We start from the raw sequence: 72,089 nt of genomic DNA, 5'->3' as shown, positions 1-72,089 counted from the left end.
AGGTTCACATTGGCTCCAACCTGAACAGGTCCTCGATACTCGTGGAAGACATTTGCATGGCCGCACGATCAAGGAAGTCCTCTTCAAGTGGAAAGAAACCTCTGTAGAAGACGCGACCTGGGAACCAACCACTATTCTTCAACATTTTCCGCAGTTGCATCCTTGAGGACAAGGCTACTTTTGATTGGGGAGGGCATGTTAGGGTCCAACCCTAACCCCTTTATTTATGTAATAAACCAAATAGGGTCGAGTCATAGTCATAATTAGTTAAAGAGTCAATAAAGCTTGTATTAATAATTGTAAGTGGTTAACCTGCATTTAAGAAAGGGACCATAGTTAGTTGCAAACAGGCCATAATTAATAAATAAAGTGGTTAACCCATGTTATGCAAAGGACCACTAGTTGTTAGGTTGTTAAGGTCGTTTAGCTATAAATAGTCATGGTTAGAAGGGAAAGATCATCGAGTCTTATTTTGTAATCGAGCTCTTCTCTGCTGTAGGTTGGCCCCTCGAAGAGGCAAGTGAACATTGCTTTTATATCTGAATAATAAAATACTTGTTGTTTTTCTCATTTTATTCTGTGTTCTGGGTTGTATTTCTTCGCATATTTGGTATTCTAGAATTTCTCGTTGGTCAAGAGCATAATTGAGAGCCATAAACACTAAGTCGAGTAATAAATAGAGTCTCCTATAATTTTAGAGGATCAATTAGTCAATCCAAATTAGAAGCATTGAGAGACTTAATCAAATTTGAAAATCCTATTATCCTCCTTCTCCAAGAGATCGAGCTAGAGGCTTTAGAATCCATACAAATAAATAAGCTACAATGGAAAATATATGGAGGCACAAGGTTAGTTCAAAACATGACTCTGATGGCCTTTACACTTTATTGAACAACCCTCTTGATTGGCTAAGATCCTAGGAATCACGAGATTCTAGCACGTTTCAATTGTAGTTGATTCGCTTTTATGGTTGGTCTAAGTTGACTAGGTACAAATGCCTAACTATGATCCCTTTGATTACTCCTTGATTATTGTAACAATCCTGGTTAAAAATCATGTAAAAATATATAAGACCATGGTCATGGGATGTGTATTCCAAGCTGAATGGTGGGCAAAAAACATCCTAGTGGGTGTTCATTTGGTTTATTATGGCTAAGGAAATTGGCAAAGGCTTTTGAATGGCATAAGGCATTTATTGGCATTTTATTTATGAAAATAAAGGAAATTAGGAGAAAAGGAAGGTGAAAGGTCACAGGTTGCATGTGAGGAGGAAATTGAAGAAAATAGAGGCATCATTAATAAAAAGGCTTTTGAGAATGAGTTGGTAAGTTTTTTCTTGATAGGTTTTGGTGGAGCTCTCTCCTATTCTCTCTCTCTCATGCTCTTGGACACTTAGAGTTTTCTTGGAGAACTCTTGGAGAGTGTGGAATACTTGGAGTTTTGGAGCAAGAAGGCAAAGGAAGAGCAAGAAAGTGCAAGAGGACATCAGGATAAGCAGCTACAATGGTTTTTTCTTGTAGGTACCAAGTTGCATGTATGTTTTCATCACTAGTTTTGGCATGCATGGCATATGTATGTGGTTTATTGGGCATGATTTTTCATTGGCATGGAGGATTTCCTGGATTGACGGTGGAATTTCCTAGCCTTTCCATTTCCTAGATAGCCATGTTGTTATGGGTTTATTTCTTTGTTTTTTTGATTGGTTCTCGTGATTCCTTTAGCTTGGGTTGAGTTACTAGTTCCTGGAAGCCCTAGTTAGACAAACACTCTAGAAGCCCTGTAACAACTTGGGTTGAGTTACTAGTCTTGGAAGCCTTGGTTGGAAAAATGCTCAGGAAGCCCTGGTTGGACAAACACTCTAAAAGCCTTACGACATATGTGGGTTGAGTTACTAGTCCTGTAAGCCTTGGTTGGAACAAACGCTCTGGAGCCTTGGAAGGCTTGGGTAGAGACCAATATGATGATGTTTTTGTGATGTTCGACCATGAGGTGGAATCATTTTTTGATGTGTTGAGGTGGTTTGGCCTCTAAAAGTCCTAGATGGTTTCAACTGATGTGTTCTATGAGATTCCATATTCATGCTTGGAATATGGCATGGGGGTGACTAGCGGAAGATAGATTTGGCTCAGCTATGTCTACAGTCGGGTGGTTCGTGGAAGTCCCACAACTGGTTGGCCTTTACATTAGTATTATGAGGTTATTTCTCCTTGTTATTTCATGAGTATTATACTGGTTTATATGTGGGTTATATGGTTGTTATTGCCTTAGTATTTATGTTGTCATTATGTTGGTTATGAACATGTATTATGACAGTGGTTATGTATGGCTCTATTTTTACTTGTAAATGAATGAACCATGTATCTATGGCCTAATGGATGAAACTGTAGCTAATTTGTTGAGGCATCAATGCTTCTTAGCGATTCTCAGATGAGTATGAGACCCCTATGCTCAGATATGTTGTTTAAGCCTGTAGATTACTTATTTGTGACATGTTTGACGAAATGTCTATCATGGCTAGTAGGGGTCCACTCAAGTCCTTGTTCAAGTAATTACATTTGTATCATAGTTCTGTTGTTACCTTTCAGTTTTGAAAGTGTCATTTAGTTATGGGCAGGGGTCTAGGCCTAAAAAAGTGGCTCAAATCCTGGAGACGTAGGCACAACACTAGGCAGAAAAGTCCTCAGACGCATGCATACCCATGTTTTGGGAGCATCTGGAGCCCTCCTAGACGCATGCTTGTCCATATCAAGGGAGCGTTCGAGGGTTTAATGGTCTAAAAACTCAATGGGACCTAAGGGTAGATTACCCAAGTGGTTGGGATGGCTATTGGGAGTTCTGTGTTGATGTGGAAGGTTTGTATGGTGTGTTTCTGTCTGTTCACTTCCTTAACTAACACATAGGGAGTCTAATCATATCATAGTAACTTCTTCTCACATGTTTACCCCAATTGGCTGGTTACTTGGGTAGATGTGGGAGGAGGGTGTTACAAAGTGGTCTCAGAGCATGGTTCACCCCTCTAATTAGATGGGTGACGTATTGGTCATGCATTCATGTCGGTTGCATATGTGTTCCTTATGCTTGTAGTCCATGTGCTTATTTCATTTGCATGGTTTTGATCATGGTTGTAGTGATGTCACCATATGAAGGTTGATGATGTTATTTTTGGGATGCTTTAGTCATGAATGCATGTCAGTGTACATATGTTATTATGCATGCATTGTCATGGTTATATTTATGCATGTATAGTAGGTCAAACATGCATTGTGAGGTCATTGTATGCATTTTAGGTCATCATGATGTTGTTGGTTGTTATGATGTTGATGTGTTGGTTGAGATAGAGCAAGAGATGTAGATCACCAGAGTGAGATTGCAACACTAGACTTCAGGGTAAGAGCAGATCGTCATACAAGTTTGTATGGTGGGCATGCAGGTATGTGGTTAATGGTTGTTATAAGAATTAGGGTTACTTATATACTTGTCATTTTATTGTTGTTATGGTTACATGTATGATAAATGTTAGTTGATTAGTGTAGTCATATGCACATGTGTCATATAGTCATGAATGATAGTAATGTATTGTTGTATGCATTATGGTCATATGCATGATGGTTATGTTCATTGCATTGAATATATTGATGTTACATGTATCATGCTAACCTAGATTAGTCTATGTAGATGATTATGGTTATGGTATTAAGGTATGAATCGACTTATTTGTGATAGTGTGTTGTAATAATCTAGATTATGCCTATGTGATTTCTATGCATTAATGACAATTGTTTATGAGCTTATGGTGTGAACATGTTAGCTAGTTACTATTATGGATATCATTACCTTATTTATGCTTGAGTTGATATGTTATGAATTTATATCGTGCTAATCTAGATTGATTGTGCAAACAAGATAGCCTCCCCTGAGATCCATCAAGGTATGAGTTTGCTTATGTCGTATACTTAGTGCTTGAATGTTTGATTATGTCGTCTATTTGGTGTTTGAATGTTTGACTATGTCATTTATTTGGTGTTTGAGCATTTTTGTGTCTATTATGTCATCTATATGTTATCTGAATGTTTGGTTACTTGAATGCTATGAGTATGTGTCTATAATATTTCTTGCCGAAATGATTTTATTTTAAGATGGTTATACTAATACATATGTGTTGAGATAGCTCATATGTACTTGAGTGTAACTAGGTGATAGTTGTAGCATTATGTATTATGATTGATGAATGTGAGTTGATTTTTGAGTATGACATGGTTGTTAGAATTGGTAAAGGTTGATTTCAAATTAATATACATGATGTCTTGATCTTTGGAATGCGAGACTGACATGTGTGAGCAGTTGCAGGGAAACATGCTTGGTATTAGCTTGACAATGTAATAGTTGATGTGTTTATATAACTAACAGTTGGGTGATGTGATAGTGCATAGTAAGACTCAATTGCAGCAAGGAATAGGTAAGAGAAAGGAATTCAGGAAATTCCTTTGTCTATGTTTGGAAACCAAAATTCCAAACAAATGAGTGCTTTTCATATAGGAAGTCTTCTTAACCTTGAATTTGTCTGACATTATGAGGATATGTGTTATATTCATAAATATGTATTTGACAGGTATAACAATTGGTTCTAGTTATGGCTAGATTCGTCAAAGGATTGGAGTCCCTTGAGAGATGACATGGATGTGTTCAGTTGCAAGCAAAGTATTTGGCACAAAAAGGTAAGGTAACTGGTGTATTTTTATGTTTATTTATACATTGACAATTATGTGTTTATGGAAATATGATGCAAGGGATTGCATGGAAAAGAGATTGCCATGAAATTTTGAAGAAGGCTCGGGTTGAGCTTTCCTTTGGAAGCATCAGAATCATGGGGATTGAGTCATGGTGTCTGTTGAGAGTCTTGTGAATTAGATTCTTTGTGATTGGTTTGCGCTTGATTTGCAACTTTGTTTATGTCTAGTGAATGTCCACACCACTTTGTGTTGAAAAATGTGTAACTAGGTTCGTGTCTTCATAAGTATGAAATGTATTCTTGTAAATTATAAAATGAAAAGAAATTATTATTATTATTATTATTGGAGCATGGGTTTCATGCTCAAGTTCTTTTATTTTATAGGTAAATCACCGATTGAGTGCTTCTAGGGTTTGTCCTAGGTTTAAGAGTCATTGTCATATATTGTAGACCTTATGGGCACATTGCATTTTTTAAAGCAAAAAATATTTTGTCTTTAAAGTGTCAAAATACCTCCATGATCAAGTTGGTGTAGAAGCTTTCAAGTCGGCCTACATGAAGAGCCATGTCTAATTTTGAAGGAGCCTATATATACAAAGGAAATAATCCTCCAATAAACACACTCACTCATACTCATTCTATGCAAAGTAGAGGACAAGGAAGAGTCGAAGAAGTTGAAGTGCCTGGGATGGTTCTCTCTCTCTCTTGTGAAAGTCGAAGCTAGGGTTTCTACGCTGGGGCTATCTTTGGTTTGATCTTGGAGAAAGAAGAGAAGGAAAGTCAAGAAAAGGTCACTTAGGGTGTCTCACTAGCCTTGGGTCTCAAGAAAAGGCAAGTGAAGGAAAGATAAGGCTATAAGAAGGAGATCAAAGTCTCTAAGAGGTGCAACAACAGTTACAACAATTGTCGAGAGATAAAATTTCAGATCTACGATAGGAATTTAAAGTCCTTGCAGTGATAGGTTGAGTTGATCTTGATCTTGGAGGCTATTTTCTGAGTCATTAGGTCATGTTATTCGTCAATTGAAGATCTATAAGAAGAGAAGAGATTTAAGGGTTTTCCCCTCAAGAGGAGGGGTTTTGGCCCTGGCTTGCAACCTATGTTCTGTGTTACTTTTCTTTTGTTTTGGTAGTTGTTTAATGTATCTCACACTGTAATAATAAGGAACAAGGATAATAAGGTGAAAGGTAACACAAGAACTTATCAAGTTAAAGAGAATTAACATATTCACTGCCCTATTGAATTCTCAACATGGTATCAGAGCTAAGGTTATCTAAGGGCATCATGAAGATCTACTCTAGAGTAAAGAAGTTCATTAAGAAGATCACATGCCTTCTCGAGAGAGGTATCAAGGAAGCATGGGGTTTCTTGTCTTATTCAAAGAAGGTATTAGTCAAAGAATCAAATGAAGGACTCTTCTTGACTCTCTCTAGCATATTCCAAGATGAAGACATTTGGGTAATTGACAGTGGTGCATCAAGGCACATGACTAGCCATTCCAATTGATTAAAGACCTTATCGAAAGGAAAATTTCCCTATTTAGTGGAAATTGGAGATAACAAGAGATATATCGTGAAATTTATTGGATCAACCTCCATAAAGCTCGACGATGGAAGCAACATTCACCTCAACAACATTATATTTGTTCCAGGTTTGCACAAGAACTTACTTTCAATTTCAAGTATAGAAGATAAGGGTGATAGAGTAGCCTTCATTGATGGAAAGGTTGTTGTATGGGGCAACTAATCAAATATAGATCAAGCTAAAGTCATTGGCATTAGAGAAGGAAGACTCTACAGACTAGCATCTCTGGTGGCCCAAGCCCTACTTCACATTGAAATTAGCCCATGTGAACTTTGGCATAGAAGATTTGGTCATCTACACTTTAAAATCCTTCCAACTCTAAGTTCCATAGTAGATGGAATTCCTAATCTAATGGAAGATCATGAAGGTATTTATAAGGGATGTACGTTAGGTAAGAATACCAAGAGACCATTTGGAAGTAGTGCTTCACGGTCAAAATAAATCTTAGATCTCATCCGCTCCGATGTATGTGGCCCTATGAATCCCAAATCACTTGGAGGTAATCTATATTATATCACATTCATAGATGATCATTCAAGAAAGACCTGGGTTTACTTAATGAAAACTAAGGATGAAGTATTTACAAAATTTAAAGAATTCAAAGTTGAAGTGGAGAACCTTACAGAAAGAAAAATCAAGATATTAAGATCTGATAATGGAGGATAATATACATCCAAAGAGATTATAGCATTCTGTAAGGAGTTTGGGATTAAGAGGGAGCTTATAGTCCCATATAATCCCGAACAAAATGGAGTTGCAGAATAGAAGAATAGATAAATTGAAGAAAGTGTAAAAGCAATGTTACATGATCAAGATCTATCTAAGTTTCTGTGGGGGGAAGACACAAAGACAATTGTCTACATTTAGAATCGAAGTTCCCACGGATCTCTAGACAAAAAAACTCCAAAAGATGTGTTCACTGAAAATAAGCCATCTGTAGATCATCTTTGGATCTTTGGGTGTCTTGTATATATCCATATACCAAAGGACAAAAGAAAGAAGTTGGATCCGTTTGACATGAAGGGAACTTTTGTTGGGTATAGAAACTCATCAAAAGCTTATAGGATCTACATGAAAGATAGAAATCACAGAGAAGTCAGTCGTGATGTCATATTTGATGAAAGCATAGCATTCAAGAAATCAAAGGAACTTTCCATATACTGCGATGATGAAGAGCTTCTGATATTTGAGGAGGAAGTTGATAAGGAGGATGAAGAATCACATCATGAATAAGAAGGTCCTAGTAAACTTGTTCAACCAGTGGTCATCCTTGAAACGAGGAAAGGACCTAATTGGTTGAAATCCACACTACTTGATGCAGAAGGTCATGTAGAAACAAAAGGCTCATTTAGAGAAATAAAGAAACCCAATAGATATTATGGATATGTTGCATACATGATAAAATTGATAGAAGCAGAACCATCTACTTTTGAAGAGGTTGTAAATAATCAGGAATGGAAGGATGCCATGAATGAAGAATATCAATCTATAATGAAGAATGGAGTTTGGGAGACCATACCCAGGCCTGAAGACAAGTCTATGGTTACTTCCAAGTGGATCTATAAGATCAAACATGTGGTTGATGGAAGTATATATAAGTATAAAGCAAGATTTGTGTCTAGGGGCTTCTCTCAACTTGAAGGCATCGACTATGAAGAGACATTTTCACCTACAACAAGATATAATCTCTATGGCAGTATCGATGGGATGAAACATCCACCAAATGGATGTCGACACTACGTTTTTGAGTGGATCGATAGATGAATAAGTCTACATAGAGAAACCCTTGGGATTTGAAGTTAAATATAGGAAGAAATGTGTTTTCATATTGAAGAAAGAATTATATGGCCTCAAGCAAGCAATAAGGGCATGGTATGCTAGAATGGATGCATACCTACAAAGAATAGGCTTCACAAAAAGTTTTTCTGACTCAAACCTTTATATTAAGGTTGTAGATGGTGAACCTATAATCATTATTCTATACGTAGATGATCTTCTCTTGACAGGTTTAGAAGGTCGAATTGAAGAATGTAAGAAGAAACTAGTAGCAAAATTTGACATGAAGGATATTGGGTTGATGTGTTACTATTTGGGACTAGAATTTTGGCAAGTCCCTGATGAGGTTTATTTGGGTCAAGGAAAATATGTGATCAATATGTTGAAGAGGTTTGACATGATGGACTACAAATCTATGACCACTCTGATGATCACAAACTTGAAGAGACAAAGAAGTTTTGAATCAAGCCCTGTGGATCCTTCCAAGTATAGATAACTTATTGGCTCACTGATGTACTTGGTGAATACTCGAACTGACATATGATTTGCAGTAAATGTTCTCACTCAATTCCAAGTGGAGCCAAAGCATGATCATTGGATAGTAGAAAAACATATTTTGAGATATCTATGAGGAACCATCCACTATTGTCTGAGGTATGATAGAAGGAATGATGTCCAACTGATTGGATATACAGATTCTGACTGGGGAGGCAGTGAGCTAGATGGAAGGAGAACTACGGGAGGATGTTTCAGTTTGGGATCCTCCATGGTCTCATGGATGAGCAGAAAGCAAGACATAGTTTCTTTGAGTAGTGCTGAAGCGGAATATGTTGCAGCTTGTGAAGTAAGCAGAGAAGCAGTATGATTGAGGAAGTTGCTATCTAATTTGTTTGAAGGACCAATGAACCCTACAATGATACTTTGTGATAACACTAGTTGTATATGTTTGTCTAAAGATCCAGTGTTTCATGGAAAGACAAAGAATATAAACAACAAGTATCAATATATTCGACAACTAGCACAAAATGGTGTGTTGTAGCTACAATATATCTCCACTGATGAGTAGGTAGCTGACATATTGACAAAATCACTTCCAAACAAGAAGCTTGTGTATTTGAGAGACACGCTTGGTTTGGTTGATGTATCCTCCTTAATTGAGAGGGAGAGATATGCACTACATTCTTGTCTTCACTTGAGAAGAAAGAATGGAGGATTGGGTAACCGTCTCGAATTTGATACTCTTTGATAATGTGGTAGGGCATTCAAGACAAGAATAATCGTGGACCGATATTCTTTGAGGACTAACTATCCAAGATAAGAATAGTCCAAAGGAAGGTCATACTCGTTGAACACCCTGATGGAGTATGTACCTTGAGAGATAATGATGATGGTGTCTATAAATCATTGGTCTCGCCAAGCATTGTGCTCTGATCTTGTGGAGAGATAGAGCTATTAGTCAAGGATTTTCTATGTGACAATGCTGGTTAAATATGATTCTAGACAAATGGGTTACCAATCTGACTCTTTTTATGAGATCTCTTTAGATTGAGAATGCCCATGTACCTCTTATGAATACCTCCCTAGTTAAGAGGGAGTGTTGAAAAATGCGTAACTAGGTTTGGCCTTGATAAGTATGAAATGTATTCTTGTAAATAATAAAATGAAAATACATTATTATTATTATTGGAATATGGGTTTCATGCTCAAGTTCTTTTATTTTATAGCTCAAGCACCCATTGAGTGCTTCTAGGGTTTGTCCTAGGTTTAAGAGTCATTGTCATATATTGAAGACCCTATGGGCACATTGTATCTTGTAAAGAAAAAAACATTTTGTCTTTAAAGTGTCGAAATACCTCCAAGATCAAGTCAGCCTAGAAGCTGTCAAGTCGGCCTACATGAAGAGCCACGTCTACCTTTGAAGGAGCCTATATATAGAGAGGAACTCGTCCTCCATTAGACACACTCACTCACACTCATTCTATGTGAAGTAGAGGACAAGGAAGATTTGAAGAAAAAGTATGAAGAAGAAGTTGAATAAGTCAAAGTGCTTGGGTTAAAGTCAAAGCTAGGGTTTCTGCGTTAGGGCTATCTTTGGTTCGATCTTGGAGAAAGGAGAGAAGAAAAGTCAAGCGAAGGTCACTTAGGGTGTCTCACTAGCACTAGGTCTCAAGAAAAGGCAAGCAAAGGAAAGAGAATGATATATGAAGGAGATCGATGATCCGGATTTAAACAGGAACGCAACAAATTACAGAGATAACCATATACACAAAGATGCAGCGGAAATAATACTTCATTTCATTAATGGAAAATACTGAAATATGCTTACAAACAGAAATGGCAATAAACTAGCTAGGGCGATGGTAGCTTATCTCTGAGAAGAGATGTGATGGCTACATGCCTCTGAACTGTGTTACAATGAGGCTCGAAGGCCTATTTATTGTTGAGAAACAATGGACAACCCTTAACATTCCAAAACCTAACCCTAGGAGATGAAACGCCAAACTGTGGGCCCCGTTTGGGTAAATTGGTACATCAACTTCCCGGGGTCGTAACTTTGGCATACGATCTCTGTTTGACGCGTACAATAGCTCGTTAGAAAGATCTATCCGAGCACTACCACTTTGGGAAGGGCAACATTGGTCCATGGACCCATGTTGCCCCCAGATTTCCCAAAAAACGTCGTTTAGGGCCTCAAAACGGCTCCGGAAGTTCAGGACCCGAAAAACTGCTAAAAATAGTAAGTTGTGCTACAATTAAGGAAACTGAAAATGCTGAGAAAGACAATGGTGGGGGTCCAGGTGGACTTGGCAGGTGGCCACCAATATCCACCTGGATCATTCCTCCCCCCTTAGGAAGCAATGGTCCCCATTGCGTTGAGCTCCTCCATGAGATGAGGAAACTTCTGCTGAACTTGTTCCCTGGTGAGCCACTTGCCCTGCTGAAGGAGTTGGCCCGCTTTGACAACTCGATACAGTTGGATATTCTGTTGGCGAGTGTTCTTGATCTGTGTGTCCATGATCCGATCAGTTGCAGCTTGTTCCATGCAATCTGGATTTAATTCTGTGGGTTTGAGCTGTTCTGCAATGTCGGATGTGTCTAGCAATGGTGGAAAGTATGGCCGAAGGCGGTCCACATTAAATACTGGGTGCAGGCCAAGGAATGGGGGAATGCTGAGCTCAAATGCATTGTCTCCCATAGCCTTAGTAATGGTGTAAGGACCATATCGGAGTGGTCTCAATTTTCGATAGGCTCCAGTAAGGCGTTCCTTTTGCAAATGCAACCAGACTTTGTCGCCCACCTGAAACTTGTGTGGCACCCGATGTTGATCATGTCGCTGCTTGTACTTGGCATTTGATTTCTCAAGAATGTCATGGACCTGCTGGCGAATATGTTGGATGCGCTCAATGAAGCTGGTGGCCTTATCTGTTTCGGACTGGACATGAGCTGAATTCATGTGAGTAGCTGCAAGTGGCATGGCCACATCAATGGGGCATAGTGGCTGGAATCCCAAACCCACCTGAAAAGGGCTATGGCCAGTGGAGCTGTGAAGAGCTCGGTTGTAGCTGTGCTGAACGTAGGGGAGGCTCTCGTCCCATGTGCGTGGATGCTTTGAGTTATACATGCGCAGAATGTGCACAATCATCCTATTGACAACCTCTGTCTGGCCATCAGTTTGAGGATGGAAGGCTGTGGACTTCGTGAGTTTGGTGTCCAGCATTGACCAGAGACTGGACCAAAAGGTGCTGAGGAACCGACTGTCCCGATCTGAGATGATAGACTGTGGGATCCCAAAGTGCACCCACACTCGTTCAAAGAAGAGTTTAGCAGTGGCTTCTGCTGTGATATTCTTCTTGCAGGCCATCATAATGGCCATCTTTGAGAACCTGTCGACGACCACAAAAACACAGTCATTTCCATGCTTAGTGGAAGGAAGGCCTGACATGTAATCCATGGAGATGGATTCCCAAGGTCGACTAGGGGTAGGCAACGGGGTATAGAGGCCTTGCTTCTTAATGGTCGGTTTGGCAATGGCACAGGCAGTACATGATCGGATGTACTTCCCAACATCCTGTCGAAGATTCGGCCAATAGAAATAGTTTTGCAGTACTGCCACTGTTTTCTCGACCCCGAAATGCCCAGCAGCCCGACTGTAGTGTGCTTCCCAAATCATCTTGGCACGCTCGCTTGAAGGAACACAGAGGTGACCGAGGTGGCATAATAGGGCATCCTGGAGGTGAAAATCTGCAACTTGCCGACCCTCCAAGAGTGTCTGGTATGTGTGGCCGAATTCTGGGTCGCTTTTGTAGAGAAGTGGCCAATCAGAAGTCTCGTGCCCGCAAGAGTTGAGCACGGTGGTTAGCGCCATGATCGGTGGTCGACTGAGGCAATCTGCAACATTATTGGTGCTGCCCTTTTTATACTTGATATTCAAGTGAAACTGTTGCAGGTATGTAGACCACTTCTGATGGCGATCATTCTGCAATTTCCCTTGGGTCTGTATGAACTGCAGAGGTCGGTGGTCTGTGTGGATGACCGTTTCCTTCCCCAAAATGTAATGCTTCCATTGTCGGCAGGCCTGTACAATGGAATACATCTCTTTATCATAAGTGGGGTACTTCCGGACTGTGTCTGAAAGTGTTTCACTGTGATATGCCACTGGATGTCCATGTTGAGTAAGGACTGCCCCAATAGCATAGTCAGAGGCATCTGTCTCGACCTCAAATGGTTGTTGTAAATCTGGTAACGCGAGCACTGGTGCCGTGCAGAGGCGATCCTTCAACTCCCTGAATGCCTTCTGTTGAGATTCAGACCAAAAGAATTTTGCTTTCGCCCCGCCCTTGGTGACTTGACTCAAGGGCCAAGAAATATGAGAAAATCCCAACACAAACCTGCGGTAGAAGTTGGCAAGACCTAGAAAGCTGCGGAGCTCTGTTAGAGTGGTTGGAGAGGGCCAATCCCGAATGACTTGGACCTTGGCTGGATCGACATGCACCCCCTGTTCATCAATGATGTATCCCAGATACTGAACCTCGGTCATGCCAAAAGTGCATTTCTCCAAATTGGCACATAGCTTGTGTTGCCGCAGTGTTTGGAGAACCTGTCGGATGTGGTGGAGGTGCTCTTCCCAACTCTGGCTGAAGATCAGAATGTCATCCAAGTATACTACTACAAAGGAGTTGGTGAATGGCCGCAAGATGTCATCCATTAGCCTCATAAAGGTTGCAGGAGCATTCGTCAATCCGAAAGGCATGACCAACCATTCGAAGAGGCCCTCCTTGGATTTGAAGGCAGTCTTCCACACATCTGAGGGTTCAATTGGTACCTGGTGATATCCTGACTTCAGATCGATCTTGCTGAAATATTTCGCCCCCTTTAGTTGGTCTAGGAGGTCATCAATCCGCGGGATCGGGTACCTATTACGGACAGTGATCTTGTTCAGCGCCCGATAGTCAATACAGAGTCTCCACGTCCCATCCTTCTTCTGTACCAACACTATCGGGCTCCCACAGGGCGAAGAACTCGGACGGATGTGACCTTTCTGCAGGAGCTCCTGAATCTGCCTCTTGATTTCATTGTTCTCCAGAACGGAGCGCCGATAAATTGGTCCATTGGGTAGCGGCGCACCTGGGGTCAGATCGATGGAGTGCTTGACTTGACAGTGCAGAGGAACCCCTGCCGGGGAGGTGAAGATGTCTTCGTACTCCTCCACAATCTTGTCCATCTGTAGCTGCCGTGCAGAGGACCCCGTTTGGAGGCCGCGGCCACTGTCTTCTTCTTCCCTTGAGGGCGTATCATCAGGAAAACAAATTTCCTGGTTTTGGAAATGATCTTACTGCATTGTTTTGCAGTAATCAAAGAGATGGCGGCAGGTGGTGCTACCTCTGGTATCCTGAACAACTTATTTCCCAATGTAATAATAACAGCACGGGGCCTTGATTCATACACAGCATGTCGCTTCCACAAGTATGGTTGTCCTAGTAATACATCACAAACTTCAAGGGGAGCAATGTCACACAATACCTCATCCGTGAAGGGCTTGATGTTGTATGGAAGGCGACACTGCTGGCTCACGCGAAGATCTCGCCCTTGGTGAAGCCACCCAATGGTGTATGGTTGTGGATGTGCTGTGGTCGGTAAGCCCAACCGCTTCACGACCTCTGCCGAAATGAGGTTCTTTTGACTCCCGCTATCAACAATGAACTGTATCGGGGAGCCCTTTACCCACATCTGGGAGTGGAAGAGACGCTCCTCCTCCTCTGGATCTTCGGGTTCATTTTTCTGGATCTTTGCGGTAGCAACAGTGGCGCTGGGATCCGCATCAATGATCTGCTTCCCTTTTTCATACCCCTTATCGGGTTCTGACTCAGAGTCGGAACATGCATCTGATTCTGAAACCTTTAGCTCAGCCACCAGTGACTGCTTGGCCCGACACTCACTTGTGTTGTGAGTGGAGCTCTTATGGAACTCGCACCATTTTCCAGTGTCCTTTCTCGGCTTCGCGGCGTTGCTCTTTGCTTGCAGCTTCGGCTGGTTGTCTTGGGCTGTCCCGCCTTGGCTTTGTCCTTTGTTCTGTGGTTTAGGGGCACCTTTCCCCTGCTTTGGATTCGCAGATCCAAAGTCTCGCTTCTTTTGTTTAAACTTCTGCTCGACCTTGACGGCATACCGGTATGCTGCGCCGAGCGAGGGGATGTTTAAGAACTGTATTTCTTCCTGGATGTACTTGTGCAGGCAGCCACGGTATTTGAGTATCAAATGTTGCTCCGAATCCTTGATACCCAACTTTGTGCGAAGGGTATGGAAAAGATTGGTGAACTCCGGCACGTCTTGGTCCCTTCCCTGCCGCAGCGTGGTCCACTTTATGTATTCATCCTCATAGCTTCCGACAGGGTAGTACTGCTCCTTGATGGCATCCCGGAACGAATCCCAGGTGGGTGCGGCTGAAAATAGTGAGCCAGTACTTTCATCCTTCTGCTCGCAGTAGGTTTCCCACCAGTCCTTGACGTGGGGGGCTGCTTTGAGAAGAGCAAAAACAATCTTTTCCCGACTCGAAAATTCATGAACAGAAAAATAACCCTCTAGCAGATTTAACCATTTATCTACGGCATCGGCGTCTATCTGACCCTCGAATATGGGGATTTCAAAATTAACTTGTACCTTAAAGGGTGTGGTGTTTCCAGAGGAGCTACTGGAAGCCGATGCGCCGCTTCTGGGTAGCCGCTGAAGGATCTGCGCAAAGCTGTCCATCATCGCGTTCCGTTGTCGCTCGAGCGCTTCTTCGAGCAAGATTTTGATGGGATCTCCTGCCCCCTCGTCTTTCTTCTCGTCCGCCATGGGAGGCCGTCGGGATTTGCGAGGCTGGTCTTGCAAAGGTTCAACCAGTTCAAGCCCTAACTCCTTATATCCCGACCTTGTTGGGGACATGCAAAGAAAAACAGAGAAAAAGCAGACCGCTCTGATACCACTGATCCGGATTTAAACAGGAACGCAACAAATTACAGAGATAACCATATACACAAAGATGCAGCGGAAATAATACTTCATTTCATTAATGGAAAATACTGAAATATGCTTACAAACAGAAATGGCAATAAACTAGCTAGGGCGATGGTAGCTTATCTCTGAGAAGAGATGTGATGGCTACATGCCTCTGAACTGTGTTACAATGAGGCTCGAAGGCCTATTTATTGTTGAGAAACAATGGAAAACCCTTAACATTCCAAAACCTAACCCTAGGAGATGAAACGCCAAACTGTGGGCCCCGTTTGGGTAAATTGGTACATCAACTTCCCGGGGTCGTAACTTTGGCATACGATCTCCGTTTGACGCGTACAATAGCTCGTTAGAAAGATCTATCCGAGCACTACCACTTTGGGAAGGGCAACATTGGTCCATGGACCCATGTTGCCCCCAGATTTCCCAAAAAACGTCGTTTAGGGCCTCAAAACGGCTCCGGAAGTTCAGGACCCGAAAAACTGCTAAAAATAGTAAGTTGTGCTACAATTAAGGAAACTGAAAATGCTGAGAAAGACAATGGTGGGGGTCCAGGTGGACTTGGCAGGTGGCCACCAATATCCACCTGGATCATTCCTCCCCCCTTAGGAAGCAATGGTCCCCATTGCGTTGAGCTCCTCCATGAGATGAGGAAACTTCTGCTGAACTTGTTCCCTGGTGAGCCACTTGCCCTGCTGAAGGAGTTGGCCCGCTTTGACAACTCGATACAGTTGGATATTCTGTTGGCGAGTGTTCTTGATCTGTGTGTCCATGATCCGATCAGTTGCAGCTTGTTCCATGCAATCTGGATTTAATTCTGTGGGTTTGAGCTGTTCTGCAATGTCGGATGTGTCTAGCAATGGTGGAAAGTATGGCCGAAGGCGGTCCACATTAAATACTGGGTGCAGGCCAAGGAATGGGGGAATGCTGAGCTCAAATGCATTGTCTCCCATAGCCTTAGTAATGGTGTAAGGACCATATCGGAGTGGTCTCAATTTCCGATAGGCTCCAGTAAGGCGTTCCTTTTGCAAATGCAACCAGACTTTGTCGCCCACCTGAAACTTGTGTGGCACCCGATGTTGATCATGTCGCTGCTTGTACTTGGCATTTGATTTCTCAAGAATGTCATGGACCTGCTGGCGAATATGTTGGATGCGCTCAATGAAGCTGGTGGCCTTATCTGTTTCGGACTGGACATGAGCTGAATTCATGTGAGTAGCTGCAAGTGGCATGGCCACATCAATGGGGCATAGTGGCTGGAATCCCAAACCCACCTGAAAAGGGCTATGGCCAGTGGAGCTGTGAAGAGCTCGGTTGTAGCTGTGCTGAACGTAGGGGAGGCTCTCGTCCCATGTGCGTGGATGCTTTGAGTTATACATGCGCAGAATGTGCACAATCATCCTATTGACAACCTCTGTCTGGCCATCAGTTTGAGGATGGAAGGCTGTGGACTTCGTGAGTTTGGTGTCCAGCATTGACCAGAGACTGGACCAAAAGGTGCTGAGAAACCGACTGTCCCGATCTGAGATGATAGACTGTGGGATCCCAAAGTGCACCCACACTCGTTCAAAGAAGAGTTTAGCAGTGGCTTCTGCTGTGATATTCTTCTTGCAGGCCATCATAATGGCCATCTTTGAGAACCTGTCGACGACCACAAAAACACAGTCATTTCCATGCTTAGTGGAAGGAAGGCCTGACATGTAATCCATGGAGATGGATTCCCAAGGTCGACTAGGGGTAGGCAACGGGGTATAGAGGCCTTGCTTCTTAATGGTCGGTTTGGCAATGGCACAGGCAGTACATGATCGGATGTACTTCCCAACATCCTGTCGAAGATTCGGCCAATAGAAATAGTTTTGCAGTACTGCCACTGTTTTCTCGACCCCGAAATGCCCAGCAGCCCGACTGTAGTGTGCTTCCCAAATCATCTTGGCACGCTCGCTTGAAGGAACACAAAGGTGACCGAGGTGGCATAATAGGGCATCCTGGAGGTGAAAATCTGCAACCTGCCGACCCTCCAAGAGTGTCTGGTATGTGTGGCCGAATTCTGGGTCGCTTTTGTAGAGAAGTGGCCAATCAGAAGTCTCGTGCCCGCAAGAGTTGAGCACGGTGGTTAGCGCCATGATCGGTGGTCGACTGAGGCAATCTGCAACATTATTGGTGCTGCCCTTTTTATACTTGATATTCAAGTGAAACTGTTGCAGGTATGTAGACCACTTCTGATGGCGATCATTCTGCAATTTCCCTTGGGTCTGTATGAACTGCAGAGGTCGGTGGTCTGTGTGGATGACCGTTTCCTTCCCCAAAATGTAATGCTTCCATTGTCGGCAGGCCTGTACAATGGAATACATCTCTTTATCATAAGTGGGGTACTTCCGGACTGTGTCTGAAAGTGTTTCACTGTGATATGCCACTGGATGTCCATGTTGAGTAAGGACTGCCCCAATAGCATAGTCAGAGGCATCTGTCTCGACCTCAAATGGTTGTTGTAAATCTGGTAACGCGAGCACTGGTGCCGTGCAGAGGCGATCCTTCAACTCCCTGAATGCCTTCTGTTGAGATTCAGACCAAAAGAATTTTGCTTTCGCCCCGCCCTTGGTGACTTGACTCAAGGGCCAAGAAATATGAGAAAATCCCAACACAAACCTGCGGTAGAAGTTGGCAAGACCTAGAAAGCTGCGGAGCTCTGTTAGAGTGGTTGGAGAGGGCCAATCCCGAATGACTTGGACCTTGGCTGGATCGACATGCACCCCCTGTTCATCAATGATGTATCCCAGATACTGAACCTCGGTCATGCCAAAAGTGCATTTCTCCAAATTGGCACATAGCTTGTGTTGCCGCAGTGTTTGGAGAACCTGTCGGATGTGGTGGAGGTGCTCTTCCCAACTCTGGCTGAAGATCAGAATGTCATCCAAGTATACTACTACAAAGGAGTTGGTGAATGGCCGCAAGATGTCATCCATTAGCCTCATAAAGGTTGCAGGAGCATTCGTCAATCCGAAAGGCATGACCAACCATTCGAAGAGGCCCTCCTTGGATTTGAAGGCAGTCTTCCACACATCTGAGGGTTCAATTGGTACCTGGTGATATCCTGACTTCAGATCGATCTTGCTGAAATATTTCGCCCCCTTTAGTTGGTCTAGGAGGTCATCAATCCGCGGGATCGGGTACCTATTACGGACAGTGATCTTGTTCAGCGCCCGATAGTCAATACAGAGTCTCCACGTCCCATCCTTCTTCTGTACCAACACTATCGGGCTCCCACAGGGCGAAGAACTCGGACGGATGTGACCTTTCTGCAGGAGCTCCTGAATCTGCCTCTTGATTTCATTGTTCTCCAGAACGGAGCGCCGATAAATTGGTCCATTGGGTAGCGGCGCACCTGGGGTCAGATCGATGGAGTGCTTGACTTGACAGTGCAGAGGAACCCCTGCCGGGGAGGTGAAGATGTCTTCGTACTCCTCCACAATCTTGTCCATCTGTAGCTGCCGTGCAGAGGACCCCGTTTGGAGGCCGCGGCCACTGTCTTCTTCTTCCCTTGAGGGCGTATCATCAGGAAAACAAATTTCCTGGTTTTGGAAATGATCTTACTGCATTGTTTTGCAGTAATCAAAGAGATGGCGGCAGGTGGTGCTACCTCTGGTATCCTGAACAACTTATTTCCCAATGTAATAATAACAGCACGGGGCCTTGATTCATACACAGCATGTCGCTTCCACAAGTATGGTTGTCCTAGTAATACATCACAAACTTCAAGGGGAGCAATGTCACACAATACCTCATCCGTGAAGGGCTTGATGTTGTATGGAAGGCGACACTGCTGGCTCACGCGAAGATCTCGCCCTTGGTGAAGCCACCCAATGGTGTATGGTTGTGGATGTGCTGTGGTCGGTAAGCCCAACCGCTTCACGACCTCTGCCGAAATGAGGTTCTTTTGACTCCCGCTATCAACAATGAACTGTATCGGGGAGCCCTTTACCCACATCTGGGAGTGGAAGAGACGCTCCTCCTCCTCTGGATCTTCGGGTTCATTTTTCTGGATCTTTGCGGTAGCAACAGTGGCGCTGGGATCCGCATCAATGATCTGCTTCCCTTTTTCATACCCCTTATCGGGTTCTGACTCAGAGTCGGAACATGCATCTGATTCTGAAACCTTTAGCTCAGCCACCAGTGACTGCTTGGCCCGACACTCACTTGTGTTGTGAGTGGAGCTCTTATGGAACTCGCACCATTTTCCAGTGTCCTTTCTCGGCTTCGCGGCGTTGCTCTTTGCTTGCAGCTTCGGCTGGTTGTCTTGGGCTGTCCCGCCTTGGCTTTGTCCTTTGTTCTGTGGTTTAGGGGCACCTTTCCCCTGCTTTGGATTCGCAGATCCAAAGTCTCGCTTCTTTTGTTTAAACTTCTGCTCGACCTTGACGGCATACCGGTATGCTGCGCCGAGCGAGGGGATGTTTAGGAACTGTATTTCTTCCTGGATGTACTTGTGCAGGCAGCCACGGTATTTGAGTATCAAATGTTGCTCCGAATCCTTGATACCCAACTTTGTGCGAAGGGTATGGAAAAGATTGGTGAACTCCGGCACGTCTTGGTCCCTTCCCTGCCGCAGCGTGGTCCACTTTATGTATTCATCCTCATAGCTTCCGACAGGGTAGTACTGCTCCTTGATGGCATCCCGGAACGAATCCCAGGTGGGTGCGGCTGAAAATAGTGAGCCAGTACTTTCATCCTTCTGCTCGCAGTAGGTTTCCCACCAGTCCTTGACGTGGGGGGCTGCTTTGAGAAGAGCAAAAACAATCTTTTCCCGACTCGAAAATTCATGAACAGAAAAATAACCCTCTAGCAGATTTAACCATTTATCTACGGCATCGGCGTCTATCTGACCCTCGAATATGGGGATTTCAAAATTAACTTGTACCTTAAAGGGTGTGGCGTTTCCAGAGGAGCTACTGGAAGCCGATGCGCCGCTTCTGGGTAGCCGCTGAAGGATCTGCGCAAAGCTGTCCATCATCGCGTTCCGTTGTCGCTCGAGCGCTTCTTCGAGCAAGATTTTGATGGGATCTCCTGCCCCCTCGTCTTTCTTCTCGTCCGCCATGGGAGGCCGTCGGGATTTGCGAGGCTGGTCTTGCAAAGGTTCAACCAGTTCAAGCCCTAACTCCTTATATCCCGACCTTGTTGGGGACATGCAAAGAAAAACAGAGAAAAAGCAGACCGCTCTGATACCACTGATCCGGATTTAAACAGGAACGCAACAAATTACAGAGATAACCATATACACAAAGATGCAGCGGAAATAATACTTCATTTCATTAATGGAAAATACTGAAATATGCTTACAAACAGAAATGGCAATAAACTAGCTAGGGCGATGGTAGCTTATCTCTGAGAAGAGATGTGATGGCTACATGCCTCTGAACTGTGTTACAATGAGGCTCGAAGGCCTATTTATTGTTGAGAAACAATGGACAACCCTTAACATTCCAAAACCTAACCCTAGGAGATGAAACGCCAAACTGTGGGCCCCGTTTGGGTAAATTGGTACATCAACTTCCCGGGGTCGTAACTTTGGCATACGATCTCTGTTTGACGCGTACAATAGCTCGTTAGAAAGATCTATCCGAGCACTACCACTTTGGGAAGGGCAACATTGGTCCATGGACCCATGTTGCCCCCAGATTTCCCAAAAAACGTCGTTTAGGGCCTCAAAACGGCTCCGGAAGTTCAGGACCCGAAAAACTGCTAAAAATAGTAAGTTGTGCTACAATTAAGGAAACTGAAAATGCTGAGAAAGACAATGGTGGGGGTCCAGGTGGACTTGGCAGGTGGCCACCAATATCCACCTGGATCAATCGAAGTCTCTAAGAGGTGCAACAACAGTTACAACAATTGTCGGGAGATAGAATTTAAGATCTACAGTAGGAGGCTGGAGTCCTTGCAATGGGAGTTCGAGTTGATCTTGATCTTGGAGGGTATTTATATAAGTCATTAGGTCATGGTATTCGTCAATTGAATATCTATAAAAAGAGAAGATATTTAAGGGTTTTCCCCTCAAGAGGAGGGGTTTTGGCCCTGGCTTGCAACCTATATTCTATGTCACAGTTTTTTTGTTTTGGTAGTTGTTTGATGTATCTCACGCCATAATAATAAGGAAAAAATATAATAAGGTAAAAGGTAACAAAAAAATTTATCAAGTTAAAGAGAATTAACATATTCAATGCCCTATTGAATTCTCAACACTTTGTTCGCGGTGTTGTATTGTTATTGATTTTCATGGTTTTCTTCTTGTTTACATTTTTTTCTTTCCTTTTATGTCTTGAGGGTCTTGGGAATTGATTGGGAAAGAGGAAACTTAATGGAGCTCAAGGAGAGTTGAATGAAACCTAGAAGGTAATGTAAGAATTGAATGAAGCTCGATGCATGAGTAAGGGAAGTTGAACATAAGAATATGGCAATCGGTTGGATTGGTTCGGTCCATTGGTGTAAATGGACAGTGGTAGTACAGTCATGAGAAAGGTAATAGGAAAGGTGAAGTAAATGGATCTAAGGCGTCAGATGCCTTGGATATGTTGGGAATGATTGTTCTCAATGTTGTGCATAGTGTGACAGATAAAGGGATTTCTCTTAACCTTGAATTTATGATATCTCATAATTATGTTATGATCATGATTATGTTGTTGTTTATATACGTTTGTATGTGTGTATGTATGTCATTGTTTGACAAGATCATGATTGTTTTATGCTAATGTTTATGTATATGTATGTATGTATCTATGTTACTATCTGACAGGGTTGTCAGTGATCATTCTTGTGGAGGAATGATTGCTTATGCAGATAAGTGGCATGATGAGGTTCCTGGTCTTATGTGGAATCAAGTGGCGAAAGTAGTCATGACAAATATACGAGGTTAGTATCATGTGGATATGAATTGATATTGTATGCTTGTATTATGCCTATGTTTATGTTATGATAGGTAACTCTGAGGGATACATCAGCTGAATGAAAGTAGTGAGATCTGCGACATGCTAGGATAAGCATGGATGGCAGAGAGACACTAGAAGCAAGGTTTCCTAGTAGAGACAATGTGGTTTTGGATGTGCAATGCTATTGTTGTGTATATGTTGTACATGTTGTATATTCAGTGATTGTACCTATGGTGATGTGTACATGTAATATATGTAGTATTGTGTACATATGATGTTGTGTGCCTGTTGTATGTATGGTGTTGTGTGTAGGTGGTGTTGTGTTCATGTCGTGCATAAGGTGTTGTGTACATATGCATGTGGTGTTGTGTACATTTGTCATTGTGTACACGTTGTACAAGTGGTACGATGTACATGTGGCATTGTGTACACGTTGTGCAAGTGGTGTCGTGTACATGTGATGTTGTGCACACATTGTGCAGGTGGTACTTTGTACAAGTGGTACTGTGTACATGTTGTACATATGGTACAAGTGTACATGTGGTACTGTGTGCATGTCGTACATGTTGTGTTGTGAGCATGCAGTACTACATATGTGCATTGTGTAGTCGTGGTATTGTGACCTCTGCAATCATTGTGTTGTACTATGTGTATGTATTTGTGTTGTGTTGTACACTGGGTGTAGGTGTTTGTATTGTGTTCTGGTGTACCCCAGATGTAGGAGTATGTATTGTGTTGTATTGTATATTTGGTGTAGGTGTATGTGTGGTATGTCAGCTATAAGTGCACATATATTGCATGGTGTTGTATGTTGTGTGTGATGCACACTATGTTTATGTGTACATGGTTAAAGAGAAGGAATGTGTATTTGTAGAGTGTGGCAATTGATCCAGTGTGTGTATGGAATAAGGACAAAGGTAGAAGCTAAAGATTGATTAAAGTATAAGTATCAATATTTCATTTCAATCTTATTATGCATGTGATTTATGATTATGGTCTATGATGATTACACGTGATCTATAATTTCGGTTTATGATGGTTACATGTGATCTATGATTCTGGTTTATGATGTTTACATGTGATTTATGATTTTGATCTATGATGGTTGTGTTTTGAGCTAACCTGATGTGATATGTTTATACATGATGATTTGGTCAAAGATGCTAGTTTGACTTGTTGTGACAGGAAGCAAACAGAATTGCAAGTTTACCTTGTTGATGGGCCACCAATGAGGTATGATTTGAAGTTATTCTAATTTATTTTGCATCTAATGGAAATTATGTGCTTGGTACAGGAAAGCATGAAATCCCCGGTTGGGTCGTCGAAACTAACAACAAGCATTAGAAGCAACAACAAAGGGAATTGGAATAGGAAGTAGTATGTTGGTAAAGCATTCAGGAGCAGGGCCATTATGGGACACTGGTACCCAATAATGTCCATTGATTGCCATGAGCATGCTATGACTGGTATGATGATTTTAAGACAAGGGTATGCCTTGGTTTTTGGACCTTCCAATGCGAGGAAACCTTGCCGAGGGATGGACTTCTTGGGATGGGGGTGCCAACGAAACTAGGAAGGTGTGTGACTTCACGGAAGGGGGTGACCAGATTGCCTGAGGGACTGTGTAGCATAGAAGGGAAGGCGGAGGATGGATTTTTTTTTGTCATTAGCATTTCCAGATGGAATCAAATGCACATTAGGAGTGTGCCCTGGAACAATTTGTCAGTAGCTGTTCACTAAGAGGACAAGCGGTGCAGGATTGTAGCGCTGGACATTGGATGTAAACTTGTCTTTGCAGTGGATTTTGGACTTCCTGGGAAGGAGGTGAATCCTGGAATTACTTTAAGGGTGGAGGTGTGAGCCTATGTATTCCCTTGTTGCTGATGTAGGCATCATATCCTTTTATTTGTTGGTTGAGAAAATGTGCATATGTGTGTATTATTGTAAATATTGTATCGAGCTGGGTTTATAAAGCTCCATAGACAGTATGATTATTTGCTGGGTGAAGCAAATTTGTATGTGTGTATATGTGGTTATTATTGTAAATATTGTAATGAGTTGAGATATAAGGCTCTAGTAAATAGTATGTTTGTCACATTTTAGTAGATGGCCATTGTAAATACTCCAACGAGCTATGTTATAAAGCTCCATGGGAAAAATGTTTTGTTTTCAGTGGTCTTGCTGGTTATAGGTGTCATTGAACACCGAGGACGATATTACACCGAGGGGGAGGGTTACGTAATAGCCCTAGTTAAAAATCATGTAAAAATATATAATACCACGGTAATGGGACATGTATTCCAAGATGAATGGTGAGAAAAAAACATCCTAGTGGGTGTTCATTTGGTTTATTATGGCTAAGGAAATTGGAAAAGGTAATGGCAAAGGCTTTGGAAAGGCATGAAGCATTTATTGGCATTTTATTTATGAAAATAAAGGAAATTAGGAAAAAAGGAAGGTGAAAGGTCACAAGTTGCATGAGGAGGAAATTGAAGAAAATAGATGCCTCATTAATAAAAAGGCTTGTGAGGATCATTTGGTAAGTTTTCTCTCGACAGGTTTTGGTGGAGCTCTCTCCTATTTTCTCTCTCTCTCATACTCTTGGACACTTAGAGTTTTCTTGGAGCACTCTTGGAGACTGTGGCATACTTGGAGGTTTGGAGCAAGAAGGCAAAGGAAGAGCAAGAAAGCACAAGAGGACATCGGTATCAGCAACTACAATGAGTTTTCCTTGCAGGTACAGAGTTGCATGTATGTTTTCCTCACTAGTTTTGGCATGCATGGCATATGCATGTGGTTTATTGGGCATGATTTGTCATTGGCATGGAGGATTGCTTGAATTGACGGTGGAATTTCCTAGCCTTTCCATTTCTTGGATAACCATGGTGTTGTGGGTTTATTTCTTTGTTTTTTTGGTTGGTTCTCATGATTCCTTTAGCTTGGGTCGAGTTACTAGTTCCTAGAAGCCCTGGTTGGACAAGCACTCTCAAAGCCCTAAAACAACTTGGGTTGAGTTACTAGTCTTGGAAGCCTTGGTTGGACAAATGATCTAGAAGCCCTTGGTGGGTTGAGTTACTAGTCCTAAAAGCCCTGGTTGGACAAACACTCTGGAATCCTGACAACAGCTGTGGGTTGTGTTACTAGTCCTGGAAGCCTTGGTTGGAACAAACATTTGGGAGCCCTAGAAGGCTTAGGTAGAGACCAATCTAATGAATTTTTTGTGATGTATGACCATGAGGTGGAATCATTGTTTGATGGGTTGAGGTGGTTTGGCCTCTAGAAGCCCTAAATGGTTTTGATTGATGTGTTCTATGAGATCCCACATTCATGCTTGGAATATGGCATGGGAGTGACTAACTGAAGAGTGATTTGGCTCAACCATGTCTATGGTTGGGTGGTTCGTGGAAGTCCCACAACTGATTGGCCTTTACATTAGTATTATGAGGTTATTTCATGAGTATTATACTGGTTTATATGTGGATTATATCGTTGTTATAGCCTTGGTATTTCTGTTGTTGTTATGCTAGTTATGAACATGTATTATGATAGTGGTTATGTATGGCTCTCATCATGTTTTTACTTGTAAATGAATGAACCATGTATCTATGGCCTAATGTATGAAATTGTAGCTCATGTGTTGAGGCATCAATACTTCTTAGCAATTCTTAAATGAGTATGAGACCCCTATGCTCATATCTATTGTTTAAACCTGTAGATTACATATTTGTGACACGTTTGACGAAATGCCCATCATGGCTAGTAGGGGTCCAATCAAGTCCTTGTTCAAGTAATTTCATTTGTATCATTGTTATGTTGTTACCTTTTAGCTCTGAAAGTGTCAGTTTTGGGCAGGGGCTTGGGCTCGGGGCCTAAAAAAGTGGCTCAAACTCCAAAGACACAGGCACAATGCTAGACAGAAAAGTCCTTAGGTGCATGCATACCCATGCTGTGGGAGCATTTGGAGCCCTCCTAGATGCATGCTTGTCCATATCAAGGGAGTTTATGGGGGTTTAATCGTCTAAACACCCAATGGGACCCAGGGGTTGATTACCCGAGTAGTTGGGATGGCTCTTGGGAGTTATGTTGTTGACGTGGAAGGTCTGTATGGTGTGTTTTTGTATGTTCCACTTCCTTAACTGACACATAGTGAGTCTAATCATATCATAGTAACTTATTGTCACATGTTTACCCCAGTTATACTGTTACTTGGGTAGATGTGGGAGGAGGGTGTTACAATTATTGACTTTCATTGACTACTTGACTATCCATTGATTTCAACTAAGGTAACTACTCTTGACTTGACCATCAACTTATCAATTCAATCATTGAATTGTATTCCCATTGAGTTGATTTTGATTGTCCCATCAACTTGCTATCCCTAATCAATTATTCCCAACTAGATTTAGTGAGGTTCATTCCTAGTCATCTTGCATGACCAAACCAATAATTGACTAGTTGACTAAGATTGTCTACAAATAGTGCAATCCCTAAACAATCTCCCACTCATTGTCTTCTTTGTCTACGTTGTTAATACCATGTTGTTTGTGAACCAGGGCGCCTTGGCCCCACTCCTCTCTACATCAAGAAAATTTATCAACACTCATCAAATTTGTTAGAAATTCGACAACATTACTCAATGTGTTTACCTTTACTAACAACAAATTATTGCTTTCCACCATGTCTATAATGAAATGGTATTGTACATTATATGTTTTGTCCTTGAATGGTAAGCTAGGTTCTTTCCTAAGAAGATTACACTCTGATTGTTAGAACCTATGCTTACTACTTGTTGAGCAAACCCAATCTCTTGAGTAATTGTTGCAACTAGACTACTTCCTTACTTGCATTAGTGACTACCATGTATTCAAACTCTATCATTGATGGTTCCATGATCAACTATCACTTACTCATGCAGCTAACAACTTTTCCAAACAACTTGAACACATATCTGCTAGTTGATCTTCTTCTATCAATATCACCAACCTAGCCAACATCATCAAATATTTGTACAGTTGCTTCACTATCATTCTCAAGTCCTTCATGGTAGCACATTACATGACCACGTGTGCCACACAAATACTTGAATACTCATTTGATAAAGGATCGATGTTTTTTTTTGGGTATTATAATGTATATTTTCAATACTTCCACTGCATGAGAAATATTTGGTCAAGTGTAGACTATTTCATGCATAAAAATACCTATAACACGTGCATGTGGAACACAGGTCATGTCCTCTTGTTTTTTTCTATGTATTTGGACATTGTTTAGTTGTCTCTCTTACCCCAATCGAAATTGGTACCTTCATAGATTTACAATCTTGCATGTTGAAATGATTTGAATTGTTTCAATGTACTTCCTCTAACTTATCCAAAGTTTCCTAACTATCTAGTCTCTCCTAATCTCCATTCCAGGAATGAAATGTGTAGCCCTAAGATTCTTCATGTCAAATTTGGAGGATAGCTACATCTTTACCTCCCTGATTAGACCCATGTTGTTTCCAATCCGCAACATGTCATCAACATACAACACTAAATATATGAAACACTTGACATTCGACTCAATATATACACACTGATCAATTTGGCTTCTCACAATTCTCAATCCCTAGATGTATGTGTTGAAATTTTGGTACCACATCCTGTGTGACTACTTTAGACCATAAAGGGACTTCCTTAACTTGCAAACTAACTTCTTCTTAATCCTTTATTATAAATCCTTTAGGTTGTTTCATGTATATTTATTCTTCCAAATTACCATGCAAAAATGTTGGCTTTACATCCATTTACTCTATTTCTAGATCAAATGCTACAAGCGAATACATTAGTATTCTAATGGAAGCTAATTTTGAAACAAGGGAAAATATCTCACCAAAGTTGACTCCTCAATTTGGGAATAACCTTTTTCCACAATTCAAGCCTTGTACTTCTCAACTTGACCTGTTGCATTCCAATTTTCTTAATGATCTAGGACCTTTTCTTCGGTGATGTTAGCAGAAATGCATAAAAGAACATGTAATACCATAAATTCAAACACTTGAAGGAGAAGCATCACGCAAGAGACCATAAATACAAATATACTAATGTTTGATAATGGAGTTCCCCTGATATGGACTATGTCTTTGGGCCTAACTTCAAAGTGGGTGATCTGAACTTAAACATGAACGTAAGAAATTATAGATATAACCATAAAAATAGAGATGCAACCAAAATAACACTTCATTTCTTTAATATCAAATACTGAAATATGCTTACAAACATAATGGAAATAAGACTAGATCGGGCGATGGTAGCTTATCTCTAAGAGGAGATCTGGTGGCTATATGCCTTTGAACTATGTGACAATGAGGCTCAAGGGCCTATTTATTATTGAAAAAACATGAGAAAACCCTAAACAACCAAAACCCTAACCACAGGAGATGTAACGCCAAGAGTTTGTGGGCCTCGTTGGGGTTAGTTGGGCAACCAACTTCCCGGGGTCATAATTTGGTCATATTATCTCTCTTTGGCACGTACGATACCTTGTTAGAAAGGTCTCTTCGAGTATTGTAGGATTTTCTACATGCCGTTGCCTATGGCAATGGGCTTGTAGCAGACCTCAAAAACGTCGTTTAGGGGGTCAAAATTGCTCCGAAAGTTTATGACCCGACAAACTGCTAAAAATAGTAAATGCTGAAATAAACATGGAAACAAATGAAACTGACTCGAGGTCTAAGTGGAATAGGTGGGTGGCCACCAATATCCACCTGGATCATTCCTCTGCCCTTATGAAGCAATTGTCCCCATTGTGTGCAGAGCCTCTCTTTGGTCTAAAATGCGGATGCAAATTAGAGTTTCATTTACTATCAATCTGGGTAAGTAACCTTCGAGGATCATCCAATATATATGGACTTAGAGACAACTAAACTAAGCTAGGTGAAGAAATGCCAAAGCTCCGTTATAGGAGGTCTTTCATTGGGATCTCCAACACCTATTTAGTCATCTAACAAAATGAAATCTAAAGACATTGTGACAGGTGTAAGAAATATTAAAGCTCCCTTATGGGAGACTGTTCTTTAATATTTCTAACATCTTAACCAAGTAACTAAGAAATGAAGGCATTTAAACATAATTCAAATTGATTACAGGAAATATTAAAGCTCTCTTACAAGAGACTATTCATTTATATTTCCAACATCAAAATCTTTAAACTAATGAAATTAAAAACATAAATGAAATCTCACTATACCAAAACAAGTATGCAAGTGAGGCAATGGGGGACCTCCATAGCTCCACAAGCACACTTAGAAACAAGTCAAATGTAGAAGAAAATCCAATCCACTTTATTTATCGTCAATTGCAAATTTCAGTTACAAGCTCCAAGTTCTACATTCCAAGAGGTCCTAAACTCTACATCACAATGATTCTAAAATCTAAAATTACAAATGAAGAACTAAGTTTCTAAATTCTAAAAATTAAGATTACAAATGAAGGAGATAACACTCCTATTACAAAATCTATGATAACAAACTCATAAATGTAAATCAATTATTCCCTCTTCAAATCCACATATCTCTCAACCAATGGTGTCACATAACCCTATCCTCCATGATCTCCTCCATGAGGTCCATGATCTTATCCATGAGGTTCATGATCTCCTCAAATTCGAATTTGAACATAGAGTGCCACATAAGGGTGCCTTAGAAGCTTCCTTTGTACCTACACATGTCAACAAACTCATTCTAATTGTTAGGTATAAGTATATGGATATTATTTTCTAAAGTTTAACCACAAATTCTCTTAAAAATACTAAGAATTAATAATATTTTGGAAAACACAAAGGTAACCCATATAATGATGAAAGTGAAGTGGATGTGATGACATGGTGGTGGAATAGAGGTGAGAAAATGTGTGAATGGAGAGAAAGTGGATGTTGAATGGAGTGAAAGTAGATGAATTTTAAGGATAATTCTTAGGCCCAACATACCCCCAAACTGAAGGTATTGCATGTCCTCATGAAATCTATTACATTACTTTTGATACTTGAGCTCTGGCTTAAACTTTTCATGATATTATTTACTTGACTTTTGAAAAGTGTGTTTGTTGAATTGCAACTTGGTTGGTTCTTGTGTTTCAACCGTATTTCGTTGGTTGCATTCAAATTCAATTTATGATATTTGCATAATAATAATGTGATTTTTATTGAAAGTATTTTTGTTGGAATGCTTCATGGTTGGTTCTTGTGTGACAACCATGATAAGTACTTTTTAAAAAGCCTTTATATGCTCATGATGATGTAATAGTAAATATACTTGGAAAGTATGTGGGTTTTAGAATGTGATATATGAATATGGAAAAATATGAATGTGACAAAGTATGAATGTAAATGTATTCCCTCCCAAACTGATGGTTTTGGCAATTTTATGAAATAAGGAAAGGAATTGTTTCCAAAATTATCATTCTAGCTTTCAAGGAATTAAATGGTTAAAAGTTAGAAAATATCATACCTCAACTTACCCTTTCAAAAATGGATGAGAGTTGTGCATGTGTGGCTGTAAAATTCTGATCATAGTCGTCTTCACCTGGCTGTGAGAATGGTGGATGAAGTCGACAAAGTGAACCTTTTATTGTTGCTGCATCTGCTGTTGGATCTTCTGTTGAATGTTCAGAATCTGCTGCTGAATGCAGCTGAAAATGTATAAGGCTTGGAAGGTATACAAAATTTAGAATTTACATTTTCCTCCCAGCCTTATTTATTGACTTGTCCTCAAGTCATTTTCATCAAAAACTGAAAAGTAATGAAAGTAAATCTGCTTCCTCTGCTACAAAATGATTGGTCTTCTAGTCTTCAACACTCTTTGGCACAATTCTTGTCATGTGAATAAATGTTTTGGTGTCAAACATAACAATAAATTGTTAACTTAGTGGCCATTGATGGATGCCAACACGAGATCTCCCATCTTTGATGTGGATGAGAGTCAAGATGCCCTGAACACATCTTTCTAAGTATGAATGAATTTGTTGATGTCGAATACTTAGAAGACCCGACGAATGACGGACATTGATGTATTCCCTTGTTTATCAGCATGATAGCACTCCCTTAAGGCATGCAACCCTCAAGGTGTTTTAAAGAAAATATTTAGACTCAAGGACTATGGAATCAATGATTTTCATAGAAGTAGGGTTTTATTCGCAAACTGACAATGGGAGTGAAAGAGGAAAAAGGAAACTGACAATTGAAAGAGGAGCAAAAATCTTGTAAGTAAGCTACTTGCATTTATTTGTGGGTTAGGAATGTATAGCAGTTAATGAAGTGTATTTGGATAGTGACTCTTGCAAGGAAAAAGTGAATTATTGCATGCTTTGACAAGTGGTGGGATTTACAATTTTTCAAAAGTGGTCGAAAAATCTCAAGATTAACAAATAATATTTTTGGAATTTCTGTTGAAATAGCTTAGGTTGACCAACGTTGACCAGCCACCTGTAGATGTCGATTTCAAGTGCGGATAGGTATTTCACCATCCTTGTACATTTAGGAACAACCCTCAATCTTTCGAATTTGCTAATCTGTCATGCAACATATCAAACCATTAAACCATTACAGGAAGTTGCAAGAACTTGTAATTTTCTGGAAATTTGTTTTATGATCATGGACTTATTCGTTAGAATTTCTCATGAAATTAGTCTTTTGAAGAGCAATTTTCGTCAAAATTTAACCTCCTTAATGATTAGTTGATCGTTCGAAACCTGATAAAAAAACTTGGCATAAAGAACATAAGTTTGTTCAAGAAGAGATGGCCATTTCCTTCCTGATTCTTACGCAAAAATTATATGCCAAAATGAAACAGATTATGGAATATCAAAAGCATAATTTTAGTCCAATTCATGATGTTAATAATACTCTATTTTTAATAATAAAAAAATAACCATGATAAATAATCAACTACCTGTTTGTGTTCGATGACTCATGGAATGTGCATGTAAAAATCTTGGCATTGTAGTTTTGTGGTGTCAAGAATCTTGAAATGCCTAATTCACCAATAGATGGTGTAATAACTCCTTTCAATGAATTGCTTGAAATATCTCTTATTTAGAGGTATGAAAACACGTATAATCCTATAAAAACGCAGAGATCCGAGATCATTCTTTGTACAAAAAATAGAACCTTAAAGTTTCTGTCTTGTTCATATTTCTGTGAGGAGAATTTTACAGTCCTAGTCACCACTATAATGATGTTAAGCCTCCAAGGAAGTTTTGCACTAGTTCAAGATGGAAAATGTTTTTCATCATAGTAATTTGCCAAAAATGCAACATCCTCCCCTTGCATCGATAATTTTCTGGCTTGTCACAATCAGGGGTATCTGAAACAGAAGCTATCAAAGTGCTGAAGCTTGCTGAACCATAGATCTCACAACATCGATCGCAAGAAGAAGACTACTCTAGACTCTCTGCAATGTAGCTCTTTGGCCGCTTGGCTTTATAGCGCTTTGGCTATGTCGCTGCAGTTCTGCGGCTCTGCCTGACCCTCTGGTTCTTTGGCTCACCTTCTTGCGTTGCCTTGATCAAGCTCTGTGGCTTTGCGGTTCTGCGGCGCTCTGGCTTCCAAGCTTCTCTAAGTAACTCACGACACTGTCTAGCTATCTCTGGCTTTGTCTGGCCCTCTCATTCTGTGGCTCTCTGTCGGGTGCAGCCTCCTCCTTGGCTCTCTGGCACTCAGGCTCTCGAGCACTCTCTAGCCTTGGATCTCTGCATTCATCGTGTTTTATAACATGTTTTTGTGACAAGGCCACTTAAAACGTGGAGTCTATTGGTTTAGAATAGAAGCCGTTTGAACAGAAGGTTCGGCTGGTGCAACAAAACCCTAAAAATGGCATTTTTTCGTTCAAAATCAAAATACACAGAAACATTGAAAAATCCAAAAAACCAGACTTCAAATTTTATGAAATTGGGTTTATAAATCCATCGGGTCTGGCCCTTTATTGCTGTCACTATCGTTGATGTCAATGGCCTTGTATATCGGGGGATTGCTGATCGCCGATCGTTGATACGCCGATCAGATCTAGATCGTTGATCCATTCCTTGATCGGACGGTCTAGATTGCATCACCTGTCGCTATCGCATTGCCCCTTGGTATCTGGAATCATCGATCTTCAATACGCTGATCACCGATCGCTGATAAGCCAATTAAATCTGGATCATTAATCTGGCTTCTGATCTGACGGCTGAGATTGCACGTCGCGGATCGCTATCGCATATCGCATTCGCTGCGGCCCGAGGGTTCTTCCCTTGTCATACGCCGATGCCGATCGCCAATATCACAATCACAAGTCAGCTCTGCTCGGGTCCTGGGTCTCGCCGACCGGGGGTTCTAAAGGCCCGACCTTAAGTCTGCCCTTTGGACTCCTCCGATTGCGATTTTCCTTTTAAGGCTTTTAGACCCATTTTTAGAGGAAATGCCTCCTTTTTCAAAGGAACCAAGGCAAACACTTTTCGTGATAACTTCATCATCCAGACTCAGATTGGAGTGTCATTCACACTATTGGCATCAAGATGATGAAATTTACACTCTGGTCCTGGGTCGACATCATTCTGAACACTTTGATTTTCGAGCGTTCATAAACCCTCTTTGTCTTGTGTGTCTTTCTGGAGCCACCTGGATCAAGAGGGGGAATTCCTATTCCACTCACAGATGTGAGTGAAGAGTTCTTCATTGTAGTTCACTGTCGATAGTGGGAGCCAAAAAAATCTCATTTCAGTGGAGGTCGTGAAGCGACTCTATCGACTACAACACATCCGCAATCATACACCATCAGGTGGCTTCACCAAGGACGAGATCTCCTCGTCAGCCAATAGTGTCACCTTCCCTATAGCATCAAGCCCTTCATGGATGAGGTAATGTGTGATGTTGCTCCTCTCAAAGTTTGTGATGTATTATTAGGACAACCATAGTTATAGAAGTGACATGATGTATATGAGTCTAGATTTCGCTCTGTTATTATTTCTTTGGGTAGTAAGTTATACAAGATGCCAAAGGTAGCCCCACCTACTGCAATTTCCTTGATCTATGCTAAGAAATATAGTAAGGTCATCTCCAAGACTGGGAATTTTTTTTTATTTTGGATTCACTCTCAAAGTAAGGGGAAGGTCGTCGCCACATCCATGGCCCTTGGGAAGGCTTCCTCCAAGAAGCAGAAGCAGGTGGATACGGTCGTGGAAGAATATAGGGACATCTTCTCCTCCCCCACAGGGGTACCCTTACATTGTTAGGTCAAGCATTAAATCAATTTGACTCCCAGAGAAAATCTACCCAACAGGCTAATATATCGTTGCTCCATCTTGGAAAATGAAGAGATCAAGTGGAAAATCCAAGAGTTGTTGCAAAAAGGGCACATCTGACCAAGTTCCTCGCCTTGTGGGAACCCGATTGTACTTCTATAGAAGAAGGATGGGATGTGGAGGCTTTGCATTGATTATCGAGCATTGAACAAAATCATTATCAGGAATAGGTATACAATCCCACAGATTGATGTTCTGCTAGATCAACTCAAGGGGCCCAAGTATTTCAACAAGATTGATCTAAAGTCTAGTTATCACCAGGTTCCAATAGAGCCCACAGATGTATGGAAGACCACCTTTAAATCTAAGGAAGGCCTTTTCGAATGGTTGGTTATTCCCTTCGTGTTGACAAATTCCCCTACTACTTTTGTGAGGCTAATGGATGACATCTTGTGGCCCTTCACAAACTCGTTCGTGGTGGTTTATCTGGATGACATCCTCATCTTTAGCAAGAGTTGGGAAGAAAAATTGCAATACATTCGACAAGTCCTTCAAGCCCTTCGACAGCATAAATTGTGTGCCAAATTGGAGAAATGCACCTTTGGCACGAGCTAGATCCAATAATTGGGTTACATCATAGATGAGTGTGGCATGCATCTGGACTTGACTAAGATCCAAGTCATTCGGGATTGGCCAGCCCCAACCACTTTAACAGAGCTTCTCAGCTTTTTGGGCCTTGCAAATTTTAGCGGAGGTTTGTGTTGGGATTCTCCCACATTACTTGGCCTTTGAGTCAGATTACTAAGGGCGGGGTGAAAGTAAAGTTTTCCTGGTTCGAGTACCAACAAAAGGTGTTCGTTGAGTTGAAGCATCAACTCTACTCTGCATTAGTAGTTACACTGCCAGACCTGCAACAGCCATTTGAAATCGAGACCGACGACTCAAACTATGCTACTGGTGTAGTCCTCACCCAACACGAGCATCTAGTGGCCTATCATAGTGATACACTTTCTAATACAATTCAGAAGTACACTGCCTATGATAAAGAGATGTATTCCATCGTGCGAGCTTGCCGAAAGTGGAAGCAATACATTCTGGGGAAGGAGATGGTCATACACACCAATCACCAACCTCTTCAGTTTATACATACACAGGGGAAGTTGTAGAACGATCTCCATCAAAAGTGGTCTACATATCCGCAACAATTCCACTTGAACATCAAATATAAAAAGGGCAGCACCAATCATGTTGCAGACTACCTCAATCGACCCCCAGTTGTAGCGTTGACTACTATTCTCAACTCTTGTGGTCATGAGACCTTTAGATGGCCACAATTATACAAAAATGATCAAGAGTTCACCTCCAAATACCAGATGCTAGTATATGGAAAGCAAGTTCCTGATTTACACCTCTAGGACGCATTATTATGTTACATGGGCGACCTTTGTGTTCCTTCAGGCGAGCGTGTCAAGCTGATTTGGGAGGCACACTATAGTCGAGTCGCAGGATACTTTAGTGTGGAGAAAATTGTGGTTGTACTACAAAAGTACTTTTATTGGCCCAAACTCTGACTGGATGTTGGGAAATATATCAAATCTTGCACTACCTGTGCCATTTCCAAGCCAACCATCAAGAAGCAAGGCATGTACAGTCCTCTGCCTACTCCCAGCCAACCATGGGAAGCCATCTCCATGGACTATATGTGTGGCCTCTCTTCTACCAAGCATGGTAATGATTGTGTATTTGTGGTTGTGGATAGATTTTCTAAGATGGATAAATTGGCGGTCTGCAAGAAGAGTATCATTGCAGAGGACATTGCCAAACTCTTCTTTGAACGAGTATGGGTACATTTTTGGATCTCGAAGAACATTATATCAAATAGGGATAGTAGGTTCCTGAGCACATTCTAGTCAAACCTCTGGACATTATTGGACACCAAGCTCACCAAGTTGACTTCCTTCCATCCCCAGACTGATGGCCATATGGAGGTTGTCAATAGGATGATAGTGCACATACTCTGCATGTACAACTTCAAGCATCCTGGAACCTGTGATGAGAGTCTTCCATATGTACAACATAGTTATAAAAGAGATCTCCATAGCTCAACTGGTCGCATTCCCTTTCAAGTGGGTCTAGGATTTCAACCATTGTGTCCGATTGATGTTGCCATGCCTCACGCCACTACACAGATAGAATCCACACATGCATTGTCCGAGGTTGATAAAGCAACTACATTTATTGAACGCAACCAACACATCTGCTAGTATGTTCACAACATCCTTGAGAAGTCAAATGCCAAGTACAAGTTGCAACATGATCATAAATGCCGGACCTGATGGATTTATAGACCCGATTTCATAAAATTTGAAGTCCGGTTTTTTGGATTTTTCAATGTTTCTGTGTATTTTGATTTTGAACGAAAAAAGGCCATTTTTGGGGTTTTGTTTCTCTAGCCGAACCTTCTGTTCAAACGACTTCTATTCTAAACCAACAGACTCCACGTTTTAAGCGGCCTTGTCACAAAAACGTGTTATAAAACACGATGAATGCAGAGAGACGAGGCTAGAGAGTGCGCAAGAACCTAAGTGCCAGAGAGCCAAGGAGGAGGCTACGCCCGATGGAGAGCCACAGAATGAGAGGGCCAGACAAAGCCAGAGATAGCTAGGCAATGCCGTGAGTTACTCAGAGAAGCTTGGAAGCCAGAGCGCTTGAAAGCCAAAGCACCGTAGAACCACAGAGCCATAGAGCTTGATCGAGGCAGCACGAGAAGGTGAGCCAAAGAACCAGAGGGTCAGGCAAAGTCGTAGAACTATAACGACATAGACAGAGCGCTACAAAGCCAAGTGGCTAGAGAACTACATTGCAGAAAGTCCAGAGCAGTCTTCTTTTTGCGATTGATGTTGTGAGATCGATGGTTCAACAAGCTTCAGCACATTGACAACTTCTGTTTCAGATGCCCTTGATTGTGACAAGCCAAAAAACTATCGATGCAAGGGGAGCCAAAGTCCGGATTGGTAATGGGCCCTACCTCTGCATCGACAATGTGAACAACGTTATTCACTGTGGATTGTTTTTTGCTAAGGATATGAACATCAAGCTTCAGATGGCCCCTTTGTTGTGAGGTATATGATGTGTTCATGTACTTCTTCTTTATGCATTATGCTGCACGGATCCTTGATTGATGTTGATGTAGGATCTTGTTTATTACATGTTGTCATGATTCCTTACTTGATTTGATGCGGAATCTTCTATGTGATGTACTTGCTGTCATAACTCATCATGTTATGTTTTGAGATCCCTTGTTGTATGTTGTTGGGATACTCTTGTTGTCATCATGCATGTTTTGTTTTTGAAATCCCTTTTATGCCATGTTGGCGAGATGTTCATCATGCATGTTTTTGTGTCATACTAATAGGAGTCTTTTGATTGAGAGTTCCAATTGTGGAACATCTCTTAGAGCTACTCCCGCGTGAGGGCATTTTTCCTTGTATGATCGTGACATCATCTCTTGTGTACATCACCATTATCGACAACACTTAATGCAGCGGCCTACACCATCTTGACACCGGGGCCCAGAGACGTAGTCCCTCCTAGACGAACTCCGTTATCAACATCTTGTTATTTCATGTGCTCTTGATTTTTATGTTCCTCTTCTTTTCCACATGCCGATGTATTCATTAATGTTCTTTTAAAATGAAATTTAACACATCACGAAAGTAAAAGGTCTTGGAAGGGTCCTTCGTCAAACCTAGACCTGGGTCACCTCTTTTAGATCTTCAGGCTTGATCTTCTAGATCTTGGTGGTGGCCACAGTGGCACTGGGCTCTATGTCAATGATCTGCTTCCCTTTGTCATTCCCCTTGTCGAGTTCTGACTCAGAGTCAGAACATGCATCTGACTCGAAAGCCTTTAGCTCGGTCACTAGTGAGCACTTGGCCTAACACTCACTTGTGTTGTGAGTGGAGCTCTTATGGAACTCACACCACTTTCCTGTGTCCTTCTTTGTCTTTGTGCTATTGTTATTTTCTTATGTCTTCGGCGGGTTATCCTGGGTCACCCCGCCTTGGCTTTACCCCTTATTTTGTAATTTGGGGGCACCTTTCCCTTGCTTCGGATTTACAGATCTAAAGTCTCTCTTTTTCGGTTTAAAGTTCTACTCAATCTTGATAGGGTACCGGTACATCATGCCGAGCAAGGAGATGTCAAGGAACTCCATCTCATCCTAGATGTACTTGTGTAGGCAACTGCAGTACTTGAGAACCAAATGTTACTCAGAATCCTTGATACCCAACTTCGTGCGAAGGGTATGGAAAACATTGGTAAGCGCTAGTACGTCCTGGTCTCTTCCCTGTCGTAGCATGGTCCACTTTATGTATTTATCCTCATAGCACCCGACATGGTAGTACTGCTCCTTGATGACATCCCAGAACAAATTCCAAGTGGGTACGGTTGAAAACAGTGAGGGTGTACTTTCATATTTCTTCTCACAGTAGGTTTCCCACCATTCCTTGACATGGGGGGTGGATTTGAAAAGTACAAAAGTAATATTTTCTAGGTTGGAAAATCATGAACAACAAAATATCCTTCTACTAAATTTAACCATTTATCTATGACGTCCACATCTATTTGACCTTCAAATATGGGGATGTCAAAGTTAACTTGTACCTTTAAGGGTATGGTGCTTCCAGAGTAGGTGCCAGAAGTAGATATGTCACCTTTGGGTAGTCGCTGAAGGATTTGGGCAAAGATGTCCATCATTGCGTTCCTTTGTCGCTCGAGGGATTCTTCGAGCAAGATTTTGAAAGGATCTCCTGCTCCCTCCTCTTTCTTCTCTTCCGCCATGGGAGGCCGTCGGGATTTGTGAGGCTGGTCTTGCAAAGGTTCGACCAATTCGAGCCTTAAATCCTTATATCCCGACTTCGTTGGGGACATGCAAAGAAAAATAGAGAAAGAGCAGACCGATTTGATACCACTGATCTAAACTTAAACAGGAACAAAACAAATTACAGATATAACTATTTGGTCTAAAATGCATATGCAAATTAGAGTTTCATTTACTATCAATCCAGGTAAGTAAACTTCGAGGGAAATCCAATATATATGGACTTAGAGACAAACTAAACTAAGCTAGGTGAAGAAATGCCAAAGCTCCCTTACAAGAGGTCTTTCATTGGGATCTCCAACACCTATTTAGTCATTTAACAAAATGAAATTTAAAGACATTGTGACAAGTGTAAGAAATATTAAAGCTCCCTTACAGGAGACTGCTCATTAATATTTCTAATCATCTTAATCAACAAACTAAGAAATGAAGGCATTTAAACATAATTCAATTTGATTACAGGAAATATTAAAGCTCTCTTACAAGAAACTATTCATTTATATTTCCAACATCAAGATATTTAAACTAATGAAATTAAAAACATAAATGAAAGAAATCTTACTATACCAAAACAAGTATGCAAATGAGGCAATGGGGCCCTCCATAGCTCCACAAGCACACTTAGACAGAAGTCAAATGTAGAAGAAAATCCAATCCACTTTATTTATCGTCAATTGAAAATTGCAATTACAAGCTCCAAGTTCTACAGTCCAAGAGGTCCTAAACTCTACATCACAATGATTCTAAAATCTAACATTACAAATGAAGAACTAAGTTTCTAAATTCTAAAAATTAAGATTACAAATGAAGGAGATAACACTCCTATTTATACAAAAGCTATGATAACAAACTCATAAATGTAAATCCACTATTCCCTCCTTTGACCCACATATTTCTCAACCAATGGTGACACATAACCCTATCCTCCATGATCTCCTCCATGAGGTCCATGATCTTCTCCATGAAGTCCATGATCTCTCAAATTCGAATTTGAACATAGAGTGCCACATAAAGATGCCTTGGAAGCTTCCTTTGTACCTACACATGTCAACAAACTCATTCTAATTGTTAGGTATAAGTATATGGAGATTATTTTCTAAAGTTTAACCATAAATTCTCTTAAAAATACTAAGAATTAATAATGTTTTGGAAAACAAAAAGGTAACCCATATAATGATGAAAGTGAAGTTGATGTGGTGACATGGTGGTGGAATAGAGCTGAGAAAATGTGTGAATGGAGTGAAAGTGGATGTATTTTAAGGATAATTCCTAGGCCCAACATACTCCCAAACTGAAGGTATTGCATGTTCTGATGCAATCTATTACAGTACTTTTGATACTTGAGCTTTGACTTAGACTTTGCATGATATCATTTGCTTAACTTTTGAAAAGTGTGTTTGTTGAATTGCAACTTGGTTGGTTCTTGTGTTTCAACCGTATTTTGTTTGTTGCATTCAAATTCAATGTATGATCTTTGCATAATGATCATGTGATTTTTATTACAAAATATTTTGTTGGAATGCATCATGGTTGGTTCTTGTGTAACAACCATGATTGTGTTGACATTCAATTATCTTTTAAATACCTTTTACAAAGCCATTTTTATGCTCATAATGATGTAATAGTAAATATATTTTGAAAGTATGTGGGTTTTAGAATGTGATATATGAATATGGAAAAATATGAAGGTGACAAGGTATGAATGTAAATGTATCCCTCCCCCAAACTAATGGTTTTGGCAATTTTATGAAATGAGGAAAGGAAGTTTTTTCCAAAAATTATCATTCTAGCTTTCAAGGAATTAAATGGTTAAAAGTTATAAAATATCATACCTCAACTTACTCTTTAAAAACTGGATGAGAACTGTGCATGTGTGGCTACAAATTTTTGATCATAGTCTTCTTTACTTGGCTGTGAAAATGGTGGATGAAGTTGAACAAGTGAATCTTTTATTGTTGCTGCATCTGCTGCTAGATCTTCTGTTGAATGTTTGGAATCTGCTGCTGAATGCGGCTGAAAATGTATAAGGCTTGGAAGGTATACAAAATTTAGAATTTACACTTCCCCCCCCAGCCTTATTGATTGACTTGTCCTCAAGTCATTTATATCAAAAATTGAATAGTAATGAAAGTAAATCTGCTTCCTCTGCTATAAAATGATTGTTCTTCAAGTCTTCAACGCTTGTTGGCACAATTCTTGTCATGTGATTAAATGTTTCAGTGTCGAACATAACAAGAAATTGTTAACTTAGTGGCCATTGATGGATGCCACTAGTCAACACGAGAGCTCCCATCTTTGATGTGGATGAGAGTCAAGATGCCCCGAACACATCTCTCTAAGTATGATTGAATTTGTTGTTGTCAAATACTCAGAAGATCCGATGAACAAGGGACACTGATGTATTCCCTTTGTTTATCGGCATGATAGCTTGCCCTTAAGGCATGCAAGTTTCAAGGTGTTTTTAGAAAAATATTTAGACTCAAGGACTATGGATTCAATGGTGTATGGAAGCAAGGTTTTATTGGCAAGTGTAGGTAAAAGGAAATTGACAATGAATTTGTAAAGTAGGCCAAAAAGTTTGTAGATGAACTTTGTTGGTTTTATTGGTGGGTTAGGATTGAAGGAAATGTAATGAAGTGTATGTGGAATGTCATGAAGTGTTATGTAGGATTGGATAATGATTCTTGCTAGGAAAAAAATGATTTATGGCATGCAAAATTTCAAATATAGCAAATCTTCACGTCGAATTCAAGTGTGGATAGGTATTTCACCATCCTTGTACCTTTTCGAACAATCCGCAAGTCTTCGAATTTGCTTATCTGTCATGCAACATTTGAAACCATTAAACTATTACTGGAAGTTCAAGAACTTGTAATTTTCTGGAAATTTCGTTTATGTTCATGGACTTGTTCTTTAGGATTTCTCATCAAATTAGTCGTTTGAAGACCAATTGTCATCACAATTTTATCCCCTTAATGTTCAGTTGATCATCTGAAACCTACTAAAAAAAACTTGGCATAAAAAAACATTATTGTGTTCAACAAGGAATGGCCAATTCCTTGATGATTCCTACGCAAAAATTAATGCCAAATGAAATAGATTATGGATAATCAAAAGCATAATTTTAGTCCAATTCCTGATGTTGATAACAAACCCTTTTTGATAAATACCCCTGAAAACAAATTACTTACTTGTGTCAGGTGGTTCATGAAATGTGCATAGCAAAAAGCTTGGCATTAGAGTTTTGTTGTGTCCCCCAGCATATTCTCATGCATGTTGGTAATTTCCTTGTTTCCTTGCACCTAAAATCATGTCTGGTATGATGCCATTACTGTCATGGATGAAAAGCTACCAACTTTTTGTTTTGACTCTTGAGTAATGATATGAAAAGAAACCAGCTTTTGACTCGAGTAATGATATCTTTGCTACAGAACCTCTGATTTTTACCTTCAGACCTTTTGCCAGATATTCAGATGAGAGTATCGAGTTCCTTGACTTTCCCTTCACCATGCTTTCATTCAAAAACTAGAGTGATTAATATGGATATCTTTTACAGGGAAAGATAAACCCCTCCAAGAGAGGTGGGAAGATCATGCGATTCAATCCTACCATGCATTCTTCGAATCCATTTAGACTAATAGCAAGGGATTTGATGGCCATAGAAATATTCTTCACTGCCAGCAAAACCCGTAATTGTCTGTGCATTAATTTTAAAAACCGTTTTTCTTCACGCAGTCCCCAAAACAAGGTCCCGAGGAACCATGATTTCCTCTCAAACCGTTAGGAATCAAAGCAAATGATTTTTGGGTTATGTAACTCATTATGTTCTAGAAAAAACCCATGTCTTCGTTTTTCCATATTTGTTTTGGTTTGATCATTAAACATGTTTCGAAACGACGTTTCAAAACTGCTGCGTCTTTTGGCAATGCTGTAACAAAATCAAATATTCAGTTCATCGAAAGGGGCAAATGGTTTGCCAAAATCCGGCCTCATGAAGGATTGAGTCCTTCTATTAGCTTATTTTGAATTGATGCAATTCCAACAACTTGGCAGAACTTACAGCTCAGTATGCTTTTATGAATTAGCCATTGCAAAGAATATCCAAATTTTTCAAGCATTCGGGGACCCTAAACTTGTTATGCACTAGATGCAAGCCGAGGCACGGATCTGTAATTTTGGTCTTGTATACAATGAGTACTCTGTATCAACTTAGTGGAAAAGCTTTGTTAAATGGAAAACACAAACAAATACCAGGAATTTATGGCTTGTTCGTAGTCCTCCTGAGTGTATTGCCACATGAACGCTGGCGATGGTGGTACCTGATCCCTCAGAATCATGGAGGCCATGGTCTAGTTTACTATTGCTTTTTTTTTTTTTGCACCTGTGGGAGGCAACGATAATGACAAATTTTCAGCAACTGTAGGTGAAAATGTGTAGGAACCGATGTCATTATAATATTCATTCCCAACACGGGGATTCATAAGCACAGGGCTTGATGAAACCAAAATGGGCTGGCAGCTATTTCTGTTGTGGCTTTTGCAAGGATCAATCGACTGTTGTTGTATGATATGCTGCGCATTTTTAGCAGTTCCCTTGTTTTTTCAATCAGTAGCACGCAACCCTTCGAAGGACGCATGGTCAGTTATTTCGATAACAGCTAGAGGGCCATCAAATTTGATCCCTGTCACATGAATTAGTATATTTCAAGTCTTGACAACATAAGCGAAATCCCTGGAGTAAGATAAAGCAGATCTGAAAGGCGTCTGAGATTCGATGCAGATACTTCTCATCCTGAGAGGAGATGCAGCAGGTCGTGAAGCCCACCATGCCACTTATCGTGGCTCCACGATTATGAATTTCTATCATCACCACAGGAGGAATCCCATGCTTGAGTAGATAAGGAGTAGATCCGTAGTATTGAGTTAATATTTCAAAATAAAATATCTTCCTTAAATTTTGAATTGTGAATTTTAATGAGCCCGACTTTCCACATAGTCAGATGGATTTTGAGGATTTTGCACCAAAATAAACTTAGCAGATGTGTGAAGAATTGTAGGTAGTTGAAACAACCACAAACAACCAGATTGCAAGACATGACAGTTTTGTTTTTAACTGAGATTTAAAAAAAAAAACAAATCATCACCGTAATCTTTAGTTTTAGTTAATTTGTTGTCATCTTGCCACTTTTCTCCAATGCAACCATTATTTTCTTTCTCATTATTTCTCCCACTACCAATTATGAAGCAGAGACGAAGGCGCCCTCTGATATTCTCCAGTGCTTTGGTAAGCTCCAAGCAGTACTTTGCCAACTAGATAAACTAGGACTTCTACGCATTCACTGTTTCAAGTTCATAAGCTCGGTAAATTCAATCAACTCAATGAGCAGTGGTTGGAACTTACCGAGGTGCATCTGGCTTTCGATCTTTAGGCAAGGACGTCTTGATGCACATATATTATATGTGAAAACATATCAATGTGTTATATAGCTCATACTGGGAGACTCTCTACGGACTTCGATTATAAGGGCAGGATGGTTATTTTCATATATGTTTTTTTGTTTGGTTTTCATTTGTTTTTAATTTGTTTGTTTGTTTGTTTGTTTTTGTTTTTGTTTTGTTTTGTTTTTTGTTTTGTTTTGTTTTTTGTTTTTGTTTTGTTTTTTGTTTTTTGTTTTTTTTTTTGTTTTTTGTTTTTGTTTTTGTTTTTTTTGTTTTTATATATATGTGTGTGTGTGTGTGTGTGTGTTTTGTATTATTCATTATTTTATGCATGCTCATAAAATTCTCAGCGTAGGGGTGGTCAAGAAGATGGTCTACAGTCTTCTGTAACACAAGTAGCTACCTTATCAGTGTTCAATCTCTTGTCGCTGTTCTGTTGTACTGTGGATGATTTTTATCACAAATTTCTTCTTTTAAAAATATAAAAAATTTCTTTAAAGCTCTGATACCAGGCTGACATTGAATTGTTGATATGCAGATTTGGCTTGTTTAAAGAAATGATCCCATCACATATGCAGAGAAAGAAATCATATGCTAAAAAGTTTTATGCAGAGAAGTTTTAACACAATTATCAAATCTCTAAACTACAGATTTAATTTTAAATTTGAAATCGAAAATAAATGAATTAAAAAAAAATGATTTCGATTCCTTATAATGCTGTAGTTTTAATGATTTGTGCAAGTTCCTAGCAAGAGATTTTTATTTAATTTTGAAAGTAAATCAATAGATTTTTTGATCTTCGTGATCGCTCGAAGTGCAGGAAGAGAGCATACTAACCTATTGATTTGTTTTTTTAATTATTTTTGCAGGCTAGTGTGGATGAAGTGTAAATTTATTCATGAGAAAATGATGATGTTTTTATTATTATTATTATTATTTTGAAAACAAGACTAAAAAAAACTCTACAAGATCTCTTTTTATTCTTTTAATCTATTCTATTTATCTCGAAAGATTTTTTTTTTTTTTTTTTAATTTTTATTTCCTAGGAAAAAGAATGCTTCCAGTGAAGCCATCTACGAACTAAAAATTCAGAAATGCTCACATCTAAATTTAAAATTTTTACCTGATTGTTTGTAAGGATGTGAGTAACATGTTTGATCCTTGGATTTGGCGCAAGGTTCTTTTGAAACCAGTCTTTGATATTATCCTTGCTCTCTAAGATGTACTTGTTCAACATCTTTAATTTTCTCATCCGTAGATGGATTAGTAAGAAATGGGGGGTTTCAAAAGACTAAATTTGAATCTAACTAAGTACGAAAAAAATGCTCAAACTTGAACTCCGTTATGAAGATCCTGTTGTCACCAGGTTTCATAAGTTAGTCCATAAAAAGAAATTGCAATAAAAATAACTTCCTTAGTCTATCTCTAAATCATCCTCCTCGGCAATGACGCAAAAATGTTTGGTCTAAAATGCAGATGCAATTTATAGTTTCATTTACTATCAATCCAGGTAATTAAACTTCGAGGATCATCCAATATATATGGACTTAGAGACAAACTAAACTAAGCTGGGTGAAGAAATGCCAAAGCTCCCTTATAGGAGGTCTTTCATTGGGATCTCCAACACCTATTTAGTCATTTAACAAAATGAAATCTAAAGACATTGTGACAAGTGTAAGAAATATTAAAGCTCCCTTACAGGAGACTGCTCATTAATATTTCTAGTCATCTTAATCAACAAACTAAGAAATGAAGGCATTTAAACATAATTCAAATTGATTACAGGAAATATTAAAGCTCTCTTATAAGAGACTATTAATTTATATTTCCAGCATCAAGATATTTAAACTAATGAAATTAAAAACATAAATGAAAACCAAAACAAGTATGCAAGTGAGGCAATGGGGGCCCTCCATAGCTCCACAAGCATGCTTAGAAAGAAGTCAAATGTAGAATAAATCCAATCCACTTTATTTATCGTCAATTGCAAATTGCAATTACAAGCTCCAAGTTCTACATTCCAAGAGGTCCTAAACTCTACACCACAATGATTCTAAAATCTAAAATTACAAAGGAAGAAAAATCTAAAATTACAAATGAAGAACTAAGTTTCTAAATTCTAAAAATTAAGATTACAAAATGAAGATTACAAATAAAGGAGATAACACTCCTATTTATACAAAAGCTATGATAACAAACTCATAAATGTAAATCCACTATTCTCTCCTTTGACCCACATATTTCTCAACCAATGGTGACACATAACCCTATCCTCCATGATCTCCCCCATGAGGTCCATGATCTTCTCCATGAGGTCCATGATCTTCTCAAATTCGAATTTGAACATAGAGTGCCACATAAAGATGCCTTGGAAGCTTCCTTTGTACCTACACATGTCAACAAACTCATTCTAATTGTTAGGTATAAGTATATGGAGATTATTTTCTAAAGTTTAACCATAAATTCTCTTAAAAATACTAAGAATTACTAATGTTTTGGAAAACACAAAGGTAACCCATACAATGATGAAAGTGAAGCTGGTGTTGTGACATGGTGGTGGAATAGAGCTGAGAAAATGTGTGAATGGAGTGAAAGTGGATGTATTTTAAGGATAATTCCTAGGCCCGACATACCCCAAACTGAAGGTATTGCATGTCCTAATGCAATCTATTACATTACTTTTGATACTTGAGCTTTGGCTTAGACTTTGGATGATACCATTTGCTTAACTTTTGCAAAGTGTGTTTGTTGAATTGCAACTTGGTTGGTTCTTGTGTTTCAACCGTATTTTGTTTGTTGCATTCAAATTCAATGTATGATCTTTGCATAATGATCATGTGATTTTTATTGCAAAATATTTCGTTGGAATGCATCATGGTTGGTTCTTGTGTAACAACCATGATTGTGTTGGCATTCAATTATCTTTTAAATACTTTTTACAAAGCCATTTTTATGCTCATGATGATGTAATAGTAAATATATTTTGAAAGTATGTGGGTTTTAGAATGTGATATATGAATATGGAAAAATATGAAGGTGACAAAGTATGAATGTAAATGTATCCCTCCCCCAAACTGATGGTTTTGGCAATTTTATGAAATGAGGAAAGGAAGTTTTTTCCAAAAATTATCATTCTAGCTTTCAAGGAATTAAATGGTTAAAAGTTAGAAAATATCATACCTCAACTTACCCTTTCAAAAATGGATGAGAACTATGCATGTGTGGCTACAAAATTCTGATCATAGTCTTCTTTACTTGGCTGTGAAAATGGTGGATGAAGTCGAAAAAGTGAATCTTTTATTGTTGCTACATCTGCTGCTGGATCTTCTGTTGAATGTTCGGAATCTGCTGCTGAATGCAGCTGAAAATGTATAAGGCTTGGAAGGTATACAAAATTTAGAATTTACATTTCCCCCCCAACTTTATTGATTGACTTGTCCTCAAGTCATTTATATCAAAAACTGAATAGTAATGAAAGTAAATCTGCTTCCTCTTCTACAAAATGATTTTCTTCAAGTCTTCAACGCTTGTTGGCACAATTCTTGTCATGTGATTAAATGTTTTGGTGTCGAACATAACAAGAAATTGTTAACTTAGTGGCCATTGATGGATGCCACTACTCAACACGAGAGCTCCCCTCTTTGATGTGGATGAGAGTCAAGATGCCCCGAACACATCTTTCTAGGTATGATTGAATTTGTTGTTTTCAAATACTCAGAAGATCCGACGAACAAGGGACATTGATGTATTCCCTTGTTTATCGACATGATAGCTTGCCCTTAAGGCATGCAAGCTTCAAGGTATTTTTAGAAAAATATTTAGACTCAAGGACTATGGACTCAATGGCGTATGGAAGCAAGGTTTTATTGGCAAGTGTAGGTAAAAGGAAACTGACAATGAATTTGTAAAGTGGGCCCAAAAGTTTGTAGATGAACTTCGTTGGTTTTATTGGTGGGTTAGGATTGAAGGAAATGTAATGAAGTGTATGTGGAATGTCATGAAGTGTTATGTAGGATTGGATAATGACTCTTGCTGGGAAAAAAATGATTTATGGCATGCAAACTTTCAAATATAGCAAATCCTCACGTCGAATTCAAGTGTGGATAGGTATTTCATCATCCTTGTACCTTTTCGAACAATCCGCAAGTCTTCGAATTTTCTTATCTGTCATGCAACATTTGAAACCATTAAACTATTACTGGAAGTTCAGGAACTTTTAATTTTCTGGAAATTTCGTTTATGTTCATGGAATTGTTCTTTAAGATTTCTCATCAAATTAGTCGTTTGAAGACCAATTGTTGTCACAATTTAATCCCCTTAATGTTCAGTTGATCATCTGAAACTTGCTAAAAAAACTTGGCATAAAAAAAAACATTAGTGTGTTCAACAAGGAATGGCCAATTCCTTGATGATTCCTACGAAAAATTAATGCCAAATGAAATAGATTATGGATAATCAAAAGCATAATTTTAGTCCAATTCTTGATGTTGATAGCAGTCCATTTTTGATAAATACCCCTGAAAACAAATTATTTACTTGTGTCAGATGGTTCATGGAATGTGCATAGCAAAAAGCTTGGCATTAGAGTTTTGTTGTGTCCCCCAGCATATACTCGTGCATGTTGGTAATTTCCTTGTTTCCTTGCACCTAAAATCATGTCTGGTATGATGCCATTACTGTCAAGGATGAAAAGCTACCGGCTTTTTGTTTTGACTCTTGAGTAATGATATGAAAAGAAATCGACTTTTGACTTGAGTAATGATATATTTGCTACAGAACCTCTGATTTTTGCCTTCAGACCTTTTGCGAGATATTTAGACGAGAGTATCGAGTTCCTTGACTTTCCCTTCACCATGCTTTCATTCAAAAACTTGAGTGATTAATATGGATATCTTTTACAAGGAAAGATAAACCCCTCCAAGAGAGGTGGGCAGATCATGCGATCCAATCCTACCACGCGTTCTTCAAATCCATTTAGACTAATAGCAAGGGATTTGATGGCCATAGAAATCTGCTTCACTACTAGCAAAACCCGTAATTGTCTGTGCATTAATTTTAAAAACCGTTTTTCTTCACGCAGTCCCCAAAACAGGGTCCCGAAGAATCGCGATTTCCTCTCAAACCGTTAGGAATCCAAGCAAACAATTTTTGGGTTATGTAACTCATTATGTTCCAGAAAATACCCATGTATTCATTTTTCATATTTGTTTTGGTTTGATCATTAAACATGTTTCGAAACGACATGTCAAAATTGTTGCGTCTTCTGGCAATGCTGTAACAAAATCAAATATTCAGTTCATCGAAAGGGGCGAATGGTTTGCCAAAATCCGGCCTCACGAAGGATTGAGTCCTTCTATTAGCTTATTTTGAATTGATGCAATTCCAACAACTTGGTAGAACTTACTGCTTAGTATGCTTTTATGAAATTAGCCATTGCAAAGAATATCCAAAATTTTCAAGCATTCGGGGACCCTAAACTTGTTATGCACTAGATGCAAGATGAGGCACGAATCTGTAATCTTGGTCTTGTATACAATGAGTACTCTGTATCAACTTAGTGGAAAAGCTTTGTTAAATGGAAAACACAAACAAATACCAGGAAGTTATGGCTTGTTCGTAGTCCTCCTGAGTGTACTGCCACATGAAGGCTGGCGATGGTGGTACTTGATCCCTTGGAATCATGGAGGCCACGGTCTAGTTTACTATTTCTTTTTTTTGCACTTGTGGGAGGCAACGATAATGAAAAATTTGCAGCAATTGTAGGTGAAAATGTGTAGGAACCGGTGTCATTATAATATTCATTCCCAACACAGGGATTCATAAGCACAGGGCTTGATGAAACCAGAACGGGCTGGCAGCTATTTTTGTTGTGGCTTTTGCAGGGATCGACCAATTTTTGTTGTATGATATGCTACGCATTTTTAGTAGTTCCCTTGTTTTTTCGACTAGTAACACACAACCCTTTGAAGGATGCATGGTCAGTTATTTCGATAACAGCCAGAGGGCCATCAACTTTGATCCCCGTCACATGAATTAGTATATTTCAAGTCTTGTTGAAGAGGCAGTGTTGGGAGGTCTAGGATAATCATTAGGTGGTTGTGTCATAGTTGGGGTTATGGTATAGTGTGTCTTCTTCTTCTACATCATTCTATATCATTTTAAAGTGGAACATTTTCCCTGGTACAGGAGTCCATTCTTCTTTTATTCTTCTATAGGGTGGTAGGGTGGTGCTAGGTTGGTGCATGAAGTCACCAACAGGTTCAAGCCTGTGAAAAATTCAGGGCGGTAGGGTGGTTCTAGGGTGAATTGTAGCTCATTGGGTGTTGGAGCATCTGTTTAGTTGACTACTGAAGAATCTCGGGCGTTGGAGCGTCCATCCAGTGGGAGCTGGAAAATAATGCTTTTCTAGATTCTAGGAAGTTAGAGCTTTCTTTTCAATTGGAGTTGAATATTAAAGAATTATTCAAGAAGCATCCAGGCATTTTTTTGTCCCGGAGGGGGTTTCCACCTTAAAAACTATGTGCATTCGTGTTCCTTTTGTTTACTGCTATCATTATACAAACACTGATAATAATTGAAGATTAACTAATGCTCTGAAAGATTAATAATAATACTAATTGAAAGGAATACTGATTCACCACCCCCCCCGCCCCTCTTAGTATTTCCAAAAGTTGGTATAAGAGCTTGGTTCCTTCAATAACAGTTTAACAACTGGAAGGAGATCATGGAGCATACCAAGAATGGTGTACCTATGTTCAATGAAAATAATTATGCACTATGGAAAGGAGGAATGGAGGTCTATCTCTTGGCACAAGGTTACGAAGTATGGGACACTGTTCAAAATGGATTTACACCAACTGTAGATGAACAAGGTAAGAAGAATTTGGTAAATGATGCAAAATCAAAGAATATTATTATTCGTGGACTTATTGAATCTGCTTATCATAAGGTGTTAGGTTGTAAAACTGCCAAAAATGTATGGGAAAAGATTGAGAATATATATGCAGGTGACTCAAATGTCAAAGAAGCAAAGATTCAAATCTACAGAGCAAAATTTGAGCAAATCAGAATGAAAGAAGATGACAACATTGCTGCATCCTTCCAACATGTTGATGAAATAACCAACACTCTGGAAGGATTGGGAGAGCCTGTTGACGAGAATACTATTATACGAAGGATTCTTAGAACCTTGCCAGTAAGATTTAACCCAAAGGTATCGGTCTTAGAATACAGTGCAAATATGGCCAAACTCAGCAAAGAGGAATTACATGGAGTTCTCATAGAATATGAAGTGAGACTTGATGAAGAAGAGGGTACTTCACATCTAGAAAATTTGTTCATTGCATCTAAGAAAACCAATAAGGACAAACAACCTTCAAAGGAAAAGACCTACACCTACAAGTGTGGAGAAAAGGAGATGATGAAGAAGGTTTTTCAGATGGAGAATATGCTTACTTTACGAGAAAAATAAAAATTGGTAAGGGAAAATTCAAAGGTAAACTTCCATTGATATGTTTCGGTTGTGGTGAGGTTGGGCATTTCGCAACAAAATATCCAAATAGAAGTGATGGAAACTCAAAAGGAAAGAAAGGCATTAAGAAATTCAACTAGCAAGGCAAGAAAAAAGGATTCAAAAGGAACTTTATCTCTAAAGAAGATAGCTCATCATCCGATGAAGACAGTGACAGTGAAGAAGAAGCCAATGAGAGAGTACTGTTTATGGCCAAGCACAATAAACAAGAGGTATCAAACAACGAAGAAGAAGGGTTGACCATAGAAGAATTTTCTAAGGAGGCAATCAAGCTTATAGAAGAGTTCAAGGCTGAGAAGATTCATTCCAATACTCTTGAAGAACAAGTTCAAAGTCTCAAAATTGAAGTTGAAGAACACAAATGTATTGAAGAGTCACTTCAAAAGAAGGTGGAAGAAAGCAACCGAGAAAGGGAAGCATTAGAAGCCGAAGTAGTCTCACTGCGTAAGGAAGTGAAGAAGGGAAATACTGTCCAAAAATATGTCAACAACTCAAGGTCATTGGAAGAACTCATCAATAATCAACGATCTTACAATGAAAAAACTGGCCTCGGTTACAAAGAAGAAGAAGTAGGACCTTCTAAAACAAAATACAATGAACCTATGATATCTGACAAGCATGTAGACTTCATTGGATAAGATTTGCTAGAACAACCTTGGAAGACAATTTCCCGATGAAGATTTCCATCCAGGTACCAACATATTTTTCATGGCTATTATTATTCATGTGGAAAATTTGGTCATAAAGTTGTAGAATGTCGCACGTACCGTAGGAACCAATTCAATTCCAGGAGATTTGTCAAATATGAACCTCCCAGGGTTGAACGAAACATCAATAGATTTGAACATTTAAGAAACAATATTGAATGTTACAAATTTCGAAACTTTGGACACATAACCAGAGACTATAGACTTGAATATCCTCCAAAAGAATCTTTGAAGCCACAGAACGAACGAACATGGAAGAAGAAGAAGACTGATAATTGTGTTCTCACTCTTAAGGCTCAAAACAACAAAGATGTGTGGTATGTTGATAGCGGTTGCTCATGCATATGACTGGAGATAGAACGAAATTTGTATCTATGAAAGAGAAGAAAGATGGAACCATGTCCTTTGGAAACGATGGATCTTCAAATGTTATAGGATCAGGTACCACCAGTCTCGGAAGCAAAGATGCTCTAGCCAAGAATGTTCTATTGGTTTAGAACATCAATCACAATCTGCTCAATGTTGGACAAATGTGTGATCAAGGACACACAATGCTATTCAACTCCACAAAATGTGAAATCAGGAAAGGTAGGTATGATAAAATTGTGGCTACAACAAGTCGAGCTCCAAACGACATATATGTTCTGGATGAAGCAACTAAAGCATGTCTACTAGCTAAAGAACATGAAATATGGTTATGGCACAAACGAATGGGTCACATAAAATTTAACAATCTTGTCAGGATAAGAAAAAAGGAAGTAGTATGAGAAATGCCGAAAATCTCAAAATATTCAAACACACTATGTGAGTCCTGTCGGCATGGAAAGCAGACAAAAATTGGATTTAAAACAAAAGAACACTTTGCATCACATCCATTGGAATTGATACATACCAATCTATGTGGTCCTATGAGAACAAAAGGCTTAGACGAAGAATTATATTTCATGTTAATGATAGATGACTATACCAGGATGACATCTGTCAGTTTCCTAAAGAAAAAATCTGAAGAATTTGAGTGCTTTAAAAACTACGAGTTGGTCGAAAATGAAACTAATTTGAAAATAAAGTGTCTAAGATCAGATAATGGTAGAGAATTTACTTCCAAATTATTTTAGCAATACTGTTATAGGTCTATTTGGGCACATCACTCCTGACATTCAGATTAGTACAATTAGGGCTCATCAAACCCTAATTCAACTGCTACATGCCCTAGACAAGTCATTTCATTGAATGCTTCCATCGATGAAAGTTTCCTAGCCTGAAACCTTGCTGAAATGCCTCCTTGGGACACCAGTGCAGCCTTGGTCAGGGGTAACTGCGTTGCATAGCAGGTAGGCCCATTCAGGCCTGCACTTCAGTGCACTTAGGCCCACTTACATCTACGATGGGCGAGAAATAGCGAAATTTGCATAGGGTTCTGGGAATATTCCTTGATTCTAGATCATTCTAGAAGGATCCCAGCTCTTATCTCATCCTATGAGCTCGAATTTGGATAAGCTATGGATCAATTAACCTCCTATCCTCTCATCCCTTGCTCCATGGAAACTAACTCCAATTTTGGAAAACCATTAATTTATGACAAAACCATCTCCACTTCCTTATAAATTGACCACTCATTATAGTGATAAGGGGGGCTAGAATTTGAATATTGTAGGGAAATAATGTTGGTTTGAGATTTGAGTTCATGTCAAGTAATGTTATGCTGTTGGATTGGTGTGCTTTTGGTGTGATGAGGTTTGGATTGAAGCTGGATGAGTGACACGGGATCAAACTGCATTGGTGAAACTATTCCTTCTACATTAATAAATTTGTTTATTCCTTTTCTCATATTCTTGTTCATGTCTCGGATGATTATGTGTTTCAATGTTGTCGATTCCATTGGTTTATAGTAGATAAATCATGTATGATTTGATCGTAGTCGTGCATGTTTCTGTTGACACAAGTACCAATTGAGCGAATTCAGTTCAAGTGGGAGCAACAGGAGAAATTCAAAGGAGATCAAGGAAGCAAAAGATTACAAGTAAGTTCCTTCATCTCATCTATATACTATAAGAAAAGGTTAAACTAATTTCTTTCTATTGTTCTAAGTGTAGCTGCCCACTTAGGGAAAATGTGTTTATCCGTAGATACAAATTCCATATAACAAATTTGTGACTCCACTGGGGATCGACCATCATTCCTGGTAGTTTATCCTTATCATATTGCATCCTAGTATACTTTACTTGACTTCATTGATCTCTTTTAAGTCATTTTGAAGCTTTTTTGGTCGAAATTTGCACTAGAATGCCTATTCTAGGAGTGTGCTGGTACCAGTGCACCCTTGGTCAAGGGACAATGCACTATAGTGCACCCTTGGCTTAGACGCAATGCTCTACAGCGCACTGTCTCCCACTCAGACCTGCGTTGGTCCCTCTCAAGCTAAAAAACCCATCTTTTGCTTGATTTTTCCAAAGTTGCTTTTGATGTTGTTTGCTGAAAGATCAAAGTTTTTTATGCCTCTGAAATCAATTTGCATTTCCTCTCCTAGCCCTACTTTAACCTTGATTGTTTAGTGTTTCTTAAGAGATTTCTTTATCATTATCAATTCATTGTCAAAGTTAGTTTACATTTATTAGTCTTTGCTTTTCTGAAAAAGAATTGTCATAAAGTCTTCATTTCTTTGAAAAATAAACTGTTGGAAAGTCTTCGTTTCTTGTGAAAAGCATTGATTGATCGTTTGTGCATCTAGTTCCTTTTTGTTCATCTAAACACTAAAGGGACTGAAAAGAAAAACTTGCATAGTGCATATTGTAGTTTGTGAATTCTTAATAGGAATAGCTAGGGAAATTGCATTAGATGTGGTCTTTGCTCTTTGTCAAAGATCTGATTTCTCTATCCCTTACTAGCTACGGTTTTCATTGCAAATCAAATGAAAAGAATGTTTCTCATCATAGTTGCATTCTAGGAGTTTTAGAAACATCACGTGGTGAACTTGAAAGGAAAAATTTTAAACAAGATCAACTAAAATTTATCTCAGTTAACCTAATGAAGCATTGTAACTTAACACATAATATTTACAGGTCTAGGCTAGAGACGTGTTCCAACGTCGTTAAACATAGTAGCTGTCACTAATGGTCTACAATACATTCCAAGTGTGATACCTCATTCCACATACGTAAGTATATCGTAGCTCTTCCATGTACTTTCGGGTATATAGGGCGGTGTTATAATACAAAAAGTATAAAGGAATGCTCTCATTGTGCGATTTTGCATTAGACAACGCTAGCACGGATTGGGACTCCACGTACTTTCGGGTATATTTGGGAGGACTACAGTAGGTTGCTATCCATCCATAGGTAACCAAGTCGACCGCCTTGGATACTGTGATACACTGAAAACAAAATTCTGGGAGATTTCTTGCACATATGTTAAGTCCTTGGTTTACTGAGGTAGTATATTGCAGTTCACAGTTACTTGGTGATCCTTTTGCGTAAATTATCTCTCTTTTGTTTTTTTTTTTATAGATATATTTAGGCACATCAACCCCAAACTTATATGTCGATAAATTAGGGCTCATCAACCCCTAAAAGAGTTGTTTCACACCCTAAAAGAACATAGTCATCTGATTACATCATTCCCCAAAAGTTCCACCTGAGAAACCATCCAGAAATGGCCTAAATTGAACCATACTGACTGCTCCACTGGCAAAGTGCAATGCATACTGAGTGGTACACTGCCAGGGTGCGATGCATACTAATTAGGCCTTCTATAGGGTGCGATGGGCGAGGATGGACAAATGTTCGAGACAATTTGCTAGGTAGTTGCTCATGGAATCTTTTAGAAACTTCTCCTATGCCACTTGACTCTCTGAATTCGCTCAGGGATGAGTAAGAGATCCAAGGAATCTCCAAGTGGAACCAATTGTAACAAGTGGAATGACACTAATCAAAACCCCATGGATGACTCACACCCTTGCACACATCTATAAATGGATCCCTCATCTAAGAGATCTAGAGGCTGAAAGATTGTGAATTGCAAGGAAGTGCTGATAGTTTGTAATTGAGGAAAGAGCATTGTATTGTTGGTGTGATCTTGCTATTTCATGAGGTGAAGAGGGATTGAAGCTGGGAGGATGATGCTGGATCAAACAACTGGGTTGTAATTCTCCCTTCTATTAATAAAGTTTTCGAAGTTTTCTTCCATATGATTGTGCAATTGTGAATGTTATCATTTGTGAATGCTATCATTTGTTCATTATATATCTGATTTTGTAATGTTTACGTTGTAATAGATCATGATGCTTTGACGGTTCTTTGTTGTTGTACTTGTGTAGGTACTCTCCAAGCAGGTTAAGTACAGGGAGGAGTTGCAAGCTCTGTCAAGGGGGAGAGAGATCAAGCAAGGGATTAAGTGGAAGTTCCAGGTTGGTTCCATTATCTTTCTCTTATTTGTTACACAAAGAAGAAATCATTGGATTGCTTTAAGCTGTTGTTTCTAGGGTAGCTGCCAAACCTAGAAGGCTAGTTGTTTGACAAGACACTAGTTTTCCCAGAAACAAATTGGCGACTCCGTTGGGGAAGAACAGATGTTTGTTTGTTGTTATTGTTTGTTTTATAAACTATAGACAGAGCCTGAAGTCAACCAGGTAGCCTTCGAACTGCTCTTGCTCTGCAATTGCATAGTAGATGAATGTTGCTTCAGTCAATCTCTGGTTTAGTTTATGAATTAAACATTTGACTTACAAGCACATCTAGATGCCCTTTTGGTAGCTCAGTAACCTCTCAAGACATTCCTCTATACTTTGCTCTTTATTGTCCATCAAAGCTTAGCTTAACTCATTGAAAACAGCTGCACATCTGAGCCAAAACCCATTTCAATTGCGCTCCCTGGACCATCGCACTATCTTCCACTGTAATCCAGTATGCATCGCACCTCCCGAGTGTAGTAACTGCGATGCATCTCTGTTTCTGTGAAGCCCAGGTGCGATGACTGACTAAACCCTTTTTCCATTCTAGAAATTGGGGGTTTTTGACCTTGTTTTCAATTTTGTTTAGTTGTTTTGTCGCTTATGAACAGTGCCTCCTTACTGAATCCTACTTGCATCACTTAGATCAGCCTCCATTATATTAGGATTAATGAATGCTTTTTGTGTATTTGTTCATCATTTACAATCCTTTGTCAAAAAGTTGTTTAAATCGATTTGTCGCTTTGATATAAAAAGTGTTGTAATTGTCGTTTTGTGTCAAAAAGAGAAGTGTCGTGGATTCTTCCTTCCCTTGATAATCAATTGAACTTCTAACAATGTAAACTTTGAAATGGGAACTGATACTGTTACTCGTTTTGTAGAGATAGCAAAAAAGTGACCTGATTTTGAAAAGGGGTGATGCAGAACACATATGTTTTTTTTAGAGCATAGTTTTTGGCACTTTAATTTTTTTTATGTACATTGTGTTTTAGAATGGTAGTGATTTTCATGCTGATTGTAAAAAGTGGTTATTCTGCATCAGACCTTTTTTTTAAAAGACCTATTTTTTGACTTTAACTTTTCTAATGTATGAAATGTAAATAATTATTTTGTAAATTTAATAATTTTGGAACTGGTATTCTTCATATTTTTTTGTTTTTATTTTTATTTTTTTTGTAGTGAGGTTTTTATTGATTTGCATATTTAAAGAAGAAGGTCAATATTTTGCATTTTCGATATTTTACATATGTATACATCGTTAATTAAATTTTCAATCCAAATGAAATAATTGTCTCTAAAAAACAAATATAAAATTATATATAAAAAAAGACAAAAATCAAAAATAAAAAATAAAAAATGTTAAAAAAAAATTATCTTATAAACCATAAAACAATTTGGAAAAAAAACAAAATAATATATATATATATATATATATATATATATATATATATATATATATAATTAAGTCAGTAAAAATAGAGCCCCAAGGGATAGCTCAAATGGTCGAGTTCCCGTTGCTACTTAAAAAAAAAAAGTCAGTAAAAATAGAGAAATTAAAAAAAAAACATTAGCAAAAACTAGGAAAAAAAATTAAAAACAAACTAGTTTAAAAAAAAATAGAAAATTAATGAAAAAATTAAAAAAACTAGTAAAATTAATATGAAAAATAAAATGTTAAAAAAATTTATCTCACAAACCATAAAAGAATTTGGAAAACCAAAAAACTATATATATAAGTAAGTAAAAATAGAGAAATTAAAAAAAAAAAAACATTAGCAAAAACTGGGAAAAAAAAAATAGTTAAAAAAAAAGAAAAGAAAATTAATGAAAAAAATTAAAAAACTAGTAAAATTAATATTAAAAAAAAACAAAAATAAATTCAAATTATAAAAAATAAAAACCAAAAAATTGCGCATTTTTTATTAAAAAAATAAAATGTAATTATTTTTTATTAAACATACACATTTTATTTAATTTTTTTTTTTTTTTAAACAATCTTTTTAATTATTAAAAAAATTATTATTTTTTTAAACATTTTTTATTTCTTTCTTTAAAAATACAAATTATTAAACGTACCTTTTATATTTAAAAAAATAAAAAAATAAATAAACCTACATTTTATATTTAAAAAAAAAAATTAAAATTTACATTTCTTTTCTTTCAATATTTTTTTTGTTTTTGTTTTTGTTTTGTTTTGTTTTTTTTTTTTTTTTTAAATAATAAAAATTACATTTTTTTAAATACTTTTTTTTTTTTAATAAAAAAAAATAATAATTTTTTTTAAACAATTATTTTTTTACATATAAATAATAAAAGATATTTTATTTTTTTTCAAACCAATTTAAATTTTTTTTAATTTAAAATTTACAAAATTATTAAAAAAAAAATTTAAAAATTAACATTGGTTTTTTTTTTTTTTTTAAATTAAAAAAATAAAATTAGCGTTGGTCCTTTGCCCCCCGACCGTCCGTGGTGGCGCGGCCATGGGCGGAGGGCCATGGGTGGAATCACCTGCCCGCCCCTCGGATGCCCGTGATGGCGCTACCGGGGGGCAGAGGACCACTGCTAATTTTTAATGTTAATTTTTAAATTTTTTAAATTTTTATTTATTTTTTAATAATTTTATAAATTTTAAATTAAAAAATATTAAATTGATTTAAAAAAAATTAAAACATTTTTTATTATTTATATTTTTAAATAAAAACAAAAAAAATTGTTTTAAAAAAATTATATTTTTTTTAATAAAAAAAAAGTGTTTAAAAAAATGTAATTATTATTATTATTTTTTTTAAATTAAAAAAGAAAAAAGAAAAAAATAAAATAAAATAAAAAATAATTATTGTTAAAAAAAAAGAAATGTAATTTTTTTTTTTTTTTTTTTTTTAAATATAAAGTGTAGGTTTATTTATTTATTTTTATTTTTAAATATAAAAGATAAGTTTAATAATTTGTATTTTTAAAGAAAAAAATAAAAATTATTTTAAAAAAATTATAATTTTTTTTAATAATAAAAAAGATTGTTTAAAAAAAATAATTAATATATATATTTTTAAATAAAATATGTATGTTTAATAAAAAATAATTAGATTTTTTTTAAAAATAAAAAATGCACATTTTTTTGGTTTTTATTTTTTATAACTTGAATTTACTTTTGTTTTTTTTCAATATTAATTTTACTAAGTTTTTTTATTTTTTTCATTAATTTTTTTTGTTTGTTTACTTACTTATATATATATATATATATATATATATATATATATATATATATATATATATATATATATATATATATATATATATATATATATATATATATTTTCCTCTGGAAAAATCCTTAATAATTTCATTAATATGCTCAAAGATTTACATGAGAGTATCAGTTTTACAAAATATAACAGTTTTTGCTGTTGTTGCATTACCACGCAGGGTATGCTGACTGTTCTATTACAATAGCCCGTTTATACATTACAAAATATTTGCCAAAAATTTCAGAAGTATGTCTATATATGTACTGCTGTCATGAAATGCTGTTCCTATTGTGTTATCTGTTGACCCGAGGTGGGATATCCCGGGTCTATATACGGACGGTGGAAAAAATTTTGTTCCTGCTGATCTTTAGCCTCTGTAATCTCCCAAATGCCTCTGTCCATCAGCGCTGCCTCCTTGGATAATTTATCGGCCCCCTTGTTGTGTTCCCTGTAGATGTGAGAGATAGTAATGTTGTTAAATGCAGATTTGAGTGCAAGAGCTTCATGTAAAATAATACTGAGTGAATGCATGTGACAAGTAGCTGTGCCATTTATCCAATTTATGATGATCTGTGAATCCCCAAATATATTGATGCTAGTGCACTGGTGTCTCAAGGCAAAGTGTAGTAAATGGCGGAGGGTGATGAGTTCTGCGAAGTTGTTGGTACCAGCTCCCAAACCGGCCTTGATACGGAAATGATGATTTTCTGATAAATGAAGGATGATGCCACCTCCACAGCTTTGCAGGTTTGCTGCGCCATCGAAGAATGCCCAAGGCGTACTCGGGTCGATGGGAGGAGGCGGGGCAGGCTGCCGAGTAGATGGAGGGGGTGGATCAGGCAGTTCCCTCATGGCAGCAACGATGCTAGCCTCGAGTAAAGGCCAGTGTATAGGCTTGTTTTCGAAAATCAAGCTGTTCCTGGCTTTCCAAATAGCCCAATTTGCGATGATGGGGAGGTTGATTGATTTTGTTCCTCTGTTTTTCTTTTCCCATTCTGTCCATGCGTTAATGAGATCGGTACCCACCCATTCTCCCGCGAAATTTATGTATGGCTTGAGGTTTGTCCACAGGTTCATAGTCGAGCGACATTTCAAGAATATATGTTCTGTGGATTCGGAGTCCTCTTTACATAGGACGCACCACGTGGGTCCGTGTTGGGCTCTTTTCATAAGGTGATCACCTGTGGGAATCTTATTTCGCAGAATGCACCAATTGAACAGCTTTGAACGAGGGGAAGCGGATAGTTTCCATATATTCTGCCACCAGTTTGCATTGACCTCGGGTTTTTTATGAGCGATGAGCTGTATGTATCCGTCCTTGGGGGTGTATACTCCATGATCCGCCTGGATCCATACAAGTTCGTCCGGGACTTCCGTAATACGAATATGCGATTCGATTAAGGCATCTCTAAATTCATTCCATGCTGTATGCCATCTTCTGGGGATGTTTAGTTGGTGTGCGGATTTCCATGCTTGGTGGAAAAGATCGGAATGATCCTGGTCCGCAATCTGAGAGATTACCTTAATGTTCCGAGCTGTGAGGTAAGTCACCAATTCTTGTGGAAGTGCATGTCTTCCCCCGCTTCCCGACCAAGGATCAACACCCACCCTTGCGCTGTTACCATCTCTGATGCGCCACACCAGGTTGTCCCTAATGAGAGGCAGAGAGTGTAATAGGGCTTTCCATATTGAAGATATACCAGTTCTGTTCCATTCAGGGAGTCTAACCCAGTCACTGATGCTGAGTGGCCAGATGTATTTATGGAATGTAATGCTGGTCCATAAACTTTGGGTCGTCAGTAGGGCCCATCCCATTTTTCCTGCTAGCGCTTTAGCGAAGATGGGGAGCTCCTTCAACCCCCAACCTCCCCATTTCTTAGGTAAGGTGATCTTGTTCCAGCCAATCCAGGCGAAGGTACGCTTGTCTTGATTGCCCGCCCATAAGTATCTGTTGCAAAGCTGCTGAAGTTTTGCCAGAATGTTCCGAGGTATCCATGCCAGTGCCATCCAGAATACTGGAGTAGCTTCAAGGACAGATTTGATCAGGGTAAGTCTCCCAGCCCTTGAGAGATATCTGTGGCTCCAACAAGTTAGCCTTTTTTCAATTTTTGTTACTAGCCATACCCAGTCAGCGATCTTTTGATTTGTTGGTTTCAGCCAGTATCCCAGATATTTTAGGCCCCTGTCCAGTGGCTGTGTGGTGTAAGGGAAAGCCTGTCTGGCTACATGCGCTTCATTGACCGAAGTACCAGTCATGGTGATAGAGGACTTTGATCTGTTCACTTCCATGCCTGTAGCTTTGGAGAAGAGGTCAAGTATACGGATGAAGGAGGTTGAGTCCTGTACACTGCCATCCAGGAGAATCAGGACATCGTCTACAAATAGGAGGTGAGTGAGGAAGCATGCATCCGAGATTTTGAGGCCTCTGATAGTCCCCTCCCTTTTTGTAGAGATGAGAAGCCTGCTCAGCGCTTCGATAACCAAAAGAAAGAGTAGTGGCGAGAGGGGACAGCCCTGTCGCAGCCCTCTTTCAGAATGAAAGTAGTGTGAGGCTGATCCATTGATCAAGATGCTGAAAGTGGGAGAGGTGATGCAAGCCATGATCCAGTTAATTAAGGTAGGGGGGAAGCCAGTATGAATCAGGATCATCTTTATGTATAGCCAGCTCACTCGGTCAAATGCCTTGGATAGATCTATCTTCAGCAGAATACACTTGAGATGTTTGGTCCAGATGGAATGTATCGCCTCTTGTGCCGAGCCAATGGCTTCATGGATCTGCCTGTTTTCCAGGAATGCGAATTGTTGAGGGGATATATGTCTGGATAGAATGGGCTTGATCCGATTGGCTATGGTCTTAGAGATGATCTTATAGAGGACATTACAGAGGGATATGGGGCGAAAGTCATCAAAAGAGGATGGGTTGTCAGATTTAGGAATAAGGGCGATGAAAGTAGAGTTAATGGCATTGTAGAGACTGCCCGAGGTCCTGCTTTCCTCCACAACCTTTAGAATATCCTCACCCAGAAGTTCAAAGAAGGCAATGTAGAATTCTATAGTCCATCCATCCGGTCCTGGGCTCTTTTCCTTCTGGAACCATTTGATAGTACTCTCCAGTTCTGCCATAGTGACGGGGGCTTCAAGGTCCTCTGATTCCTCCGCCTCAACGAATCTGGGAAAGTGAGTGGCAACATTGATGATCTCCGCCAGATTTGTGCCTTCAGGGTTCTTGTATAGGCCCCTGAAGTGAGAGGTACCCAGATATGAGAGCTTGTTGAAGGAATCCGCTAGACCCCCCTCGGGGAGGGGAAGGTTCCATATGGTATTCGCCGCTTTCCTTCCTTTGGCAAAGTTGTGGAAGAATCTGGTGTTCTCATCTCCGGCTTTAAGCCAAGTGGCTCGGCTGCGAAGTCTGATAGATTCCTCCCTACCCTTGAGTATCAAATTCTTCTGGTTCTCCAGCTCCACGAGGCGAGCCTTGTCGGCCTGAGATATGAATCCTAAGTTTCTTTCGTCCAGTAGTACATTTAGGTCCTCTTCCACCTTGATGAGCTGCTCATCCTCTCTTTTCTTCTTCTCCTTTGCCCAGTTGATCGCTATATGCTTGAGCCCAATAAGGTTTTTAACGAATCCCCTTGCCATCGAGGATTCACGATCAATGGGGTGTGCTCTCCAGTATGCAGTGATCAGGTTTGAGAAGCAGGGGTCTTGAAGCCACGTATGATTGAACTTAAAAGGAGCTTTGGGTTTTTGATGAGGACCCAGGAATTCCATGGCAATAGGGGAGTGATCAGAGATACCTCCAGTGCTTACCCACTGTTTGTATGAGTGCAGATGATGAACCAGGGGTCCCTTTAGCAAGAATCTATCCAATCTGCGGGCCAGAGCAGCCAAACCTATCCTTCTATTTCTCCACGTAGGTTGTGGCTTCTGCAAGGGAATGTCAATGAAGTCATGCTGCTCCAGTAACCTTCTCATGAAGTCTGTAATGGGGTCGATCTGGGCCGATGAGCCCCATGACTCACTGAATCCTAGGGAGAAGTTCAGGTCCCCTCCAATGATGGTGTGGTCCAATGTTAGTAGGTTGCAGCTGAGAAGGTGACTCCAAAAATTTTCCCTCTGATGGCAAGGCCCGTAAATGTTGACAATACGAAGGGATAGGCCAAGTTCAATAGAGAATATATCAGCTCCTAGGTATCCATGACCGCCCCAAGATGAGTCCAGCCTGATAGTTCTGGGGTCGTATCCTAACGCCAGGCCACCCGATCTGCCCATGGCATCAGAAGCGATGAAGTTCCATCGGGCCCCTACTGAGGCTAGGGCTCGAGTAGCAGACTCTGCAGATCCCAGGGTTTCTTGTAGGAGAATGATATCGGGAAGTTCGACCTCAAAAAGTCGTTTGAGAGCTAGCTTTTTTGGGGAGCTAGCTAGACCCCTACAGTTGAAGGATAGGCACTTCATGGGGGGCCAATCTTAGGGGGTTTTGTTGCTCTAAGGACCCCGTCAATAGTGGCTTGACGCCCAGCTGCCACTTCCGCGCCAGCATGCCTAATGGCCTTGTTGAGATATGATTTGCGACCCCGGGTAGAGAGGAACCCAGGGCCAAGAGGGACAATACCCAGCCCAGAAAGGGATTCAGAAGTCTCCGGATGTGAAGAACGAGGGCGAAGGGAGTATGGATGGGATGGGCCCGATCTGGATGATGATGGCGAAGAGGGCGAGGATGAAAAGGGCAGTGAGGGTGGAGCGGTGGAATTAGATGGAGGGGGAGGGGGGATATCACACTGAACCATCGAGCATGCCACAGAATTTTCAAGAACAAAAGAGATATCAGATGAGATTGTAAGAGGGATAGGAGAGCTTTCCGACACTTGCGCGGCCGCTGCTGCTGCTCGTGCCCTGGTCAGCGGAGGCGAAGGTGGGGCAATCTTTCGCTTATCCAATTTTGCAGGTTCACCGCGAGGTCCCGCGCTGCTCTGGGGCGAATGGGATGTGATGTGGGGGGCGCTGCCGGAGACAATTGGAGAAGGTTTTGGAGATCCTTCCTGAGTGTTGTTCAGAGGGCAGTCCTTATACAAATGACCGACTTGGTGGCAACGGTTGCATCTGAAGGGGACTCCTTCGTAATCCAATATCTGAGTTCTGCTAAATTTTCCCCATCGCAGAGTCATTTTTGCTTCTAATCCCTCCCTGGTGTCCAGATGAACCAGGATTCTAGCAAGGATTCTTTTGTTGGTCTCCTTATAGGATCGATCGTGATCCAAATACGTACCCAGCGCATTCCCAATCTTAACAAATGCTTCCTCATTCCAGTATTGCAGGGGTAAACCCGGCAATCGCACCCATAGAGGGCCAGCTCCAATCTGTTCACGCACCAGATCAAATAGGGGGCTCCACCTCTTCAGAAGCACTGGTGCCATTTCTATGTGCCAGTACTGTGCCAGTACAGTATTCGTGTGGTCTTCTTTTGCGAAGTGGAGGGAGAACCATCCCCTTGGGAGTTCTTGTACGTCCGGCAATTCAGTGAATAGCGTGCCCCAAATTTCTTTCACCCAAAGTTTCAATCTGTCCGCCGAGAATGTGCGTCCCCGCACATGACCTACCAGAACCGTGCGAGCCAGAGCCATAGATTCTTCGAAATTTGAGGGATCTCCAAATGTTACAGAAATGTCTTTAACTGTTTCCCTTATGCACCTCGATTTCTTCTTCGAGCGCGGAGCCGTCGGATGATCTTCAAGTGGGTTTGTGACCCCGACCCCAAATGAGAATTTTGAGGGCTGTGCGCTGAGGGCCGGCGAGCTGAAGCTGCCCGAGGGCCTTAATCCTTCTTCATTCAAGGGTTTTTCTGCTACAGCCCTTGACGCGACCGGTGCGGGAGGGTTTTCGGCGGATGCCCTATTCTCTGCAGGTGCGATGGGGATGTCCGCTGATGCCCTAATTTCAATAGGTGCAGAGAGAGGTTCGATTCGAGGCGGGGATAGCAGATCGAATGCTAAGGCATTGGAGGATAGTGAGGATAGGAGGAGGGCAGTCCCTGGAGAAAGGGGCGGGGCTTCCAGAGCAGGGGATGTGGGAGGAGATGGCAGAGAAACCACAGGTAGGGTGTCCTGGGCGGCTGAATATTCAACAGCTGGATCGGGCGAGGCGGTAGGGTTTCCAAAGATGGCGATCCCCTCTAGTGGATCCGCGGAGTAATCCACAAGCTCCATAGCTTCGCAGTCCTCCATACCGGTCAACTCTAGATAACCACAGTCGCTGTCTGTTCGACGAGGAACCAACCCCGATCCCTGTTCTGCGCTAATCGTTCCAACGAGTCTCCCGATTTCCTGCAGCTCCTGCGGCTAGGTTATCCTAGCCCCTTGCGAACGCGACGCGAGAAACCCATCAGAGCCGATTGGAAGGATTCTCCCCTCCGTCCTATTCTGTCTTGACATATCGCTCCTCAACAATTTGCTTTCCTGGAACATCGTCTATATATATATATATATAAATTTTGTTTTTTTTTCCAAATTCTTTTATGGTTTGTGAGATAATTTTTTTTTAACATTTTTTATTTTTTTATTTTTGTCTTTTATATATATTCTAATATATGTTTTTTAAGTAATCAACATTTTAATCTTAATTTTAGTAGTTTTTGATTTTTTTGTTAATTTTCTATTTTTTTAGATCTAGTTTGTTTTTAATTTTAATTTTAATTTTTTTTTTTGTTTTTTCTTAATTTTATTTTATTTATTTATTTTTTTTTTTTAATTTTTTTTTTTATGGTTTACAGTTATGTCAAGGTAACCATTCCCTTCACGTTTGTCCCATTTTGGATGAAGCCAGAAGAGTGTTGGATAACCGTCCTGCTTCACTGCAACGACTTCCATCTGGTTACAAGAAACTCTCTCTATGTCCTTTACTAGTTGAAAAACTGACTAACTTAAATCAACCGTCAGTCGAAACCAATCTCTCTAAAAGTGAATTTCATGAGTCTATACCCGACCAAAGTCAATAGGTCGAGGTAACAGTTGACCCAATTTCACCTTCGGCTAATTGTACCTTTCCCGAAGAGAGTGGAAATGATACCGTTCAAATTCTTTTTGTTACTTCAGATTCTAATGAACTTGGGGGCAATCCACCCATTCCGCCAAGATAGGAAGAAAAGTCTCTAGTTCTCGTAACTCAAGGGGTTAATTCTCCCATTTCTTCGGTACCCCCTCCAAGTAATCTAGTCACTTCCTTTGATTGGAATCGATAGGCAAAATCCCGCCTTCCTTCTTATGTACCTTTTCGGATCATAGTTCAAGTTTGTAAAATGATCATGTCTGGGACTATTATAGATGAAGGTGCATCAGTGAGTATCCTTTCCTCAACTGCTTGGAAAGCACTTGGTTCGCCATCGCTTATGCCTATTACACAGAATCTGTTAGGCTTTAACAAAGGAACCAGTCGACCGTTAGGGATCCTTCCTAAGCTACCGATCACTTTGGGAGGGAAAACCGTTCATCTGAACGTGATGATAGTCCTAGGACCGTTAGATTACAATTTACTTCTTGGGCATGACTACATTTATAACATGGAAACTATTGTTTCAACACTCTTTCGAGTGATGCATTTCCCGCATGAAGGCAAGATTATCACCATTGACCAGCTTTCATTTCCTGGTTCAAACATAGCTCCAAGTCAATCATCATCCCTAAATGGTGCATTTACATCAACGGTATCATTTGAACCTTCATTCCATCCACCTGATAGCTAGGAGTAATCTAGTGAATGTAATGAAGCCTTGGGGGGCATACACCTAGTTGTAAAGATAAGTTCCCCTGTAGGTTATGTGATTGGTCTAACACACCATTCACCTTTGTCTATTCTGAACGAAGTCAAAGATGGAGTTTTGTCTATTCTGGATGAAACCGTCCTATTTCACCACAGTGACTTCCATATGGTTACAGGAGACTCTCCCTTTCATCATGCTAGGGGCATGCGAACCAATTCAAGCATAGTTTTTTTGTTTCAAGCTTTTGAAAAAATGAAACTGAAGCCAATCATAGTTTGTTCGTTTCAAGCTTGTGTAAACATGAAACCGAATCCAAGCATAGTTTCCCATGGTTCAAGCTTGTCAAAAGATGAACCCATTTACAAGTAATAAACTCTTGCGATTGCCATTCTGTCAGCCTTTTGAGCCTTGGTTGTTTTCATCTCATCACCACCATCTCTTCGGCTGACCATATGCTTTCACTTGGTTGTTTTACCCTTTTTGAGGAACAATTGCAATGAGTGGTCTTATTAACCAGCCTCTTCACAAAAATTAACATTTTTTGAGTAGTTCCAACATTACCGGAACCAGTGGCTACCCTAGACACCACTCGTTCCTCAAAATCGAGTCCTCTTTAAACCCTTTTCAGACTCGTTAAATATGAAAAGATTGTCGAGCGTTTGGCCTTTTCAGCTCGTTAAAGTGATTGGAAATGTCATCCCTCCTGTATGATTTTATACTTTTTCGTACCCGAGGGATTATCTCACAAAAAAGTCGAGTACTTGTCTTTTTCAGCTCGTTAAAGTGATTGGAAAAGTCATCCCTTTTGTATAATTTATCCTTTTTTGGACCTAAGGGATTATTTTACAAAAAAGAACTTTTGGAGTTTTCTTTTCATCTCTTTTCAAACTCTCTAAATATGAAATGGACCGAGTTATCCTTGTCATTAAACTCGTTAAAACAATAGCGACAAACTTGTCCATTCTAGACAAGACCGAGTTTCACTATCGCTAGACTCGTTAAAACATAGCGACAGGTTTGCCCAAAGGGCAAATTATAGAACAAGCATATGTTATCCTCCTCAAGCTTGACAAAAATAAAGAGGTACTAGTCAGCAATGACTGGGGAAAAAGGGAAAAGACTTGAAGAACTTATGGTAGCACATCGCTCTTGAACATGACACTTTCACTTTATCTCCATTATTAGGTTGGGTTGGGCTATTCCGTTCACTGGTCATCTCACCATTGGTCTTTCATACCATCCATATTCTTGGGGTTAACGCTACCAATTCATCTCAATGTCGCTGACATGTTCAAGAGAAGTCATTCAGTTGAGAAAACCACCATCCAGTTAATGTCTCATCCACTGCAATACCTCCAACCTTCATTTTTTTCATGACCGCCATTCTTGAACCTTGTGTATGTTGGGTCTTGAAAATGTCATTCATTTCCATTACACTTTCACTATTATGTTCATTATATCACCTCCATTTCACTACTATGTCACCACATTCATCCCACTTTCATTATCATTGGGCCACATTTATGTTTTTCCAAGCTTTATTAATTCTAAGTCTTTTTAAGTAAATTTGTGGTTAAAAATTAGAAAATAATGTGCATATGCTTATGCCTAACAAGTGGGTTGAGATTGTTGACATGTGTAGGTCAAAAGGAGGCTTCTGGAAGACCTTTATGTGGCACCCTAAGGCCAAATTCGAATTTGAGTGGAGAGAATCATGAGATCATGAGGATATGTGTCACATCTCCTAATTGTATTGAAACTCTAAGAAGACATGTGTCTTATCAGTTCTTATTTTGATTAGGACTCTAGAGGTAGAGGGAGAGATTCATGGACTCTCATCAATGAGATGGCTTCTCATCTTTTTGTATAAATAGGAGATCTCTCTCCTTCATTTGTTAGCGTAGAGTTTATAGTTGGTAGCTTGGAGCTTGTAGTTCTTCTTTGATGGCTTTGGAAAGCTTTAGAGAGCTTTGTTGTACTTTGTAATTTTGAAGAATTTGAATAAAGCTTTGATGTTCTCAACATGGAAGGAGATGTGAAATAGATGTCATGGAGCACATTAGAATGTAAGGTAGAGTAGATTTTGCTTTGATTTCATTCAAGTATGTCATTTTATTGCTTTCAAGTTTGATAGTTTAGATTTTCCATTCATGCAATTTTAATTCATGCAAGTGTGTTCAACCGGTTGATTGTAGATTAGCTTTTTTCTTTATATGTTCTTGTATTTTCTTATTAGTTTTTGCTCGAGCTTTTTAAGGTAGTTTTCACATCAAGTGGTGATCTGAGACTTCCTTCCTCTGCTGAACTTTAGTTTTTAATTCCAGCTATTATGCTTTTATTTTAGTGAGATTTGTTTACTGCTTTTTAGATAGCTTAGATATTAGTTCTTCATGCTATATGATGATATCTTTGGTGCCTTTACCTTAACCCCATTTTAGAAGTTAATTGGCGAGCTATTAGATTATAGGTGAAGTAATTGATTTTGCTTTCATTAGTCTGCAAATAGATAGTTTAGATATCAATTCTTCATGCTACATGACGATATCTCCGGTGCCTTTAGCTTAACCCCATTTTAGAATTTAACTGGCGAGCTATTGGAATTGTAGGTGAGGTAATTGGTTTTGCTTTCATTAGTTTGCAAGTAGATAGTTTAGATATCAGTTCTTCATGCTACATGATGATATCTCTGGTGCCTTTAGCTTAACCCCGTTTTAGAAGTTAATTGGCGAGCTATTGGAATTGTAGGTGAGGTAATTGATTTTGCTTTCATTAGTCTGCAAGTAGATAGTTTAAATGTCATTCTTTCATGCCATATGACGATATTTCCGGTGTCTTTAGCTTAACCCCGTTTTAGAAGTTAATTGACGAAATATTGGAATTATGGGTGAAATCAGTGACTAGTTTCCAGCTTCTTTATTTTTTTGGTCTTGAGTGCAGTAGTTTAGATTTATTTTCTGTAATTAGATGGACAACAGAGATAGTAACCTCATTTTCAGTACTTCATCTTTAGTTTGATTTATGTAGCTGCATGTTTACACTTTTGTTCAAGTTCTGATTTTATAGATAGCATGTTTTGAGATCTTTGAAGTGCTAAGTTTGGAAATTACCATAAGAGGCATAAACCTTGTCTTCAATTCTACATCCATACTTGACCTTTAAAAGTATTCTTAAAACCTTAGACTAGGATTTCCATTTGCATTAAAAACTTTAGGAGACCAACAAGAACAAAACCCCAAAACAATGTAAACTATAAAACAACGAAGTTAGAAAAAAGGTTAACTAAGCACATATGGTGCACCACACTTCATCAGTTTATGATACCCAGATTGATAATT

The sequence above is a fragment of the Pinus tabuliformis genome, chromosome 5_2 (assembly GCF_031772625.1).
Source record: "Pinus tabuliformis cultivar Carrire ecotype Pingquan chromosome 5_2, CPIR1, whole genome shotgun sequence".
In the NCBI taxonomy this organism is placed as follows: domain Eukaryota; kingdom Viridiplantae; phylum Streptophyta; class Pinopsida; order Pinales; family Pinaceae; genus Pinus; species Pinus tabuliformis.
The sequence above is the reverse complement of the archived record's forward strand: the minus strand, read 5'-3'. Positions refer to the sequence as shown.